Source organism: Monodon monoceros, unplaced genomic scaffold (genome assembly GCF_005190385.1).
Source record: "Monodon monoceros isolate NGI ecotype Baffin Bay Population unplaced genomic scaffold, NGI_Narwhal_1 Super_Scaffold_12, whole genome shotgun sequence".
Lineage (NCBI taxonomy): Eukaryota > Metazoa > Chordata > Mammalia > Artiodactyla > Monodontidae > Monodon > Monodon monoceros.
The window spans coordinates 63969346-64041434 of record NW_021703768.1 but is presented as its reverse complement, the minus strand read 5'-3'; the positions used below and the strand labels follow the sequence as shown (position 1 = coordinate 64041434).

Sequence of the window (72089 nt, the reverse complement as noted above, 5' to 3'; positions counted from 1 at the left end):
ATAATGGAAATAACTCAGGACAATGACTAAATAAACAGTGGCATTTTCATATGAGGAATACTCTAATCAGGAGTGGTGTCCAAAATTAAATTGAAAAATTAAAAACTGCTCTACAAAAGACAATGTCAAGAGAATAAGAAGACAAGCTACAGACTGGGAGAAAATATTTGCAAAAGACACATCTGATAAAAGACTGTTAGCCAAAATGTACAAAGAACTCTTAAAACTCAACAATAAAAAACCAAACAACCCAATTAAAAAATGGGCCAAAGACCTTAATAGACACCTTTCCAAGGAAGATATACAGATGGAAAATGCATATGAAAAGACTCTCCACATTATGTTATCAGAGAAATGCAAATTAAAATGACAATGAGTTATACACATATTAGAATGGCCAAAATCTGGAACACTGGCAACACCAAATGCTGACAAGCATGTGGAGTAACAGGAACTCACATTCATTGCTAGTGGGAATGCAAAATGGTACAGCCTCTTTGCAAGAAAGTTTGGTAGTTTCTTACAAAGCTAAATGTACTTTTACCATACGATCCAGCAATCTCACTTCTCAATATTTACCTAAAGCAGTTGAAAACTTATGTCCATACAAAACCCACACACAGATGTCTATAGCAGCTTTATTCATTAATTGCCAAAACTTGGAAGCAACCAAGATGTTCTTCAGTAGGTGAATAGATAAATAAACTGTGATGCATCCGGAAGATGGAGTACTATTTAGCATCCAAAAGATATTAGCAGAGCCAAGATGGCATACTAGGAGGACGCAAAATTCACGTCTCCTCACAACTGGGGCACCTACCAGGCACTGGTGGGGGACCATGGACACCTAAGGGGACGGGAGGAACCCCCAGAGCCCGGATAGGACGTGGGGCATAGGGGGAGTGAATAGTGAGGAAAAGTGGAGGTGGGAGGGGACTGGCACCCCTAAGGGACAGCTGGGGGAGGGGAAGGGATCCCATGCCCGAAGGGGGAAATTGGGGAACCATTGGGAGGGCAGAGGATCAAAAGGGAGTGTGGTCAGGATTCCCCTGCCCACTTGGACCCCTGGGAACCTGCTGAGATCCCGGGCCTGATCCTCTGCCCACCTAGGCCCCCTCCAGCCGCGCGGGTCCTGAAGGAGTGGGAGGGAAGGAAGGGGGAGCCAGAACTCTGGGATGGGCGCCCCTGAGGGGTGGCTGGGGGAGGGGAGGAGTTCCTATACCCAGTGGGACCCACCCATGGTTAGGAGTCCAGTGGCGACGGGGGAGACCCTGGGGGAGACAGTGAGGGAGGGGCGCAAAGGAACAGAAGGGAACGGGAAACTTTTTTTTTTTTCTTTTCCTTTTTCCTCTTTTAGATTGGAGTTCTGTTTTACCTTGTTGATTCTTTTATATTTTTATTTTCCTAATAAATCTTTTATTTTTGTAGTTTTATTTTATTCTTTATGCTTTGTTAGTGATCTCTCCTTTTGGCTTGTTGCCCCACCCCCTTTTAAAAAATTTTTTTCTGCTGTGGTTTTATTTTACCTTAATGCAGTTGTTTCAATTATACTTTTATTTTTGCTAATATATTTTTTATCTTACTAATTTTATGTTGTTTTTATTTTTTGATATTGTATTGTTCTTCTCTTTCTTTTTTTTTTTTTTTTTTTACTGTGCCACAAAGCTTGTGGAATCTTGGTTCCCAGACTGGAGGTTGGGCCCAAGCTCCTGTGGTGGGAGCTCCAAGTCCAAATCGCTGAACTAACAGAGAACCTCAGACCCCAGGGAATATCAATCAGTCTGAGGCCTCCTGAAGGTCCTCATCTCAGCACCAAGACCCAGCTCTATCCAACTGCCTGCAAACTCCAGTGCTGGACATCTCAGGCCAAACAACTAGTAAGACAGTAATACAGCACCACCCATCAAAAAGAAAAAACAATGAAACAACCAAAGAATATGTTACAGATGAAGGAGCAAGGTAAAAACCTACAAGACCAAATAAATGAAGAAGAAGTAGTAAACCTACCTGAAAAAGAGTTCAGAGTAATGATAATAAAGATGATCCAGAATCTCGGAAACAGAACAGAGAATACAAGAAACATTTAACAAGGATCTAGAAGAACTAAAGAGCAAACAAACGGTGATGAACAACACAATAACTGAAATTAAAAATACTCTAGAAGGAATCAATAACAGGATAACTGAGGCAGAAGAATGGATAGGTGAGCTGGAAGATAAAATGGTGGAAATAACTGCCAGGGAGCAGAATAAAGAAAAAAGAATGAAAAGAATTGAGGAAAGTCTCAGAGACCCCTGGGACAACATTAAACTCAACAACATTAGCATTATAGGGGTCCCAGAAGGAGAAGAGAAAATGAAAGGGTCTGAGAAAATATTTGAGGAGATTATAGTCGAAAACTTCCCTAACATGGGAAAGGAAATAGTCAATCAAGTCCAGGAAGCACAGAGAGTACCATACAGCATAAACCAAAAGAGAAACATGATGAGACACATATTAAACTATCAAAAATTAAATACAAAGAAAAATATTAAAAGCAACAAATAACATACAAGGGAATCCCCACAAGGTTAACAGCTGATCTTTCAGCAGAAACTCTGCAAGCCAATAGGGAGTGGCAGAAATATTTAAAGTGATGAAAGGGAAAAATCTACAATCAAGATTACTCTACCCAGCAAGGATCTCATTCAGATTCGACAGAGAAATTAAAATTTTACAGATAAAGCAAAAGTTCAGAAAATTCAGCACCACCAAACCAGCTTTACAACAAATGCTAAAGGAACTTCTCTAAGTGGGAAACACAAGAGAAGGAAAAGACCTACAAAAAGAAACTCAAAGCAATTAGAAAATGGTAATAGGAACATACATATCAATAATTACCTTAAATGTAAATGCTCCAACCAAAAGACATAGACTGGCTGAATGGATACAAAAACAAGACCCATATATATGCTGTCTACAAGAGATCCACTTCAGATCTAGGGACACATACAGACTGAAAGTGAGGGGATGGAAAAAGATATTCCATGCAAATGGAAATCAAAAGAAAGCTGGAGTAGCAATTCTCATATCAGACAAAATAGACTTTTAAATAAAGGCTATTACGAGAGACAAAGAAGGACACTACATAATGAGCAAGGGATCAATCCAAGAAGAAGATATAACAACTGGAAATATTTATGCACCCAACACAGGAGCACCTCAATACATAAGGCAAATGCTAACAGCCATAAAAGGAGAAATCAACAGTAACACAATCATAGTAGGGGACTTTAACACCCCACTTTCACCAATGGACAGATCATACAAAATGAAAATAAATAAGGAAACACAAGCTTTAAATGACACATTAAACAAGATGGACGTAATTGATATTTATATGACATTCCATCCAAAAACAACAGAATACACATTCTTCTCAAGTGCTCATGGAATATTCTCCAGGATAGATCATACCTTGGGTCAATTTAAGAAAATTGAAATTGTATCAAGTATCTTTTCCGACCACAATGCTATGAGACTAGATATCAAATACAGGAAAAAATCTGTAAAAAATACAAGCACATGGATGCTAAACAATACACTACTTAATAACGAAGTGATCACTGAAGAAATCAAAGAGGAAATCAAAAAATACCTAGAAACAAATGACAATGAAAACACAATGACCCAAAACCTATGGGATGCAGCAAAAGCAGTTCTAAGAGGGAAGTTTACAGCAATACAATACTACCTCAAGAAAAAAGAAGCATCTCAAATAAGCAACCTAACCTTACACCCAAAGCAATTGGAGAAAGAACAAAAAAACCCCGAAGTTAGCAGTAGGAGAGAAATCATAAAGATCATATCAGAAATAAATGAAAAAGAAATGAAGGAAACAATAGCAAAGATCAATAAAACTAAAAGCTAGTTCTTTGAGAAGATAAACAAAATTGATAAACCATTAGCCAGACTCACCAAGAAGAAAAGGAAGACTCAAATCAACAGAATTGGAAATGAAAAAGAAGTAACAGCTGACACTGCAGAAATACAAAGGATCATGAGAGATTACTACAAGCAACTATATGCCAATGAAATGGACAACCTGGAAGAAATGGACAAATTCTTAGAAAAGCACAACCTTCTGAGACTGAACCAGGAAGAAATAGAAAATATAAACAGACCAATCACAAGCACTGAAATTGAAACTGATTAAAAATCTTCCAACAAACAAAAGCCCAGCACCAGATGGCTTCACAGACGAATTCTATCAAACAACATTTAGAGAAGAGCTAACACCTATCCTTATCAAACTCTTCCAAAATATAGCAGAAGGAGGAACACTCCCAAACTCATTCTACAAGGGCACCATCACCCTGATACCAAAACCAGACAAAGATGTCACAAAAAAAGAAAACTACAGGCCAATATCTCTGATGAACATAGATGCAAAAATCCTCAACAAAATACTAGCAAACAGAATCCAACAGCACATTAAAAGGATCATACACCCAGAACAAGTGAGGTTTATCCCAGAAATGCAAGGATCCTTCAATATACGCAAATCAATCAATGTGATACACCATATTAACAAATTGAAGGATAAAAAACATATTATAATCTCAATAGATGCAGAAAAAGCTTTTGACAAAATTCAACACCCACTGATGATCAAAACTCTCCAGAAAGTAGGCATAGAGGGAACTTACCTCAACATAATAAAGGCCATATATGACAGACCCACAGCCAACGTCATTCTCAATGGTGAAAAACTGAAACCATTTCCTCTAAGCTCAGGAACAAGACAAGGTTGCCCACTCTCACCACTATTTTTTAACATAGTTTTGGAAGGTATAGCCACAGCAATCAGGGACAAAAAAGAAATAAAAGGAATCCAAATCAGAAAAGAAGAAGTAAAACAGTCATTGTTTGTAGATGACATGATACTATACATAGAGAATCCTAAAGATGCTACCAGGAAACTACTAGAGCTAATCAATGAATTTGGTAAAGTTGCAGGATACAAAATTAATGCACAGAAATCTCTTGCACTCCTATACACTAATGATGAAAAATCTGAAAGAGAAATTAAGGAAACACTCGCATTTACCATTGCAACAAAAAGAATAAAATACTAGGAATAAACCCACCTAAGGAGATAAAAGACCTGTATTCAGAAAACTATAAGACACTGATGAAAGAAATTTAAAACTATACAAACAGATGGAGAGATATACCATGTTCTTGGATTGGAAGAATCAACATTGTGAAAATGACTATACTACCCCAAACAATCTACAGATTCAGTGCAATCCCTATCAAACTACCAAGGGCATTTTTCACAGAAGTAGAACAAAAAATTTCACAATGTGTATGGTAACACAGAAGACCCCAAATAGCCAAAGCAATCTTGAGAATGAAAAACAGAGCTTGAGGAATCAGGCCCTGGACTTCAGACTATGCTACAAAGCTACAGTAATCAATACAGTATGGTACCGGCACAAAAACAGAAATATAGATCAATGGAACAGGATAGAAAGCCCAGAGATAAGCCCACAGACATGTGGTCACCTTATTTTTGATAAAGGAGGCAAGAAAATACAATGGAGAAAAGACAGCCTTTTCAATAAGTGGTGCTGGGAAAACTGGACAGCGACATGTAAAAGAATGAAATTAGAACACTCCCTAACACCATACACAAAAATAAACTCAAAATGGATTAAAGACCTAAATGTAAGACCAGACACTATAAAACTCTTAGAGGAAAACATAGGCAGAACACTCTATGACATAAATCACAGCAAGATCCTTTTTTACCCACCTCCTAGAAAAAGGGAAATAAAAACAAAAATAAACAAATGGGACCTGATGAAACTTAAAAGATTTGCACAGCAAAGGAAAACATAAACAAGATGGAAAGACAACCCTCAGAATGGGAGAAAATATTTGCAAATGAAGCAACTGACAGAGGATTAATCTCCAAAATATACAAGCAGCTCAGGTAGCTCAGTATCAAAATACAAACAACCCAATCCAAAAATGGGCAGAAGACCTAAATAGACATTTCTCCAAAGAAGATATACAGATTGCCAACAAACACATGAAATGATGCTCAACATCACTAATCATTAGAGAAATGCAAATCAAGACTACAATGAGGTATTACCTCACACTTGTCAGAATGGTCATCATCAAAAAATCTACAAACAATAAATGCTGAAGAGGGTGTGGAGAAAAGGGAACCCTCTTGCACTGTTGGTGGGAATGTAAATTGATACAGCCACTGTGGAGAACAGTACAGAGGTTTCTTAAAAATCTAAAAATAGAACTACCATATCACCCAGCAATCTCACTGCTGGGCGTACACCCTGAGAAAACCATAATTCAAATGGAATATTACTCAGCCATAAAAAGAAATGAAATTGAGTTATTTGTAGTGAGGTGGATGGACCTAGAGTCTGTCATACAGAGTGAAGTAAGTCAGGAAGTGAAAAACAAATACGGTATGCTAACACATATATGTGGAATCTAAAAATAAAATAAAAATAAAAACGGTTCTGATTAACCTAGGACAGGAATAAAAAAACAGATGTAGAGAATGGACTTGAGGACACGGGGTGGGGGAAGGAAAATTTGGGACGAAGTGAGAGAGTAGCATCAACATATATACGCTACCAAACATAAAATAGATAGCTAGTGGGAAGCAGCTTCATGGCACAGGGAGATCAGCTGTGTGCTTTTTGACCACCTAGAGGGGTGGTGTAGGGAGGGTGGGAGGGAAATGCAAGAGGGAGGGCATATAGGTATATACATGTGCATATAGATGATTCACTTTGTTATACAGCAGAAACTAACACACCATTATAAAGCAATTATACTCCCATAAAGATGTTAAAAATAAATACCAAAAAATATATACATATATATGAGCTATCAAGCCATAAAAGGACATGGAGGAATCTTAAATTCATATTACTAAGTGAAAGAAGCCAATCTGAAAAGACTGTTTGATTCAAACTATATGACATTCTGGAAAAGACAAAACAGTGGAGACAATAAAAAGATCAGTGGTTGTCAGGAGTTGAGGGGAGAGGAGAGGGAGGGGAGAAGGATGACTAGACAGTGCACAGAGAATTTTTAGGGCGTAAAAGTGTTCTGTATGATGCTATAATGGTGGATACAAGCCATTACACATTTATCCAAACCAGTAGTATGTACAACACCAAGAGTGAACCCTAATATAAACTACAGACTTTGGGTTACTTATGATGTGTCAATATAATTTCAGCAATTATTACAAATATACCACTCTGGTGGGAGATACTATTAACAGGGAAGCTCTGCATGTGTTGGGGCAGGGTATATATGGGAAATCTCTGTACCTTCCTTTCAATTTTGCCATGAACCTAAAACTGCTGTAAGAAAAAATCTTTAAAAAATTAAATTGATACATATCCTTACAACTAAATATTTTAATATGTGAAAAAGGAGATATTTTATTCATGTGTTACATGCATATTTAAATCTTTTGTTTACATTTTTAAAGATGGAAAAGCTTGTAATGTGATGTTGTGTGGGGAAAAAAAGTAGAGAACTCAATTTTAGGTACATTACAATGCCAATTGTGTAGAAAAACATGTAGAAGGACTCAACACAAAATGTTAGTAACTGTTTGCCTCTAAGTGGGAGAATTAGGGCTTATTTTCCTTCTTTATTTTTTGTACCTTGCTTACTTTGTACTTTTCAATTTTTTTTAAACCATAAGCATATATTGTAACAATAACAATTAAAAAGCATCTTCTTTCACCCCCCCAAAAACCCCAGGCTACATATATATGAATATCTTGATCAACTCCTTAAACCTGATTTTGATGCATTAGAGATCCATGACTGAGCAAAAGGATAAAACACATTAAGGTGATAAATGTTATTTTTTCATAAAAGGAGATTATCATAGGATTATCTCATTTGTGAGTCTAGTTTCAAGTCAAAATTGCATAGAACACCAACACATTTAATTTCTAATCTGTCATAACCAAAGAATTTGTAGTGATAGAAATAAAAATAAGTAAATACTATAAAATTCTGGTCATCTTTCAGATTTTTTTTTCAAAGAAAAAGAGGTGGGAAAGGACCCCTCAGTTTTTAACACACTACATCATTTTGCTCTAAATGATAGAATACACCAGTGGGAAATGGGTATAGCATCAGCATGGAAGATAATAGTAGCACAGATCCAACAACTCTTGGAAATGAGAGTTGGGGGGGTGGAGAGAGAGAGAGAGAAGTTAGGAAATTAGGAGGCTCCTGGAGGAAGAGGAGGGGCATGCAGTTTGTCTCATCTAGTGTTTTCCAAATGACCAGTGACTACCGCATAAGGTTGTTGTGAAAGCTTCACGAATTAATTCATATCACATGCTTAGTAGTAGGCACTCAATAAGAATTAGCTATTATTACTATTGATGGTTATATCTCCCACTGTGAACTAATGCATTAGCATTCTTGTAGATATGTTAGTCCTTCGTGATTTTGGTTAGTGTGCATATGTGCCCTAGAGCCCAATCTAACTTGGATATTCTAATACACTGAATTTCCGAGTCTATAAAACTAGAGACAACTACAACAAATAAACTAAAGACAAGACACTGGACACATTGATTTTCCACTGGATTGCCACCTTATGCAGATAAAAATCTTTTAAAATGAGAAATAAAAAATTAGCAAATACAGAATTTATACTCCTTGACTCTCAAATTTAATGCCAAAGAACTTAATGATAAGAATTTAATTCTGGGGCTTCCCTGGTGACGCAGTGGTTGGGAGTCCGCCTGCCAATGCAGGGAACACGGGTTTGAGCCCTGGTCCAGGAAGATCCCACATGCCATGGAACAACAAAGCCCGTGAGCCACAACTACTGAGCCCACATGCCACAACTACTGAAGCCCACATGCATAGAGCCCATGCTCTGCAGCAAGCCACCGCAATAAGAAGCCCGTGCACTGCGACAAAGAGTAGCTCCCACTCCCCACAACTAGATAAAGTCTGCATGCAACAACAAAGACCCAACACAGCCATAAATAAATAAATAAATAAATTTATTATTTTTAAAAAAGAAAGAATTTAATTCTGAAGTTGACCAAATACATTGCAACAGTTTAGTAAATCTTTAGAAGTATAGTGATGTCTGTTTCATATTTTGAGTAGATATTGAATTTCATTCACATGTATAATATTGAAAAAAGTCTTTGAAATCAGTGATTATTACTTTAGTCATTTAATGACCTAACAGTTAAGAGAATCATCTCCCCACATCTGGGAGATGGCCTGGCACTCACAATTAGGCCATGGTGTTCTCCTCTTGAACATAAAAAATTTCACAGAATAGTAATATCATATAAAGCCATGATGGATCAAGACAAAAATAAGACCTCCCCATAATCACATCTGAACATAGAGAAAACATGAAATTGTCCAAGCCTCAAAAATACCAAACACCTCCCTGCCTGGCTGACACGAGTGTTGCCTCTATTAATTAAAGCTTTAGTGTGGGTCTGGTCTTCTCTCCTCCTACATAAGTTTGTTAAGATACCTAATCATAGGATTACTCCCCCTTCCCAACAGTCTCCAATCCAGAGCAAATCCCTGCTTCCTCAAGCACCCCCCAACATCACCTAACACAAGCCCAAATCCTCTAAGTTTTTTCTAACATCCCTTTCCTGTGACCTGCTATAGCTCCCTGTGGTGTTGCCTCTCCCTTACTTACAATGAGTAATCAACACAACTCTAAGTGTGTTCCTGGTGGATTTTGGCCGAAGGACATTGACATAATTATATTTGAAATATATTTACCAATTTCTAAAAAGTGGTTCACTCTGGCCTTGTTAAAACAGGCAAAAAAGTTACATTCAGGAACTCAGATTTCAACTTTTAGTCCCTGCATGGGAATAAAACAGTAATCCAATGACAACTCAAATAGGCCTTTCTTCCAAGTTATTTCATGTAAACTTTAACAGCAAACTGTTAATCTCTGATGGCAAGTTCGTGAAGAAGCAATATTCCAAAAGAGAGCTAAAGCAGTTATTATCCATTGTTTACAGTCATTAGCTTTATATGCAAAAATACTCATAACAAGAGCTAACTCATTGTGCCTTTTTACAAAGTCCTGATTGTGAACAATTTTGGTCTTCAGCTGTGAGCCAAATTTATGTATCAGTAATTCTTCTTGGTGTTAAAATAGTTGTTGATTAAATAAGATAATTCAACCAAACACTATTATTTAGTATTGGTTCTTACAAGAGCTTTTTTTGATGCTCTAAGGGTAGTCACATTTGTAATGTCCACAATGCAATCACTGAAGATCCTTGGAAAGAGTAACAGAGTGTGTCCTTATACATTCAACACTCCAAATATCAAAAAGTGCAAATAACCAGGTTTTGGGGAGTCGGAGGGGTTGGGATCAGTAAACAAGATAAGATATGCCAATTATTTTATTGACTTCCTGGTAGTCATATCTAGAACAAATTTATTTAAATTATTTTATTTTATTTTATTGACGTATAGTTGATTTATAATGTCGTGTTAATTTCTACTGTACAGCAAAGTGATTCAGTTATACATATATATGCATTCTTCTTCATATTCTTTTCCATTATGGTTTATCATAGGATATTGAATATAGTTCCCTGTGTTATACAGTAGGACCTTGTTGTTTATGCATTCTATATATAATAGTTTGCATTTGCTAATCCCACACTCCCAATCCATCCCTCCTCCACCTCCTCTTCCCCTTGGCAACCACATGTCTGTACGAGTCTGTTTCTGTTTTATAGATAAGTTCATTTGTGTCATATTTTAGATTCCACATATAAGTGATATTATATAGTATTTGTCTTTCTCTTTCTGACTTACTTCACTTAGTGTGATAATCTCTAGGTCCATCCATGTTGCTTATGCAAAACTTTTCTACTGCCTACATCTTCAGTGAAATGTGGGAATATCTGTTATTCAAATCAACTAATATCTGTTGTTTTTTAAATTGTTGTTCTTTTCAAAAAAACTTTTTTTTAAATTTTTTTTTGGCTGTGTTGGGTCTTCATTGCTGCACATGGGCTTTCTCTAGTTGCGGCGAGCAGGGGCTACTCTTCGTTGCGGTGCGTGGGCTTCTCATTGCAGTGGCTTCTCCTGTTGCGGAGCACGGGCTCTAGGCACGCAGGCTTCAGTAGTTGCAGCATGCAGGCTCAGTAGTTGTGGCTCGTGGGCTCAAGAGTGCAGGCTTCAGTAGTTGTGGTGCTGCACAGGCTTAGTTGCTCTGTGGCATGTGGGATTTTCCCTGACGAGGGATTGAGCCCTTGTCCCCTGCATTGGCAGGTCGATTCTTAACTACTGTGCTACCAGGGAAGTCCCTAAATTGTTGTTCTTGTTGATGATCCTGGTGCATGCACTGCAAGGTCCTGAAGTACCTTGTAAATCATAACAACTAAGAGATACATAAAGGTGTGTGTAATTTTAAGGGTAACGGTATTTTATTATTACACTTTTGGAAATTAATAATCCTTACAAATTACATATTGTGACTGACTCCTCAGCTGTTGCAAATAAATGGAAACTTTCTTCAGACCCATTCTAGTATTCAGTTATAATGTTCTACCCAAACTCTGAGTTTTCCTTAATTTATTGGAACTGAAACAGAAGTCTGTTACTAATCTATAACCAGAAAGGCATGCACGTTAAATTGTTTTCCAAAAGAAAATGGTGAAAGTGTGAGCTGTGCGTGGTGACTTCCTTCCAAAGAGTACAGAGTAGAAAGGGGGCTAGAGGAGAGTCACTTTCCAGTGGAGAAACCTGAGAAATGCTACTTCAGTCAGGTGATCAAGGCCAATATCAACAGCTACAAATTATGCTGATAATATGTACCTTTGATATGATGTGATGAAAATGGCACTTTACCTCATCTTCCTTTCATAAACCCATAACCCAGTCCAATCATGAGCAAAATAGCAAATGAAGTTCAATAGTGGAGCATCCTGTCGTATAGCTGATCAGAACACCTCAAAACAGCCAAGGTCATCAAAAACATGGAAAGATGAGAAAATGTCACAGCAAGAGGAGCCTAAGGAGACATGGCGGCTAAATGTAATGTGGGATCCTGCAACAGAAAAAGGATATTAGGTTAAAAACTAAGAAAATCTGAATAAAGTATGGACTTTAGTTAATAATAGATAGATAGATATAGACAGTGGTTTTTTCACTCATTTTGCATTACTTTGTAACATGCTTGTTTCCGAAAATGTAGTTACAGTTAACAGTCTGTGGCTTTGGCACTGAGTAAAGGTAATTTAAAAGTTCTTGTGGTCATGAAAACCATGGCTATTTTTCTTAAATATCACTGCTTTAACCAACAGAACTAGCCCAGGACCAGAAGATTATTTGTAACAAGGGTGCTTTCTTCTGAGAAAATGATTTTAGCTGTTCGTATTGAAATGCAGTTGTTTTCAAAGAAACACATGGTGCTTAAAAAAAAGTACTATCAAATCCAATGGCCAAGTACAAATCCAAAAATAAAATTACAGATCACATTCTATTTTTTCACGGCATTGATTCCTTGCTTTAAAATGTTTAGTATAGTAAGACCATTTAAGAAACAATAAACATTGAGGGGAAAACTACAAATAGTTCAGTGTTATATGCTCCTGGTATGTTCTACATCCAGGCTACACACAAATGGAAAATAGCTTGTTTACAAATAATATGGTTTTCAGGGTAAAACACTTGGAAAGTTGGAAGAACATTCTACTATGTAATTTAAGCTTCCTAAAACCACCAACAAGATTTGACTACCATTCAAAATAGTGAAGCTGTTGACGATTAAAGTTATGACTAGTTTTGAGAGGGAATAAATTGGTCAAATACTTTAAAATTGGCATGAATTCCTCAAGTGCTCCAAATGCTCACTTAGAAATAAGGAGATCTTCCCTGGAAGGATTCTTAGCAGTTATTTCTCAAATTACACTAAGGAATTCTTTTTCATTAATTTTTGATTTAGTACTACATCTGATGTACAGATTTCTTCATTTCAATCATCATGTGAAATAACAGAACATTTAATTGGCCAAATCTGAAAAGAATCTGAACTCATGTCCCAATATATTCATGTTGGTGAGACAAATAATCATTAACTCCAAGCAATTGTCACAATGTTATAATATACTGAATCCTTCACTCCTCCAGGACAAAAACATGTTATCTTTCTGATTCTCACTGACTCTAGCACAGTGCCTTTCATACAGTAAGTACTCACGAAGTAGTGATACAGTAAATGAATCATTTAATGAACTATTTGACTTGTTTGCAAAAGACATTTGAATTTTTGTCAGTCCAGTTACTTTCTTCATATTAAACTTATTTCTATTTTTTGACAAATAACAATTAAGAGCTTAGCTTGTTATGAAAGAAAAGCTAAACTGTGATAAAAATTTTCCTGTATATAATCCATAAAATATATAAATCATATACAGGTAACCAAAAGTTGAATATATAGTGTGATTATGCTATGTAAAATGAAATCAACAGACAAAAAGGAGGGGAGGAAATACATTACATCATTAACTACGGCTGTCTTTGAATGATGGATATATTGTTGGGCTTACGTTCATAGAATCTAGAATGAGGGATAGCTATATTTTCAGCAGGTTTTTAGTACATACTACTTCAACATCATTACACAAGATCTCTGAATCACCCAAAATATATTTTGAGAGACATGATGCAATAGCATTTCCCTCTCATTTTTTTTCTCTAAACCTCTTTTTTTTTCCTTCATAAGCAAATTACCCTATACTTATTCCTGTTATAGTTTTCCAGGTAAGTATATTTTACATAAATTTCCCCTCACTAGGGCTTCCCTGGTGGCGCAGTGGTTGAGAGTCCACCTGCAGATGCAGCGGACACGGGTTCGTGCCCCGGTCCGGGAAGATCGCACGTGCCGCGGAGCGGCTGGGCCCGTGAGCCATGGCCGATGAGCCTGCGCGTCCGGAGCCTGTGCTCCGCAACGGGAGAGGCCCGCAACTTTTTTCAAAAATATAAGCTTGTTTTCACATCTAAGGTTAGGTGTAAAACATATATATATATCTTCGAAGCTATATACATATACACTTTCACATACAAATACATATATTTAATACATATACAAGTGTATATGTATTTCTTTTACCTTAATATGTCTTATGTATATGTGTTATGTATTATACTTAATATGTCATATGTATTAAAAATAATACACAAACATATATACTATCAAGCAAATATGTACTATTTTTTTTTAACTCATAGATGATTTATTGCTTTAAGTAACTAAACAAGAAAGAGAAGAGACAGGCTGTTGGTCAAGATGGTAGGCACTCTCTCTCCAGGGTTTGCCAGTTGCATCTGCTTAAAGCCTCAACAATACTTTCTGGACGATATAAACACGTCGTAGCATACATGGGAAGCAACTTGGCCAATGACACACTGCTTAAAATAGCACATAACAAGGGCTCCCCACCAGTCGGTTTGCCCTGAAATGACCAAAAGAACGTGTGTTCATATGATGCGCTGAATACAAAACATTAAAAAAATTTTTGGCATTAATACTAACACAGAACGGTTTCTTGGACATTCTGCAGGAGTGGGTACACACAAAGAATTACCTCTTCATTTACAGATTACCAGTATCTATGAGAACACTTGGAGAAAAGCCAAGAGGTGAGGCACCTCCCCTCCCAATGTCATTTTCTTTGCCAAAGCAGCAGGGTCGGGGGAAAGGGGGGTTAAATGGAGAAAGGCAGCTGACCGAGCACCAGAGGTTGTTACAATCACCAAGTAGCTGCAGCGAACAGCAGGGGCTGGACACTGCCATCGTTTGGGGATGAACGACTCAGCCTTGACTTGTAGCCAAGGAGGCCCAGGGATTTGGCCCAAAGGCCCGCTGGAGGCCCTGGGTGGACGGACACAGGCAATGGACGGTCCAGTCCCTTCTGGGAGGAGTGGTGGAGCCAGGGCTGGGTCTCCAGCCCCGAGGTCTAGAAGTAACATATCCTCTTAAATATGTACTATTTTATGTATATCCCTTAACTACTTATTGTGAATATAGATGTTTTTACTACTTTTGTATTTTAACCTCTCTACCAGCTTTGTGTGTGGTTGGTTTCCTACCTTTATTGTATGTTTGGCTTTACCAGTGAGCTTTTCCATTTTGTAATTTTCTTGTTTCTAGCTGTGGGCTTTTCCACCTAGAGAAGTTCCTTTTGCATTTGTTGTAAAGACGGTTTGGTGGTGCTGAATTCTTTCAGCTTCTGCTTATCTGCAAAGCTTTTGATTTCTCCATGAAATCTGACTGAGAGCTTTGCTGGGTAGAGTATTCTTGATTGTAGTTTTTTCTCTTTCATCACTTCAAGTATTGTGTGCCACTCCCTTCTGGCCTGCAGAGTTTATGCTGAAAACTCAGCTGATAGCCTTATGGGAGTTCCCTTGTATGTTACTTGTTGCTTTTCCCTTGTTGTTTATAATATTCTCTCTTTATCTTTAATTTTGTTTATTTATTTATTTATGGCTGTGTTGGGTCTTCATTGCTGTGTGTGGGCTTTCTCTAGTTGTGGTGAGCAGGGGCTACTCTTTGTTGTGGTGCGGAGGCTTCTCGTTGAGGTGGCTTCTCTTGTTGCAGAGCACGGGCTCTAGGCGTGTGAGCTTCAGTAGTTGTGGCACGCAGGCTCAGCAGCTGTGGCTTACAGGCTCCAGAGCACAAGCTCAGTAGTTGTGACATATGGGCTTAGTTGCTCCACGGCATGTGGGGTCTTCCCTGACGAGGGCTTGAACCCATGTCCCCTGCACTGGCAGGCGGATTCTTAACCACTGCGCCACCAGGGAAGCCCTTTATCTTTAATTTTTATAATTTTGATTACAGTGTGTCTTGGTGTGTTCCTCTGTGGGTTAATCCTGTATGGGACTCTCTGCCCTTCCTGGACTTGGGTGACTCTTTCTCCTTCTAGGTTAGGGAGGTTTTTAGCTATTACCTCTTCAAATATTTTCTCAAGCCCTCTCTCTCTCTCTTTCCTCCTTCTGGGACCCCTATAATGCAAATGTTAGTACACTTGATGTTGTCCCAGAGGTCTGTTAAATGGTCCTCATTTCTTTTCATTCCTTTTTCTTTTTTCTGTGTAGTGGCAGCGATTTCCACTACTCTGTCTTCCAGCTCACTGATTTATTCTTCTGAATCATTTAGTCTACTATTGATTTCTTCTAGTGTATTTTTCATTTCAGGTATTATATTCTTCATGTCTATTTGTTTGTTCTTTATATTTTCTAACTCTTTGTTTAAACTTCTAACTTCTCTCTCTGTGCATCCATTTTCCTTCCAAATTCTTTGATCATCTTTATGATCTTTACTCTGACTTCTTTCTCAGGTAGATTTCCTATCTCCACTTCACTTAGTTCTCCTTCTGGGGTTTTATCTGGTTTCTTTGTATGGAACATATTCCTCTGTTGCCTCATTTTGTCTAAGTTGCTATTTGTATTGGGTTGGCCACAAAGTTTGGTTTTTCTCGTAAGATGGATCTAGTAGTGCTTAGTTGTCTTTAACTTCATTTGAAACAATTTTGTTAAATTGTATTGTGACAGCTGCCATATTAGCGTTTATTTTAAAAAACTTATCAAAGTAGGTGAATATTTGTGTAGCCATTTTAATATTGAAGATGGAAGAAAAAAGCAACATTTTTGGCATATTATACTTTATTATTTCAAGAAAGGTAAAAATGCAACTGAAACACAAAATAAGATTTGTGCAGTGTATGGAGAAGGTGCTGTGGCTGATCAAATGTGTCAAAAGTGGCTCAAAGTTTCATGCTGGAGATTTCTCACTGGATGATGCTCCACAGTTGGGTAGACCAGTTGAAGTTGATAGTGATCAAATTGAGACATTAATTGAGAACAATCAATGTTATACCACGTGGGAGATAGCTGACATACTCAAAATATCCAAATCAAGCATTGAAAATCATTTGCACCAGCTTGGTTATGTTAATTGCTTTGATGTTTGGGTTCCACATAAGCAAAAAAAACCTTCTTGACTGTGTTTCCACATGCGATTCTCTACTTAAACGTAATGAAAACGTTCTGTTTTTAAAACAAATTGTGACAGGCGATGAAAAGTGTATACTGTACAATAATGTGGAATGGAAGGGATCATGGGGCAAGTGAAATGAATCACCACCAACCACACCAAAGGCTGGTCTTCATCCAAAGAGGTGATGTTGTATATATGGTGGGATTGGAAGGGAGTCCTCTATTATGAGCTCCTTCTGGAAAACCAAACCAGACCACCTGCATAGTGGGTGGACTTCTAGACTGGTTGGTTGCCAGGCCCTGCTTTGTGCACATGCTGCTGGCTACTGTTTAGTGGGGCTTGGTCATGAGGTGGCTGGTTGTGGAATCCTGGGGGGCCCTTGGGGCTAGTGCTGGCTCACTGGTGGGCAGAGTCAGGGTCCCAAAGACTCTGGGGCTGTTGCCCACCCACTGGCAGGTGAAGCCAGATCCTGGGGTTAGTGCCAGTCTAGTGACAGGCAGAGCTGGTTCCTGGAGTCTGGCTTCAGGACCCCAGGATCACAGAGCTTGTTTCAGATCATTAGCGGGGAGGGGCAGTTCCTGGCACAGTTGGGTATGGGGCCCAGGGTGTCTGAAATGTTGCTTTGGCCTGTGAGTGGGCAGGGCCAGGGCCCAGCTGGTCCCAGGGTAGGGTCTGGCCTGCTTTGTGCAGATCGTAGTTTTCTTGCTTCTGGTGTCTGCCCACTGGTGGGCGAGACTGGCCTAGAGGTTTGTGCAGGCTTCCTGGTGGGAGGGGCTGGTGCCTGTCCACTGGTGGGTGGAGCTGGGTCTTGACCCTCTGGTGGGCTGGGCCGTGTCTAGGGCGAATTCAGAGGCCACTGTGGGCTCTTTAGTCTTTTTTTTTTTTTTTAAAGTTTTTTTTTTTAATGTATATTTATCTTTGGCTGTGTTGGGTCTTCGTTTCCGTGCGAGGGCTTTCTCTAGTTGCGGCAACCGCGGGCCGCTTTTTATCGCGGTGCGCGGGCCTCTCACTATCGCGGCCTCTCGTTGCGGAGCATAGGCTCCAGACGTGCAGGCTCAGTAGTTGTGGCTCACGGGCCCAGTTGCTCTGCGACATGTGGGATCTTCGCGGACCAGGGCTCGAACCCGTGTTCCGTGCATCGGCAGGCAGATTGTCAACAACTGCGCCACCAGGGAAGCCCTTTAGTCTTTAAGCAGCCTGTCTGCTGATGGGTGGGGCTGTGTTCCCACACAATTAGTTGTTTTGCCTGAGGCATCCCAGCACTGGTGCCTGCAGGCTCTTAGGTGGAGCCAGGTTTTGGTGATAATGAGGTAAGATGTTAGCAGCCAGCAGCAGCAGTGTTCATGCAGCTGAATGTTCCCCAATATGAGTGTCTGTGTCCCCAGGGTGAGCCACAGCCACCCCCCACCTCTCCAGGAGATTCTCCAAGACCAGCAGGTATGTCTGGCCCTAGCTCCTATCAAATTACTGCTTTTGCCCTGGGTCGCAGTGCATGTCAGGTTTTGAAACACCCTTGAAGATTGGAGCCTCTATCTCTCCAGTATGGGGCTTCTACAATTAAGCCAAATGCTCTGGGGGCTCGTCTTCCTGGTGCTGGACACCCCCACGCTGGGGAACCTGACATGGGGCTCAGAACCCTCAATCCTGTGAGAGAATCTCTGCAATATGTGTTTGTGGGTCGCCAACCCAGGGGGTGTAGGATTTGATTATATCAAGAGAATGATCCTTCATGGGCTTCCCTGGTGGCGCAGTGGTTGAGAGTCCGTCTGCCGATGCAGCGGACACGGGCCCGTGCCCCGGTCCGGGAAGATCCCACGTGCCGCGCAGCGGCTGGGCCCGTGAGCCATGGCCGCTGAGCCTGCGCGTCTGGAGCCTGTGCTCCGCAACAGGAGAGGCCACAACTGTGAGAGGCCCGGGTACCAAAAAAAAAAAAAAAAAAGAGTATGACCCTTCCACCCGTCTTGTTGTTGTTCCTTCTTTATGTCTTTTGATGTAGAGGATCTTTTCTGGTAGGTTTCACACCTTTTCAACGGTGGTTGTTCTCTGCAAATGGTTGTGATTTTGGTGTGCTCTTGAGAGGAGGTGAGCTCAGGGTCTTTCTGTTCCTCCATCTTGGCTGCTCTCCCTGTACTATTTTATGGAGCATCTGAACTGAATGCTTGAAAGCTGAGTACCAAGACACTCACCCTTGGACCCAAAATGGCACAGTTACTACCAGGCTTATAACAAATCTATAGAGAACAGCCAACTGCTGGTGAGCTAATTCTCCTGACAGTCACCTCTTAACACTGAAGCCGGGAAAAGTAGTGAAATTCAAATCAGTTATCTTTTCTTCAATAAATATATTTTGTGAGAGAGAAGGATGAAAAAAGTGACTAAAATAGTGCTTCCTTGGTAGCGCAGTGGTTGAGAGTCCGCCTGCCGATGCAGGGGACACGGGTTCGTGCCCCGGTCCGGGAAGATCCCACATGCCACGGAGCGGCTGGACCCGTGAGCCATGGCCACTGAGCCTGCGCGTCCGAAGTCTGTGCTCCACAATGGGAGAGGCCGCAGCAGTGAGAGGCCCCCGTACCGCAAAAAAAAAAAAAGTGACTAAAATAAACTTTGAGTTATACGAATTAAACTAGACATGTTATTTTTAAAAATCAACTGGAGTTAGCCTATTGTTTGCTCATCCCCACCACTACAAAGATAGATCATATTTCTCAGGACAGAGAAAGAGAGTTTTAAGCTTCTTTCAGGCCTTGGAAGGCAATAGGAAACTACAGGGACCACCCAGTGGTAGGGAACCAGAGAACAGGGGCCTGTCCTGAAGTCAGTAGGAAGAATAAGGTGAGACTCATGCCCGAAGCTGCCTGGAGCCTCAGGGCCCAAAAAGCAGTAGCTGGGACCAGGCTTTATAGCAGCACTGCAGAGTCTTCAACGCAATGACAATGATGTAACCACTGAGGACAAAGAGCCAGTCCTAACCCATTTTCTGAGAGGCAGGAGCCCAGAATTCTTGTGTAATCCTGGGGAGCGAAAGGAGTCCTCAGATAACTGAGGTTGACTTTCCCCCTCCTCAAAGTAGATACATTTGATTTAGGGAAGTAAGTGTTTGTGACTTTTTGTACCCTACCATTTAGTGCCCATTAAGTATGGAATTTAATCTCTCAATAAAGAAGACTGAAAAAGAGCAGGAATACTTCCCTTTATAAGAACATCCCCAATGACCTTTATTAGTACTTTCTGCTCCTTGGGTGTTGTAGCCAGTAATCTTTAATTTATTCCTTCAGATCAAGAATAGACTCTAAGAGGCACTAGCTGTATTTTTTCTCCATATTGTATAATTTGTCTTAATATTGATTTCATCCCATCTTCATTGGATAAATAAATCTCAATAGAGACGCATGGCTTTCCAGGTGCTTACAATATAAATTAAACAAAAAAAAATCTGACAAACAGGTTAAAGAAAAGTATGCACTAAATGGAAAAATGGAACCTTTCTGTCTATGCCTCTCCTCTTACAGGGTGACTGCAACAGGTGCTCAGTTTACAGAGGGACTTAGCTTATTTTGGACCTCATTCCCTCCTTGGCATTTTCTCCTTATTTATGATTCTCTCTCTCTCTCTCTCTTTTTTCTTTTGGTGGGGGGGGCATGCTGCGTGGATTTTGGGATCCTAGTTCCCTGACCAGGGATCAAACCCGGGCCCTCCGGCAGTGAGAGCATGGAGTCCTAACCATTGGACTGCCAGGGAATTCCCTATATGATCATCTCTTTATCAGTGTCCTTTTAATGCCAAGAGCTCCTAAGCAGGCCATCTGGGCTTTAGTTATCTTGATGACACTAAATTTCCTCATACACTTTTTTCCCAAAATGGGGCTTTCATTCTTAGCTTTTTATCTGTTTTTGCAGTTTTGATGATGGCCTATATCCCCATTAAGTCCATTTATGAATTTTTCCTATTGTCTCTTATTTCAAGAGGTCTTCCAATGGAGGCATTGGAAGATCTCTTGGAATAAGTATAACTTTTCTAATTTAGTACACACTGGCTCAACAGACTCTATTCAGCCTCAAACCGAAGGACTGTCTTTAGACCAGCAAGGTTTTTTTTTTTTAACATCTTTATTGGAGTATAATTGCTTTACAATGGTGCATTAGTTTCTGCTCTATAACAAAGTGAAACAGCTATATGTATACATATATCCCCATACCTCCGTCCTCTTGCGTCTCCCTCCCACCCTCCCTATCCCGCCCCTCTAGGTGGTCACAAAGCACTGAGCTGATCTCCCTGTGCTATGTGGCTGCTCCCCATTAGCTATCTATTTTACATTTTGTAGTGTATGTATGTCCATGCCACTCTCTCACTTCGTTCCAGCTTACCCTTCCCCCTCCCTGTGTCCTCAAGTCCATTCTCTATGTCTGTGTCTTTATTCCTGTCCTACCAGCAAGTCCTTGAAAGCAGAGAAAGTATTTTCACCTGAAAAGCACTGGTGGTGATCACATTGCTATTTGCATAATCTTTGCCCATAAAGCTGAAAGCAAAGGCTCTTCCGTGAACCCTCTTCCTCCCCTTCCTCTTCTGTAGGAAAGAGCTGTTGGCCCTTACTGTCTGCCTCCATTTCCTCCAGTTAGGATTCCACCCAATTACTCCACTGAACTGCTCTTACGGCTGTTGTTAAGTCACAGTGACCAAATTGCTAAATTCAATGGACGTTTACAGTTCTCATTTTATGTGGTCTCTCAGCATTTGATACAATTGACCATTCTCTCCTTTAAGCACTCTCTTCCTTTGGTTCTGTGGCATCACACTGACCTGAAGTCTTCTTCAAGACTCCCTTGAACCCCCTTCTTCAATCAGATTATTAGATGCTGGAGTTCCTCAAAGCTCTGTACTAAGTCCTCCTTTCCAGATAACACTAACCTAGATGATCACATCCACTACCATGGTTTAATGACCGCTTATATACTGATGACACCCAAAGCCATATCTTGGGCAATGTCCAGCAGACAGTTGGATTCAGGATCTCGAGTTCAGAAGAAACTCAAGATCTCTTATCCAACTGTCGGCTGGACATTGTCAAGAACTATGAATGGTCTGAGATTTTACCCTACTTTCAAGCGAACTAGTTAACCTGTCACAGTTTCACAGGTGCTGGCTGAAGACATGAGACTCCTGGGTCAGAAACAAAGGGCTTTATTACTCATAGCAGAGGCAGCATGAACCTCATATTTCCATCTGTTCCTTTGTTCCCCAAGATCCCATGGGGGTGGTAGAGAGAAAGACTCAGATAGATTCTGCACATGTAATCGATTTATGTCCCAGTTGAGGAAATTTGAATTTAGGAAATCCCAATCTTTAAAAGTTGCTAATAGCTAACCTACCCAACCTTTGCCCTGGAGGGAAACACTATCTTCATTATCCTAGACAGCAAACATACCTGCTGTTTGTCCTGGAGGGAAATGCTATTTGAATCTTGCAAGGCTGTTTGCTATACAAACATCCTTGAACAGGTGATTCAGTAAAAAGCTGCCACAAGACCACAAGAATCCAAGATGAATTGCTCTCAAAACATCTTTCTGTCTCTCTGTTTCTTTAACATATACCTTACCTAAGGCCTGGTGCAAAATAGGTGCTTAATAAAAATTTGTTGACTAATATGCCTACATATTTCCATTTTAAATGTAGACATATAGAACTTTCACTTATGGAATTATTTTCTTTTCAAATATATGCCCTCAGTTGTTTGTGCATTGTGGGAAACAGCAAAGAAACAGAAATTTCACATCCAAAGGCTGACTCATTATATTTCTTTCCAAACCTGTTTCTCCTCCTAGCTTAGTGAATGGAACCCAGGGCTGAAGTTGGAAACTTAGGTCTTATCTTTAGCTCCTTCCTTTTCCTTACCCTCACTCTTCCAACTGCACATATCCTCACCAAGTCATACTGAATATATAGCCCATGAGATATGGAATCTCATATTCATCCCTACTTTTTGGCCCTGCTATATCTATTCTTTAGTTTAAGCAGTCTTTTTAAGGGTTTGAGGTGGGGTGTCTGGGTTAATGCAGGCTTGGGTACTAATGAGATCACATAAGAAGAGATTAGAGCTAAGAACAGAACCCTAAGGAAAGTCAGTGCATAAGGAGCAGGATCAAAGGTGTCAAGGGCCACATAGACCACAAATAAAAAAATGATTGCAAAATGCCAATGGATTCAACAATAAGAAAAAAAATCAGCAAGAATTCCAGTGTAAGGAAGGGAGATGACACCAGAAAATAGTTGATAAGAAGTCTGTGTAAGGGGGGTCTACTTGGAGGAAAGAGTGTGAGAGCTGATGTTCTTTAAAAATTTTTCCCAGAATTCTATCTTCAGTACGCTACAAGAAGACTTAGTAGCTTTCGTGTAAGGCTTATTCTTGTTATATTCTTGTACTCACAAGATCCTGCCATACAGATAGTTTTATTGATAAAATTAAATAATAGGGCAATAATCTCAACTGAAATATTGAATATAATAAAATTATAATTTAATAATATTTCCTAACATTCTTTAAATATTAGGAAAACATTATGAAAAATAATGTCCTTCAATACTTAATAAAAAGAAAAGTTTACCAGTTGCTGTACAGCAATCATATATTCAGGTTATGATTTTGGTATTATAGGAAATTTTCAAAAGTCTCAAATCAATAATCTAAGCTCCCACCTCAAAAAGCTAGAAAAATAAGAGCAAGAATAAACCCAAAGCAAGCAGAAGATAGGAAATAATGAAGAGCAGAAATCAAAGAAATTGAAAAGAGAAAAATTCAATGAAACAAAAAACTGGTTCTTTGAAAGTATCAATAAAATTGACAAACCTCTAGTAAGACCAACAGGGAAAAAAACAGAGAAGACACAGATTTTCAATATCAGGAATGGGACAAGGGATATCACTGCAAACCTTAGAGATGTCAAAAGAATAATTAAGAGGATAATACAAACAACTCTACACATGTAAGTTTGACAACTTAGATGAAATGGATTAATTCCTCAAAAAACACGAACTACCACAACTCACTCAATATGAAATAGAGCATATGAATAGCATTATAACTATTAAAGAAATTGAATTCATAATTTAAAATCTTCCCCATAAGACTCTAGGCCCAAATAATTTCACTGGAGAATTCTACCAAATGTTTAAAGCAGAATTAACATCAATTGTACACAATCTCTTCCAGAAATTAGAAGAGAAAGGAACACTTCCCAATTCATTTTATAAAGCCAGTATTACCTTAATACTGAAACCAGACAAAGACAGTACAAAAAAAAAAACAAAATACCAATATCCCTTATGAATATAAACAAAAATTCTTATCAAAATATTATCAAATATAATTCAGTAATATTAAAAAAAATCCCATGACCAACTGAGTTTATTTCAGGGATGCAAGGCAAGTTCAATATTCAAAAATCAATCTATGTAATCCACCATATTAACAGGCGAATTTTTTTTTTTTTTTTTTTTTTTTTTTGCGGTACGCGGGACTCTCAGTGTTGCGGCCTCTCCCGTTGCGGAGCACAGGCTCCAGACGCACAGGCTCAGTGGCCATGGCTCACGGGCCCAGCCATTCCGCGGCATGTGGGATCTTCCCAGACCAGGGCACGAACGTGTGTCCCCTAGCATCGGCAGGCGGACTCTCAACCACTGCGCCACCAGGGAAGTCCTAACAGGCGAATTTTAAAAAATCACATAGTCATTTCAACTGATGCAGAAAAAGCATTTGACAATATTCAATATTTATTCCTGATAAGGACCCTCAGGACCCTGGGAATAGAGGGGGACTTCCCTACTTGATAAAGAATATCTACAAAACTCTACAACTAACCTCATATTCGGTGGCAAAAGGCTGAATGCTTTCCCACAAGTTTGTGTCTTCCAAGACACAGCTGCCTATGAGGAGGAGCCAAGCCCAGCCTGGCAACAAAATAAAGGTATTTTTAAAAGCTCATAACAAGGCAAAACTCCTATGTTAATAATAAATGCATGAACTCAGAAGATTTCAAGGCTGAAACAGAACTAATGACTGGACGTTAGCTAAGAACATTATATTGTCTACTAGTTGCTTTTCATAATTAAGAATTATAGGGGACTTCCCTGGCAGTCAAGTGGTTAAGACTTTGCTTTCCACTGCTGGGGTGCAAGTTTGATCCCTGGTTGGGGAGCTAGGATCCCACATGCCTCGCAGCCAAAACACCAGAACATAAAACAGAAGCAATATTGTAACAAATTCAATAAAGACTTAAAAAAAGTTATAGGCATATTTGGGTGTATGCATGTTAGAGGTGCCAATGTCCTCTTTTTAAAAATAATTTTCACCAATGAACTTGGTGTTCAGAAGACACTATCAGAACATCTAATTATGGTCATAACTGACAGCAATACATTTGGAATACGATGACTGGTTAAAGTTGCCATTCTCTTTTCTTCCTCAGAGGATTGTCCCTTTTAAAAAAGTGAGTTAAAAATATGTTAGAATATTAGATAATGGGACTTCCCTGGTGGTCCCGTGGTAAAGAATCCACCTTCCAATACAGAGGATGAGGGTTCGATTCCTGGTCAGGGAACTAAAAGCCACATGCCATGGGGCAACTAAGCCCCCGTGCCACAACTACTGAGTTCTCATGCATCAATGAAAGAACCCGCGTGCCCCAACTACAGAGCCCAGGCGCTCTGGAGCCCGCATGCCACAACTAGAGAGAGAAAATCCACACACCACAGCTAGAGAGAAGCCCGCACGCCATAATGAAGAGCCTGCACCGCAATGAAAGATCCTGCATGCCTCAATGAAGATCCTGCATGCTGCAACTAAGACCCAATGCAGCCAAAAAAAAAAATAATAAAGAAAATAAAAGAATAGTAGATAGTATTTTACTGTTGACAGAAATATATAAGAAAAACAATGAAAAATGATAACATTATAAAAATACTTGTGTAAACACTATGTTTATTTAAGATATGTAAAACTTTAGGTGGTTAGTTTTATTAAAATTCTTAGATTAATAAGAAAATATGCTTCTTTTGATTAGATATTGTAATTGGTATCAGCCCAGAGTTCTGACCAAAGATGTCAAAAACCATCTCTGCATGCTGATACATGTAAATTTAGTTCATTTTAATTTCTATACTATTACTTTTCAAAATATAGCCCAATTTAATTATTCTTTACTGATAGATTAAGGTTTATTTCCCACAATACTGCAATGTTGCAAAGAATATTACTGTACAGTCTACTTTTGCTCATGTGCAAGAGTTTCTACAGAGTTTCTAAGTAAAATTGCTGGGCTATAAGTATATTTTCATTATAAGTTTTTTCCTATGAAATATATCAAACACACAAAGGACAGCATATGATGTCTATGTATAACTTAAAAAATAAGACTTAAAGTCATAGCAGTGTATCTACTGACCTGCTTAATAATGTTTTGGTTATAAAGGAAATAATATAAAAATATTTTTTAAAACTAAAATTAATAATAATGAAAGCGTTTCCTATGAACATTTATGATCTACATCCACAGTATGTACAGGGAAATTTATAGCTTTTAATATTTTTTTTGAGGAAACAATAAGGGTTGAAAATAAACACAGCAAGGGTTCAACTCAAGAAATTGAAAAAGCACAACAAAACACTAAAAAAAGGGGGGGCATCAAAATAAGGACAGAAATTATTGAAATGGAATAAAAAAATAATGAAGAAGATTAACAAACCCAAATCCAGTTTTTGGAAAAGACTAATGTGGTAGATCAAGAAAAAGGGTAAAGATACAAATAAACAAAATAGGATATTTCCCCAGAAAAGTCTGAGAATTACTAAATGGTACGTTTCTCTTAAATTAAAAAAAAAAATTCTTAAAATAAAAATAGAATGCAAATATCAGTACCTACTTCCTCATAAGATGAAGCTTCATAACAGACCAGTGCCAACCAAAATGCTGTACAGTATGCTTCCCTGTGAGAGAAGACTTAATTAAATATGGATTAGTGGTTAGTGGTTTCTTCGAGAAAACTGTAATTGTTAGAAAAGAACACTCAACTGACTGTGACACTCCTATGATGAATCTTTGTCTGAGGCCTTATTTGTGTTAAGAAACATTTTAAACATTACTTTCTACATTGATCAGGTTTGTGGGAGAACATTTTAAAAATAATAATGATGATTGCATGATGATGATAAATCCACTCCTCTACTTCACTTTGATCTGGTGTACCTTTCTCCTTTATGTAAAATTACCTTTCTTTTTTACTTTCAAAATATCAATGACCCCAACTCCTGGATATCTTGTATACCTGGATTATTTGCTATTGTTCCCTTCCTTTTGGGACATGCTTGCTTCTGGTTAGTTTCTAATTCTCTCATCTAATCTGTTCCTACTCCTCAGAGAGCAATAAGACATTAGCTGAGAGAGCCAGAGAATCTTTGACCATTGGTTCCTGGTCCAAAAGAAAGTTACTATCTCCACCTTGTATCTCCACTCCTCCATCTCTGTACCTTGTAAAAGGAACAGATGAGTTAGGACCCAGACGAGTTAGGATCCAGAATCACCTCCGTCTTTGTGCAATGCTTCTTTCATTATACTATCCTTACTTTTTTTTAATATAAAGCTTCTCATAGTTTTCTTATTGGAAAGATTAAAAAGTGCCCCCAAAGCATAGACATGGAAAAAGGAATGAAAATATCCATAATTGCAGAATCCTTGGACAACCAACCTAAATACATTGATGAATCTCTCTGTCTAGATCCAATTCAGAGATTAAAGAAAGAAATATGAAAGATAAGAAATTAAAGAAATTTAGAAGACTTTTATCCATGATATAGGTAAGGATTTCTTAAATAAAACATAGCCACAATTAAAAGGGAAAAGTTTAATTAACTGGGCTACATTGAAATTAATAACTTCAGTTCAACTACCAAATGTAAAATAGATAGCTAGTGGGAAACAGCCGCATAACACAGGGAGATCAGCTTGGTGCTTTGTGACCATCTAGAGGGGTGGGATAGGGAGGGTGGGACGGAGATGCAAGAGGGAGGAGATATGGGGATATAAGTATATGTATAGCTGATTCACTTTGTTGTACAGCAGAAACTAACACAACAGTGTAAAGCAATTATACTCCAATAAAGATGTTAAAAAAAAAAAAAAGAACTTCAGTTCACCAAAAGAAACCACAAAAAAGTAAAAAAGCCAAGCCGCAGAGTGGGAGAGAATGTTTGCAACTCATAATTGTCACAGGACTAGTGTTCAGAATAGATAAAAAACTCCTATAAATCAATAATTTGAAGCAAAAGATAGGCATTTCATGAAAAGTGAAACACAAATGATTAACAAACATAAAAAGTTGACTAAACTCAGTAATCAAGGAAATGCAAATTAAAGCCACCAAGAGGTACTATTACATAACCATCGAATTAAAAAGTCTGACAATACTAAATTTAAGTGCGACTATAGGGCAATAGAAACACTCTTACAGTAATGAATGGCACGTAAATTGGTACAACCACTTTAGAAAACAGTATGATGTGACCCAAGGGGTGGTTACATAGATTTTTAATTTTTAATCATTTGTTAAGTTGTACATATAAGTTTTATGTGTTTTTCTGTATATTTGTCATATTTCATAATTTTTTAAACAGTTAAAAGGTAGTAAATAAACTCATATTTTGATCTGAATGGAAACCAAATTTTAAACAATAATATTTGGCTCATGGAATATATTTTAAAGGGGAAACAAGGTACTTATTTTTACTAAAATATCACTATTATAAAGAACTTTAAAAAAAAAATCTGTGGAACTGCTATGGCTTGATGGGGAAAACTTTTAGGGATCCAAGTACTTTGAAATCAAGAATCTAGTTCATTACTGTGAAGAATTTATTGGGGAAAATTTATTTGACAAAGAAGTTTGTATGGGTTTTCCCTTCTTCCTAAGAGGATTATCCAAAAATATATATCTTGAAAGTTACTATTGCTGTTGGACAGAAGTATACTGACGATAGGGTTGGACATCTACAAGTTTCAAAAACAGTTTGATTTTTATTGGAATTTGACCCTCAGGTATGAGAAAATGTAGGGTTAAAGAACTCTGGACTAGGTCAATACTAATTATTGTTCCAGATTTTCACTAATTTCACACCTTGGCTTTTCACTGCCAACAAGTGATGGCCTAAAGATCCTTCCATGTATAAAATGCCATGATACTTCTCCAAATAAATTTACATTAACTAAAAGTATATAATAGATTGTTATCCACTGGAACCCACATGAAACACCTTTAAAAATGCCTTTTCAGAAATTTTCATTTACATGTTTAGGAATTGGATAAAAAATATATATATGACCTTGTGGTAGAAGAACAATGTTACCACACATATAAAATCTTAAAGTCAATACCAAATCTAGAGGGTCTGATATAGCAGAGATCACTTGCTGTATCTGACAATTAAAAAGCTGTAATTTATTTTAGCAAAAATTTTTTTCTTGGTAACATGTAGCACATATTTGGTAAAGTATAGAATGAACTGCACAATGTTTTGTTAACCAAGATGGCTGGAAAATAGAATAGAGTAGATGGTAGTTTCCATTAGAGGGAAAGGCAAATGGAAAAAATATGTGATTCTTTTAGTAGCCCCAATACTGTTTAACTGGGAATCTTTTTCTTTTACTAAGGGCTATAACAGGAAAATTTTGTCTCTTAGATAATTTATAAAGTGATACATATTCCAGACATGAGAAAGAAATGTTTATGGAGTAGGGAGCAATATTTCAAATTGCATATTTCGTACTTCCAACATATGAAAATTTCTCATGCCCTATGCTTCATTCATAATAGAACCTGTGGTGGAGATTGTGATTGTCTTTGTTGGGTTTTTAATATTCATCTCTCTTTTATCCTGAATGCACACGTGAGGTTTTTTAATCAGAGACAGATTATTATTACTTACATAATAATGATTGTGCTAGTTCCCCTTGCTCCAATTCTTACCCCTGGAGAGAGATGAGAACCAGATGTCACCCTACATGCAACAGGGCCTGTAATATAAGGGAGGAATGATGAGAAAAGGAATCCAGGCTTTTATGTAGAAAAGAAAGGCAGCTGTCCTTCTCCCCCTCTAAAAGGAGGGAGGAAAAAAACCCTCTGGATCCTGGGTTCTCACTATAACCCTTTTATAATGTATTGGGTTGGCCCAAAAGTTCCTTTGGGTTTTTCTGTAACATTTTATGGAGAAACACAAATGAACTTTTTGGCCAATCCAGTAAATCTCTCCAGGGGTTATATAAGTCCAGTGTCTCCAGCTTTATAACCCAGAGGAGTCTCCCAATCCCAGGCCTCACCCCCAATTTAAAATGTTAACACACATCTCTAAAGTTAGGTAAGTCTTTTGAACACTCATTATCTATACGGTTGGAAAATATCTTCTAGAGCTTGCTTGTAGTCCAGGATCTCAAGTTTCCATAAAATTTGCTTAGAATGCCCTAACTGTGCAGAAACAAAAATATTTTCTCTCCACCTCACAGGGTTCCAAAAGTAATTCTTCTTCTGCCTGGTCAACATGGTTATCCAGCTAAAAACCTCAGTTCCCAGTTGCTTTCAGGTAGGTGTGGCCTTGTGACTGAGTTCTCACCAATGGAAATTTTACTTCTGGGTATGGTGCAACATCAATCTAAAGTTGAAACTATGACTACCTTGAGTTTGTATTGTGTGCAACAGATGTTGCATATTGCAGTGTTTCTCTCAAAAACTTGAAAATCCTGCAGTTCTCTTGTTTGTTGTGGTACCAGGGGAACATTAGTGCACAGACGAGGAACTAGAAAGTTAGCCCCTTAACATTTGACAGATAAATGACACTGACAGAATTTGTTAGGTAATGCATATGAACAAGCTGAAATACAAGAAGTGATTGTTTCGTTCAACTATGCTGTAGTTTCTCATTTCATTCATTTAGCATCTCCTATGTGAAATTCCTGTTTGGAAATGGAAAAAGACAAAGTCTGAGGCTAGAGGGAACACTCATTTTCTTGAATATAAAAAAGTGACGGTTAGTTGTATAACCAAATGGGCTTTTTCAACAAATGAGAAATGAGTTACTAATTCTCTCAGTTTTCCTCTACGTGAGAATTTATTGATTTCACCTTCATTCCTAAAGGATATTTTCACTGGGTAAATAATTCTGGGTTGACATTTCTTTCAGTTCTTGAAAAATTTTCATTTCCTTCTAGCCCCTGAGGTTTCTGATGGGAAAGTCACTGTCATTTGGATCATTGTTCCCCTACATTGAATGAGTCTTTTCTCTGTAACTGCTTTCAAGATTTTCACTTTGTCTTTAGGTTTCAGAAATTTGATTATGAATGCCTTGAACTTCTTTGAATTTATACTATTTGAAGTTCACTCAGTTTCTTGAATCTGTAGGTTTATGCCTTTCACTAAATTTAGAGAATTTTCAGCCATTTTTTTCGATGAATACTTTTTCAGCCCACATTCTACCTTTTTTGGGGGGACTCTGATGACACCAGTGTTAGATCTGTTTTTATTCCAAGTGTCTTGAGACTGTGGGTTTTTTTCAGCCTATTTTTTCTGTTGGTCAGAATGGGTAATTTCTATTTCTCTATCTTCATGTTGATGGAATCTTTCCTCTGACATCAACATTCTACTACTGAGCACATTCATTGAGTTTATTTTACAAATTATATTTTCCATTTCTACAATTTCCATTTGTTTCTTCTTTATATTTTCTGTTTCTTTGCTGAGAATTTCTACTATTCTTGTTTTTTCAAGTGTGCTTGTATTTGTTCAGTGAAGCATTTTTATAATGACTGCTTTAAATTTCTTGTCAGATAATTCCAACATCTGTGCCATCCCATTGTTGGCACTTGTTGATTGTCTTTTCTCATTCAAGTTGAGATTTTCCTGATTCTTGATATGATGAGTGAGTTTTCTATGTTTTCTGGACATTTGGGGCATTGTGCTTTGAGACCCTGGATCCTAGCTAAATCTTCTCTTTTAGCAGGCTTTGGCTATGCTGTGCCAGCAGGGGGAGGGTATAGAAATCTAGGCTACTTATGTGGCCTTCACTGACATTTTACTCTGCTGGGAGAAGGGGCTCAGGGAGGAGCACCTTGTTACCATCAGGTGGGAGTGGAACTCCAAGGTCCCTTCTCTGACACCTCTGTATGTACCACCCTAGAAGAAAGAAGGAGGAGTGCTTCATTACTCCCAGGCAAGTGTGAAAGTCTAGTGTCTCTGCTCAGTATTTGCTGATGGGGCTGAGAGTGGAGGCATGGCATTTTTTATGCAGTTTGGCCAGAGTAGGGCAGTTTTTTAAAAAGGTTTCTGTCTTGCCAGACTGTTTCCTCATCGCTTAGCAAGAGAACGCAGGCTTGTGGGGGTGGGTGCACGTGCATTTTTTGTCTAAATGCATTGGCATTTCTGGGTTATCGGCTCCCAGCATATATAAGAGACAAAAAGGAAACTCAGGGAACTTAACACTATGCTGTTCTTTAAGTCTCAAGGTCCCTGGCCAGTACATCTCCTTATCTCCATCTTTCAGGGTCTTCTTACATTCATTTTATACATAATGTCCAGGGTTTTTAGCTTATCTAATGGAGGAATAGGGAGAAACAATTCTGCTCCATCTTTTCTGGAACCAAAAAGTTCAGCTCACTTAACAGAAGATACTGTTTTTTCCCTGAATAACTCTACTGCCCCCACCTGGAGTAATGAGAGGAATTTTTCCAGCACAGAACAAAATCTAGACACACATCTATTCTTCTAAAGAAGTCAAGGTGTCCTTCCCCAAGGGCCTCTGCTGCCTGGTATGCCCACCATTTACTAGTTGAGGAGCAAGAGAGGAATATTAGTAACAGTAGATCCAGGGAATAGGGAGATTTATGAGAAGAGAAAAACTGTTTAGGGGTGGCTCATCAGCTTTTTATTTTTTTTAACTCAACTACTGCCCACACTTCAGTGGATAATATCAATAAATAGGAAAAGGAATATGCGTTTGAAAAGGGAGCTTTAAAGGTTCACAGTTAAAGTGTTATACACTTTTTTCCCCAGAACTTCCTCCCCAAGGTAATGATTAAATAAAGAAAGAAAAAAAACCCTTTCCTTTGTTTGTTGTGGTTTTTATTTAGATCTTTACTTATTTGGACCTGTAAATTCTCACTTTTGGTTTAAGTGTCATAGGATCTCTATCTAATAACTACAAAAACAGATTGTAAAGATGACAAATGTGACCAAAAGTTGACACTGATAGTCATTAAAGACCAAACTTACCTGACCACTGAGGTAATGAATAATGTTAAATGTTAATCTTCTTGTTCTATAGCTATTTCTTGGTTGAACCGAAAGGTCTATCCTAGGTTTGATGATTGACATGCCTGGAGCTGGATATACTGTAGTTTTTTAAAGAACTGCCTTTTCTTCTACTTTTGGTATTTTCTAACTTAGGCTGCTGGCTGGCCTCTTTTTTCCTACAGGAGCTCTTCTTGCAATATGAGTATTGAACAAATTATTACGAGCTTTCCTTTTATGACAAACATCCAGGCTTCTATAGAATTGGTCTCCTTTTTGAAACATTTCTTGCATGTTTTGCTTATGTATTTTGACCTTCTCTGCCTCTGATAGCTTCTGTTCTTTCTTGTTCTGCTCATAGTTTATCTGAATTGGCTCCCCTTGTAGTGGTCCCTCTTTCTGATGATGGAATTCCTTGAGAAGCTCTACCCTCTGCTCTAAGATTTGGCATTCATTCTCCAGCAAAGCTGCAATCAAATGCAGTGAGTATGTGTCTTGTTTCAGTTTCCTCGCTTGTTCTTCCAGCTCATGCTTAGCTGACACCCCATTATTCGTTTGAGTTGGGGAATGGGTGCCATTATTTTCAAGAGTTTTGATGTCTGTCTGAGATTTCTGATAGGATTTTATTAGTTCACTGAGCTCAGTATGTTGCACACTCCAGTGTATTGCTTCCTGTAGTAACTGCTCCATGTTGTACCTCAGTTTGATATTTTCTTCTTGGACAAGAGGGAATCTGTACTTTGCTTTTTCCTTACTTAGTTGAGTTTCATGAAGGGCTCTTTTTTCTTCTGAACAGTTTACCAAATCCGTTGCACAACCTTGCATGGTGTCCTTGGAGTTTTGGTTTTCCAACATCATCTCCTGTTTCTTTGAATTCTGTTCTTTCCCTAAGTCCCAACTAGCAAGCAGCTTTTCCAATAGTACTTTATTTATTTTATCAAGTTCTCTGATTTTTTCTTTAAGTTCTGTCACATTCTCAGAGATATTGGTTTCCTCAAAAGATTCTTTTGTTTCTATGACCTTCTCTTCATAACTTGTCATATGTTTAACAATATCTTTAATTTCTTTTAAGATGTTTTCAAACTTCTTTGCAATTCGCTGTTCAGTTGCTTCATGGTCACTGTTTTTTAGGGAAGGGAGAGAACTGCAAGAAACAGGGGGAAGTGATCCAATTTCAAATAAGGCAGTGATAATCCTAGGATCCAAAGACTCTTCATTGAGATCAGGAGACTTAAGCGTTTTGGAGAGGGTGGGCACTTGCATCTCAGACTGAATTAGTAGGGCTGATGACCAGGGCATGAGCAAAGCAGAAAACCTTAGAGATTCCAGGAAGGGAAGGTGGTGGTCCTCTGTGCAAATGGGTAGAGAATGTGGAACTAAGCAGAACTCAGAGACCAGAGTTAAGGTCTGAAACCAGGAAGATGATGTTTAGGTGGAAGGTAACATCTTACACAACTTAGGGGGAAGGAGGGTGGGAAAGGGGACCAGGAGCTAGGGCTCCATCTCTCCTCCTCCAGGCTTCTGGTGTTTATTCCTTGATCCTGGAAACCAGGTCTTTATTCTGTCACTGAACCATTGTGGCCTGTCCCCAGATTCTGTTTCCTTTGAGTCACAATAGAAACCTCTTAAATTCCCACCCGGTGACTCAAAACCTAAAGCTACTCCCCACTCCAGAAAGATCTCTACACCAGTCCTTCCCTTCCTTACTTTTCTAGGTTTTTATTCATCTCATTCAGTGACTTTCATATTTATCATATTCATTGACTTTCCCCTCATCCCCACCATACACAACATGTTGTCAACTGTGGGATGTTTTTCTAACACTTAAGTGCATGGCTGAGAGAAGTCATCCCTGGTGAGGGTCCCCATTCTTTCATAGCACCTGGAGCCCTTATTGGCCCCATTCTAGGAGAGATGCTACTGCAAAAGAAAGTCATCCTTACAAAATAGAACCCAAAAAATGCTGCTGGATAATGAGTTTTCCCTTTCTGTGATTTTAGGGAAATAACATCAGGAATTGCTCCATTAAAAAATATGCTAATGCAGTAAGAGAATGTCTGAATGGTTTCTTAACAACACAATTACAAATTGAGACTTTTCTTGGCTTGGAATGCAGGCATCCTTTTTTTTTTTTTTTTTTTCAATAAATGTTTACTTACTTATTTGGCTGAGCCAGGTCTTAGTTGCAGCACGTGGGATCTTCATTGCCGCATGCAGGATCTTTAGTTGCGATATGTGGGCTCTTAGTTCCCCGACCAGGAATCAAACCCAGGCCCCCTGGATTGGGAGCATGGAGTCTTAGCCACTGGACCACCAGGATGCCCTGAATTCAGGCATCCTTTAGGACAAGCTTGGTAAGCTTGCTCCTGAATCATTTACATCAGGGGATATAAAAGTTTAATTACTCTTTACAAGAACTTGTTTAAAATGGCATAATTTACCTAAAGTATTTGAAACAATTAAATCCTATAGTGGCTTATAGAAAAGTAATTGAAGAGTATTAAACCAAGTGTACTCTTGTCTCTTTGTCCTTAGGAGTCAGGGCCTTAAGAATATTAATTTCAACCAAAGAAAACATTCCTTAGGTGAGACTTTTTCTTGGCCTTCAAAATCTTGCTAGCAGGCACTTTACTAACTAGAAGTTTGCTTCTAATCTTAAGGGAAAACTCATTATCCAGCAGTTTTTTGTTTTTTTTTTTCCTTAGAGAAGAGAAATTTACATTTTTTTTCTTTCACAGCTCCCAACTCACTTTGACTTCAGTTTCCCTGAGTGTCATGCTCATCTTCCAGCCAGCTGGGCTCAGAGCCATCACCTCATGACCATCCACAGATGCAGTTGTGCTGGTCTTGCTTTTTACTTGAAGAAGGAGCACTTTTCTGACCCACACACAATGATACCACAGAGGCTAGAGATTGCCCTTATGCTTTAAATCCATCTCATAAGGTCCAACTTTGATTGATATTTTGGTTTTTCCCTTTGACTCAAGCCATCATTTAAGATACTTTTTAAATCTCCAGGACAAGGAAACTTTTTTTTTCCTGATTTGGTAATTAATTTCTAGCTTTATTGTGTTGTAATCAGAAAATATAATATTTCTACTTTTGAAATTGATATTTTCTCTTTGGCCTAATAGATTAACAATGTTCATGGATGTTTTATGGATACTTGAAAGAAACTGAATTCTCTATTTTCTTCTTGTGCTTGCAGTTTTTTTAATGCTTTTGGACATAAATCTGATATTACCCTGTCTTTGATTTTTCTGGAAACTGGTTTGAAGGTAGCTTGGTCAAGATACCATGAGAATTCTCTTTTTATCAAAAGGGGATTTAAATATTTCCTTCCTCCTTACAAATACAATGAATTTCAAATAAAATTTCTGTTAATTTTACTGAAATTTGAGTTTACTGTAGATACTGAAAAGCCACCAGAGTAGTCTTCTTTTCTTTATTGACCCGTAAGCCCAGTGGGTAATTATGAATGTTAAACACATTTGGATTGTCTTACAATTGCTATGTACTAAGTGTCCTTAGCTTAATGACTTAAAAAAAAAAAAAGAAATGTGAAAAAGAAGAGCAAAAACCTCTTAGAGAGAAAACATGCATAGACTTTTCTCTCTTTTTAAAACCAGTTTGTCTTAACAAGAATAGAAATCATATCAAAGGGTACATGATATCAACATGTCTTACTTCTGGTGATGTTAACCTTGGTCACTTCATTAAGTGATATCTGCTGAATTAAACTATTATAAAGTTACTATCTTTCCCTTTATAATTAATAAACGTCCTGGGGAGGATGTTTTGAGACTAGGAAATTATCCTGTTTCTCCTCAAACGTTTGCTTATACAGTATAATTTTAGTGTACAGAAGTGAATATTGCCTGCAGCAATTATTACAGTGGTAATCTAATGGTGATTTTCTATTTCTCTCATTCCTTTTATATTTATTGATTAGAGTTATTTTGTAAAGAAGAGCTGTCTCTTTTCCTGTATTTACAGCTCTATTTTATTCATTCACCTATGTATTTATATACGTATGGACTCACAGATATTTTATTTGGGGGAGGTTATAAATGAATACTATCATTTTCTTACTCAACTATGTGTGAATAATTTTAACATGATGGATTTTTTGGTACAATGAAGTATATTTTCATTTCATGTAATTCTTCTACTTGCTCAGTAGTTTTTTGTTTTGTTCTGTTTTTGTTTTTGTTTTAACCAAAGCATAATAATAGCTCAGTAATGATGGCTATTCAAGGGTTAGAGTCTTTATATTTACAAGGCACTCTATGCAGGGTGTGATGTTAAACATAATGCCGTATGACTGCTTTTATAGGTATTATTGTACGTGTGTAGCCATTTTAGAGGAGAAATTGTCTGAAAATGTGAAGTTTTCAAACAAGCAAAATGTAGATGTAGCTGGATATGTCTATTAACACTCTTCCTCAGTCTGTCTTCTCTTTGACCACCAGGTGGTGCTGTGGGCTTTAAAAATTACCATATAACCTCCCCCCCTCCCCCCACCAGTTCCCCCCGCCCCCTTTTTTTAAGTATAGGACTCTAGAGTGAGTGGAACGATGGAGATATTCCCATCCACAGTCTTATTTTATCAGAGTTTTAGAGTGGAGATTCTAAGTGACTTGCCCAAAGTTACAGCTAGTTATGATGAGAGCTGGAATTAGAGGCCACCCTCCTGCCTTAACTCGTTAAACTTGCCCAGGAAGCCAGGTAGACTGTGGAAGAATTTTTCAATTTCTGCTAAGGGTTTAGTAGAAAAAGAATTACGTGGAAGAACAGGTTTTCACAGCTGCTGAGACTGGCTTGTTTTGCAAGAATGTTGGCAAACAAACCTACATAATGCAAATGGTATTTTGACTGACGAAAATGGAAAATGTGATCAGAGACTCGCAAGAATCTAACCTTGTCCACATTTCCCTTAGAAGCAGTATTCAAGTATTGGCTAATTCAATGTTGGCAGCGACCTTATAGAACAAAACTGCTGCAAATAATGACAGTGGCTGTATGCAGGGGAAAATTTAACAAAAAAAGTGCAAAACTTACTCTCTGCAAACTACAACATATTGTTGAAAGAAATTAAAGATCTAAAGTGGAAAACCTCTCATGTTCATGGATTTGAAGACTTGATTTGTTAAGATAGCAATACTCCCCAAATTGATCCACAGACTCAACACAATCTCTATCAAAATCCCGGCTGCCTCTTTTGCAGAAATCGACAAGTTGATCTTAAAATTCATGTAAAAATTCAAGGGATCCAGAATTGCCAAAACAATCTTGAAAAAGAAAAACAAAGTAGGAGGACTCACATGACCTGATATCAAGATTTATTCTAAAGATATAGGAATCAAGACAGTGTGGTATTGGTGAAAAGATAGACACATAGATAGATGGAACAAAATAGAAAGCTCAGAAATAGATCCATACAATTATAGTCAACTGATTTTTATCAAAGACAGAAAGGCGCTTCAACAAATGGTGCTGGACAAATTGGACATCCATATGAAAAAAAAGCAATAAATTTTGACACTCACACCTTACAAAAAAATTAACTCTAAATGGATTTTATACTTAAATGTAAAATGCAAAACTAAAATTTATAGAAGAAAACATAGGAGAAAATCTGTATGACCCTGTATTTGGTGATTAGCTTTTGGATATGACGCCAAAAGCATAATCCACAAAAGAAAAGTTTGATAAATTGGAATTTCTCAAAATTAAAATATTTCATTCAGTGAAAGATACTGCTGAAGTAAGTGAAATGACAAGCCACAGACTGGGGGAAAATATTTGTAAATCACATATGAAATGAAAGATTTGTATCCAGAATACATAAAAAACACTTAAAACTCAACAATAAGAAAGCAAAAAACTCAATTTTAAAACTGGACAGGAACCTCCCTGGTGGCACAGTGGTTAAGATGAGAACACAGGTTCGAGCCCTGGTCCGGGAAGATACCATGCCGTGGAGCAACTAAGCCCGTGTGCCACAACTACTGAGCCTGTGCTCTAGAGCCCACGAGCCACAACTACTGAAGCCAGCATGCCTAGAGCCCATGCTCCGCAACAAGAGAAGCCACCACAATGAGAAACCTACGCACTGCAACTAAGAATAGCCACCATTCGCCGCACCTAGAGAAAGCCTGCGCGCAGCAACGAAGACCCAACACAGCCAAAAATACATAAATGAAAATAAATAAATTTATTTAAAAAAAATAAAAATAAATAAAACTGGACAAAATATCTAACCAGAACACTTCACCAAAGAAGATATATGGATGGCAAATAAACCATTGAGCATAAAAAGATGCTCAATATAATTTGTCATTAGGGAAGCCAAATTGCAAAACAATGAGATGCTGTGACATACCATTTGAATATTAAAAAAAAAAACTCTGACAATAGCAAATGCTGTCAAAGATTTGGAACAAGAGCTGTGGGAAAGCGAAAATGATACAGGCACTTTGGAAGACAGTTTCTTATAATGTTAAACATGGACTTACCATATGACTTATCATGTCCCTAGGTATTTACCCAACTGAATTGAAAACTTATGCCTATACAAAAAGCTGCATGTGAATGTTTTTAGCAGCTTTATTCATAATCACCAAAAATTGGAAGCAACGAAGATGTCCCTCAATAGGTGAATAGATGAACAAACTGTGGTATACATGATGGAAAACTATTCAGCAAGAAAAAAGGAACATGCTATTCATCCACAAATTTACATAGATGGATCCTAAATGCATTTTGCTAAGTTGAAAGAACCAGAATGGAAAGGCTACATATTGAATGATTCCATTCATGAGACATTCTAGGAAAAGCAAAACTGTAAGGATGGAAAACAGATCAATAGTTTCCAGGAGAAGAAGGGGTTAACTAGGGAAAGCACAGAGTATCTCTAGAGTGATAGAATTAACCTGTATGGTACTGGAGTGATAGATATATGACTGCATTTCTCAAAACTTACCAGCACAGAGTAAACTGTAATGTATAAATTCTTTTTCTAAATCAACCAAGACGTCAGAAGACACAAGGGGTGAAACGCAGATTGTGACAATGCTTAATGACTTGCCTCCAGAGAGTAGAGTATGGAAAGAGAGAGCAAAAGTAACTTTACAGTGAAAAAAGCTGGCAAACTCTATCTGGGCCTATTAACGTCATCAGTGTTGAGTCATGTCAATAGCATGTACCCCTTCAGTGACTGCAGTTAACATCACTGGTAATGGGACAAATAAAATTTTCTGTGCCTCCAGAATGCAATGAGAAAGACTTCTGTGGTATTCATGGCCAGAAATGCATAATCTCAATCTGAACATGAGAAAATATCAGAAGAACAAAAATTGAAGGACTGTTCTGTGAAATAGACTATACTCTTCAAAAAGCTCAGAGTCATGAAAGCAAAGAAAGACTGGATTTGTTTGAAGGGGATTGAAGAGGCATGACAATTAAATGCAACATGTGATCCTGGACTGGATCCTGAACTGAAAAAAAACTGACCTTTAGAAGACATGAAACTAAATTTGAATGCAGTTTCTAGGTTGGAACCCAGGCATCAGTACTTTTTAAAGCTCCCAGTAGATTTCCACGTGCAGCCAAGTTTGAGAACAAGTAGAGTCCTTCCTCTGTTTTATTTTTTAATGAATAGATTTATTTTTTATTTATATATTTTAAAATAAAAATTGTGTATATATTTAAGGTGTACATCATGATGATTTGATATACATATACATGGTGAAATAAGTAGTAGAGTCAAGCAAATTAACATATCATCTCCTCACATAGTTAGCATTTTGTCCAGTGAGTGCACCTGATATCTATTCTCTTAGCATATTTTCTGGTTGACACAGTATTATTAAGTATAGTCATCATGCCTGTACATTAGATCTCTAGACTTATTTGCCCTGGTTTTCAGTTAGAACTCAATGCTTGCCCAATTAGACCAAGCAGTTTTCCAACTCCAGCATATGGTGTTTGAGAATCCCTAGGATGTTCTGAAGACAGATTGTCAAGATGACATGCTATAAACCTAACATTGGCATACCTTTATGGAAATTGATAAGACTAATGATTATAAAACTACATTAAAAGAATTGCACAGAACTTGAATTATGTAAATAACCAATCTTCCCTCACAATGATGTTTCTTGGTCATCAATTCTGCCTTTTTTCTTAATTTTTAAAGACAAGCTTCTATCTCTAGAGCAAAAAGGGCCAACAGTGAAATCAATCCAAGAATAAAGTTAAGAACCTGAGTAGCTTGTCTCTAGGTGTCAGATTTCAGCTGTTTTGCCTATCAGGATGCCAGGCCTTTTCACCTCCTGAAAGACCAGGCTTTTTACCAGCTATATTGCACTATTTACATCTCTACAGAATAAAAAAGAGCACTGCATCCTCACCCATCCTCCAGCTAAAGCCCCATCTCTCTTGTCTTTCCAAGCAAAGGGCTGAACACTATCTTGGTTTCCTCACTCCTGCTCACGCTTCAGACCGCTAGAATCTGCCTTCTTGCCCCAGTACAAAGCCCACTGTTTCTACTGAGATTCCGTCGATTTTCTTGAATAAATGCTTTTTGGATTCTTGCAAGCCTTTGGTTAATTTCCGAGTTCTAAAAAGTTGATTTTGACTTTTTTTTTTTTTTTTTTTGTGGTCAGTGATCTTGTTGCTTACATGGAGGAGTGGATTTTCAGAGGTCCTTATTCCACCATCCTTAATCTGAAACCACTCATCATCTTCGCCCTAAGCCCCAAACCGCCCTTCCTGCTTGGTTTCTTGTCTCCTTAAATGGTAACCCCAGAGTTTCATAAACCGGAAATCTGGAAATCATCTTTGACTCCCCCCACCCCCTCCTTTCCTCCCTCCCTCCTCGGATCCAATCAAACACCAAATCCCAATCATTCCGCTTTCTAAACCTCTCTCAAGCCCATCTCTTTCTTCTCAACCCCACTCTTATTACCAAGATCCCATTACCATCCCCTCTCCCTTTAACCCCCACTTCTAATGGGTTTCCTTCCCACTCTATAGCCTCCATTATACTACATGCATATGGATCATTTAAAAGTGCAGAATAGGGACATTCCCTGGGGGTCCAGTGGTTAAGACTCTGTGCTCCCAATGCAGGGGACCAGGGTTCGATCCCTGCTTGGGGAACTGAGAGTTCGCATGCTGCTCGGCCAAATAAAATAAAATTAAAATAACAGCTTTACAGGGACTTCCCTGGTGGTGCAGTGGTTAAGAATCTGCCTGCCAATGCAGGGGACACCGGTTTGAGCCCTGAGTCGGGAAGATCCCACATGCCACAGAGCAACTAAGCCTGTGCGCCACAACTACTGAGCCTGCGCTCTAGAGCCCACGAGCCACAACTACTGAAGCCCACGTGCCCTAGAGCCCATGTTCTGCAACAAGAGAAGCCACCGCAATGAGAAGCCCGTGCACCGCAATGAAGAGTAGCCCCCGCTCGCCGCAACTAGAGAAAGCCCGTGCCCAGCAACCAAGACCCAACACAGCCAAAAATAAATAAATAGAAATGTGGAATAGTGGAGGATAAGCGTTCAGGCTTGGGACTCAAGATGATATGGGTTCCTATGCCAGTTTTGCCATTTAGTAGCTCTGGGTGTTTGGGCAAATGATTTATCCACTTTGTGACTCAGTTTCCTCACCTCTAACATTGAAATAACATTGATTCTTAACTCATAGAATATTTATGAGGATCTAGTGAGAAAAATCCTAGTATTTATTACATTGACAGACATGTGGTAAGGACTCAACATATGATAGTAATATGTTATTAAGACTAAAGTTTCAACTTTTTTTTTTGCGGGCCTCTCACTGTTGCGGCCCCTCCCGTTGCAGAGCACAGGCTCCGGACGCGCGGGCTCAGCGGCCATGGCTCACGGGCCCAGCCGCTCCGCGGCATGTGGGATCTTCCCGGACTGGGGCACAAACCCGTGTCCCCTGCATCGGCAGGCGGACTCTCAACCACTGCGCCACTAGGGGAGCCCTCAACTTTTTAACATGACTCATAATGTACGATAGCATCTGGTAGGGGTTTACCCTTCTACCGTCTTCACTTATAACTCCCTGCTTACCTTATTGGAGCCATTAGAAGTTTTATTTTCTCATATATATGAGAACATAGAATGTTCTCTCTCAGTTCTCACCTCTCAGCTCTCAGCCTTCAGACACGTAGTACTCTCCTTCGGAAACTCCTGCTGTTTCTCTAACAGCTCGCTCCTTTTTTCCATTCATGTCTCTACCCAAATGTCATCTCCTTATGCAGCCTTCCATGATCACCACATGTAAAGTGGTGCTCCCGTGACTACCCCTTCAATCTGCTTAGTTGTCCTTTGTAGCCCTATCCCTACCTGGCATTATATGATTACTTTCTAATTTCTTTTTTACCTACGTGTTTTCTCTGTTAAAATGTAAGCTCTACAAAGGCAAGATTTTTGTTTTGTTCTTTGTTGTATTTCTGACATTTGTAAAATCCCTGACTCATGAAAGATTCTTAAATATTTGTGGAATGAATGAATACATGTGAGATCATGGTGAGTTTCCCTGGTAAGATTTACTGATGAAGCTATACCAAGATGCAGATAAGAAATAGATACTAGTTCAGATACCTGAAATGGCCTCCTAGGATCAGCTATAGGACCAATGACAGACACAGGTTCACTTTTACAGATCTATGCCATTATGACAAGAGTAAGAGATTCCAGGTAGAAACAATACCAATAAAATAGAGGCTTTCACTAGTTTCAACGGGTGGGCCAAAAGACTGATCTTGGATTAGTAACTCTCTCTTTGAAAGTTTCTATCATTATGGTATTCCTGGGGTTGGTTGGACATTCACTGACTTTTGAAAAATTATTGTCCTTTGACGCACACATATTAATATCTGCCTTGGGCTAGCAGCTTGCCTCTTCTCGCTAGAGCTCATTCTGCAGTATGTGCAATCAGCCAGCTGTCATGACGTTTCTTATCATGAAGGGAAATCTGGGTTTCGTAAGATCTTTGTTTTCTGTACTTCATCCTCCGCTTCTTGAATTTTCTCCTTATGGAATCTTACTTACTCTCTAGCTGGTATTTCTGCTCTCTCTCTTCCTTCTCTTATTCTTCCTGAAACAGCTTCTTTGGAAGAATGCTACCTTTCTGCCCAAGACTTTATTAAGAATATCAGCTTTCTGATGCAAAGTTTTGTAGTCATTTTCCAGTAGAACTTTGGCTTAAATAAGTCAGCAAGATTCGTGTTCCAACATCTCTGTTTTCCAGCCCTTGCCGAGTTAGCATCTCAGCATTTAGTTTAGATTGGAAATGGCCTTTATCTTTTTCAACTATTGTTTACAAAGGCTCCTTTCGTGAGCCATCTATCATCTGTTTTTAACTTCTCAGTCTGGTCACCTGCCAGCTACTCCCGCTGCACAATATCATTACTCAAAACCTGCGTTTCATTTTCTTTGTGAGCCAGACCACTTGCTTTGTCTTTTTGGAAATTTCTGACGATGTTTGATTATATCACTCAGCTCCTTTCAGTTTTCTGCTCCCAGTTGTAAGTGTCCAAGTCTCTGAAGTCCAGTATATTCTTTTTTAACCCTTGGGAATCCAGGTTTTGTCCCTTTACTAAAATTAACTTCATTAAAGGCTCTTTTCAACTCTGAAAGTTTGCAAAAGTCCTTGTAAAAATGAGTAATATTTCCACTGAGTTCTTGCATTCTAATATTTTATCCCGGTTTTTATATTCCTGTTCTTGGGGCCTAAAATAACAAGTGGATTTACCACTGGCATTTGATTTGTTCCTCCAAGCCCTTTGATTCCATTTTAAGGCCATTTCCTCAAAGAGATTCTTATTTGTCTCTTGGGTTCCCCCCAAAACATCTTTGTAGCTTTGATCAGTTGATAATCTGACAACTCTAAGAATTTCTTTTTTCCCCCAAGAGGCTTTTAAATTTCTGCACAGTGCCAGTCATTTCATATCGTTTTCTCTTTATAGACAGACGCATTCCCCCTGGAAAATGCCAAAGTAATTACTTCTTAGTAAGACAGTTATGCTTATAGATTCCGAAGGCACTTATTGAAAATCAGGCTATGGAGGCTGCAGTGGGGGACCGTGATGAGGCAGAGAAGAAAGAATGCTGAGGCCAGCAGGCGCCAAAGATAGGAGCCTCGGCCCAGAACGGGCAGTGGGTATACCAGATGAAGCAGATTCCTGGCAGAGCCAGTTGAGAAGAAAAGTCCAGGAAGAGGTGGAGCTCAGGATTCATTGGTCCCCCAGGACCTCCTGCTGTACAGAGTCTGGGCCTGACACCCAGATCTTAATTCCAGAATCAGGCAGGGCTGGTCCATCTCCAGATCTTATTCCAGCCCTGCCATAGTCAGACTCTCTCCTCAGCAGTACAGGTAGCCCAGTGGCACCCGTGTAGGAATTAGAAACAGACATTCCTTCCAGGATACTGTCCAGCTATCTGCCTCAAGATGGTTGTAATAAATGCACAAATCCACAACGAGTAAGATGTGACTGGTACCCACTGAGTCATGCCATCGCCAACCCGCACAATCAGACAGAGTGGTCTGCCCCTCCTGCACCCTGCGGTGGGACCTCCTTCTCCAGCGGCCCCTCGGGCTTCTCTAGCTCCCTACGCTAGAATGATCCTAAAAACAGGTATCGCTTTCCTTCTGGGAAGGTCTCCAGTTCATTCAGCCCCTCTGCTGACCTCCTTTCCTCCAGCCTCTGCCGCTATTGCTACTTGAGATAAAAGGTAAATCCCCGAGGTTATGAGTGTCCATAGAAGCCCAAAATATTTAAAGGAGATAGTTAAGCTGCCATAAGAAATTGATGGTTTAGTACTAGAAAATCTATCAGTGTAATTCAACCATCCTTGAATTATTTTGGAATCATGTCCTTTTTAAATACACTATTGGACTGGATTTGCATATGGTTGGTTTTTGGTTTTTGTTTTGGCTGTGTTGGGTCTTTGATGCTGCACTCCAGCTTCCTCTAGTTGCAGGCAAGCGGGGGCTACTCTTCGTTGCGGTGCATGGGCTTCTCATTGCGGTGGCTTCTCTTGTTGTGGAGCACGGGCTCTAGGCATGCAGGCTTCAGTAGTTGAGGTACACAGGCTTAGTTGCTCTGCTCAAGTGGGATTTTCCCGGACCAGGGATCAAACCCATGTCCCCTGCATTGGCAGGCGGATTCTTAACCACTGTGCCACCAGGGAAGTCCCTTGCTTATGTTTTATTTGGGACATTTCCATCTATGTTTGTAAACTATGTTCTAAGCACAAAAGAGAACATATTAGCCCATTTAACTGAAAATTCCAGTGTTTATAAGTGAGAATGATTTTTAAATTTCTCTTTTTGTGCTGACCTTGTCAGCACCTGGTTTTGGTGTCACAATTAAACAACTCTTTTAAAATGAGTTGTGTAACTTTCCTTCTTTTCTGTTCTCTGAAATAATTTGTATAAGATGAAGATTAGCTGTCCTTTGAAGTTTTATTAAACAAACCTCTAAAAATACCAGAGTGAACTTCCACTTGGGCAGGAGTAAATGTTTTTAAAATTATATAACTGTCTTGCTGAGGTGGCAAAAAAAAAAAAAATCAAAAGAGAAAGGAAAGTAGGAATTTAGAAAAAACAAGAAACCATATTCTTCCTTCAGGGCATATTCAAATCCTCATAAACTTAAATTTCAGTTTTGACAGTTGAGTCTAATGCAGGAGGATAGGTGACAAAACCCATCTCAGAGTCTAATAGAAGCCTTCTCTATAAATCTGGGTCTGCAAAGTGCTAGGCTCTTTGTGTAAGGGTAAAGTAGAAATAAATGCACATCACGCAGGGGGCCAGTAAGGAAGCTTGCTTATCTTGATCTTGTTGCTGAGTGGAGAGAGACAGAAATGACTTCTTCAAGAATTTAAAACCAATTTTTGGGGGGCACAAGGCTGGCTGGCGTAGAGTATATTTTCCAGTCTTCTTAGCAACATGATATGGTCGTGTGACTGTATGTTCTGGCCAATGGAATGTAAGTGAAAGTGATGCTTGTGTTTCATTCAGGACTTTTCCAGCTATGTTCATAAATGAGATTGATTTTTAATGTTCTTAACTTGGGCTGACATTGTCTGGTTTGAGAGTTCTCAGAAAGGGAGAAAGGTATTGAGGTAGCCAACTAGCAGTCTCTGCTGTCCTGGTACAAGAGGTGAAGGAGACATGGAGCGGGGTGTTAACAGAAACAGAATTTTCACCTGAGCAGGAAGGATGCTTCTTCTTTAAGGATGATCCCAGCCCTGGGATTGTCTAAGTTTCAGCTACGATAGCTGCCTTGAAAAAGAATAACTGCTGAATTAGTGATGGAATGTGAAGGGAGATGAAGTGAATTATTTTTGTCTTCATTGGAAAGTCATCTGGAGCATTTTGTGGGCTAGAAGTGGGGGGAGTTTGGGGTTGAGTTACTCAGAAAGGAGAAAAAAAATGTGAGTGTGTTTGTCTGCGTAAGACAGAGATCCAATACAATTTAAATATTTCTTGAATGATCTCTTTTCCTGGATGTGCTTGTCACAGCTCTTATTTCAAATAGGCCTGAATTCAACCTAAATCCAGTCTTCTGCCTTCCTCAGTTCCTCCTCTCATTTATCTTAACCTGCCTCTGTGCCCCTCAAAGGCATTTCATATTAACTGCTAATCAGTGCCTCACTCTTGAGCAAACCAGGCCTCCCCCGTTCACACTGGCAGAGCTCTGGGCTCAAGACCACGGTGCTCGTCTGAGCTGCAGTGGAGCAGTTTAATGAGTTCCTTTCTCTGGGAGGAACTGCTGACATAAGGACTCCATTCAAATACCAGCAAAAAGTAGAAGATAAAATATGCATAACCCCACTGAATTCCACTGGTCCAGATACATGCCTTATTTTCCTATCACTAGGTTGGATCCTGTGAACACCTACATGTTTGTCAATGTTCTACGTTATTAGTCCTCAAATCTCTTTGCTAGTATTGATCTCAGAGAGGCAGCAGCAGTGAGGAGTGGCTTGAAGCGGGATCTTAGTTCCCTGCCCAGGAATTGGACCTGGGTAGCCTGGATGAAACCCAGGAACCCTAGCCACTAGGCCAGCAAGGGCTAGAGGCTAGAAGCAAATTTTTCCTGGCTCTTACCCCATTGAAAAATGCATTTCTCAAGAAGGCAAAAACGGTAAAAACAGGTACAAAGTTTATGATTAGAGACACAGCACAACAAGTGGGAGAGCACACAGAGAAACAGTTTGTTTAGTTAAGACAGAAGCAAGGCAGAGATACACACCCAGAGAGAAAGGGTGTGGGCATCCTCCCTAATGAGGAGAAGCACAGTAAAGAGGTGGTTACATCATTTATATAGGGCAGTTCTTCCAGGTCTTTGTTTACCTTTGGCCAATCATCTGGTTTCTTTTCCCACACCTGACCTGCCCTAGGGCCCTCCCCAACATGTGTGTGCAACTTTTTTCCAAGGTGGATTCCAGCCCAGAGGGCTTTGGGGGGACTTGGCATCATCTATTCTGGGGTGGTGCCTCCTCCTTTTTGACCCCCAAGGAGCCTTTCTGTGCAGTGTCTCCCTTGCTCCAAGGATGGGAAATATGTGACCTCTTGATGCTTTACTCAAACAAGGTTTAGCCCCTCTCTGTTCCTGCCACGACTGTTATCTTCAAGTGTCCTCAGGAGACAAAGCCTGGAGGCTGGTTGTAAATATCTAACCTGGAGCCTACTTATCTCCTGTCTCAGGAGATGCAAACAGGAGGCTAGTTGTAAGTGTCCAGACTAAAGCCCATCTTTTTCTCGCCAAGAAATGTAAACAGGAGGCCAGTTATAAATGCCTAGCCTGGAGCCCATCTATCTCCAGGCTCAGAACACTGCACATGAAAGTTTTTTGAAGTATGTATTCCCTCACACATTTCTAGTTTGACAGCTAAAATTTCTCATCAAATTTCATTTAAGTACATAGGATATTATTCCTGCATGTTAAAGTTTTGACATAGATTTAACTGTCACATCATTCTTTTAAATGTATCCAATAGGCTCTAAACACTATAGTGATTTTGATATGCACCACCATTCACTTAAAAAATATACAAACAAGCTTCTCTTTAACAATGGGAAATTTCTTATCCTTGTATTTGTATTTCCAATCCACCCGCTCCCCAGAATTTTATCCTAATGTAACATGTATTTATGCTTGAAAGTTTTTCTTACAATTCTCATAATTCTTTGCAACAAAAATGTGTGTATAAGTTGAAATATTCATTTTAATTTCCTGTGACCATAAAGATCTAAGTCTTATAAGTTACAATTATTAGTGATATAAAATTGAAATGTTATACATATTGAAAGAGCTTTAAAAAAATACTGATATCATTTTTTTAACCTTGTAAAATAAATAACTGTGTCAGCGTGGCTCATACAAATCATGACTTCCACTTGGAGTCAATGTCCTTTGTTGTATGTCCCATACAACAGGGGTCAGGGGCATCAAGAGCATTGGTGAAGCAGCATTTCCTAAAAAAAACTGCTCCTCTGTGGTCTCAGGGGTTTTCCTCTAAGTTATTTGTTCTTTAGAGTTTGAGGCTGGCACTTTTTGTTTTGACCAGAAGGTGTCAGGCAAAGACAACTCTGGCAAGACTGTCACTTGTGAAGGGGGAGGTAGGAAAGGAGAGCTATATGAAGCTAGGCACAGCACATTTGGACATTAAGGATCTGGAAACAGACTCTTTATAATTATCTGTACCTTGTATACACCTTGAATAGTGCAACCAGGTTGAAGACCATGCCCTAGAAGAACAGTTCTCAAACTCAGGACCCTTTTGCACTCTTAAAGATTGTGGAGAACAACAAATAGCATTTGTTTATTTGGGTTATAGCTATTTACTGTATCAGTAATTAATACAGATTTTAAATATTTATGTAATTCATTTTAAAAAATAATAAATCCATTGCATGTTAGCAAAAATAACAAAATTTTTGTAAAATAACTATCTTCTACAAAACAATTACTATTTTACATTTTTAAAGACCTTTTTAATGTTTGTTTAATAGAAGACAGTTAGATCCTCATATCCGCTTCTGCTTTCAATATGTTGTGGTATACTGTTTTGGCTGAAGGATATGAAGAATATTTGAACTCAGAAAGATATATATTTGGAAAAGGGAGGACCTCCTATTTGCCATGAAGGGGTCTCAGGGACTCCTAGGTGTACTCAGGCCACATTTTAACAACCACTGACCTAGAAAAATATATGTACTTCTGACCCAGAAGATACATACAAACCTTATGAGCATGAATTTTTATAACAGCATTGTTTTTAATAACCAAAAACTGGAAATAAGACATACCCAGTAAGAGTAGAATAGGTAAACAAATTTTAGTATATTCATACAATTAAATATATATTAGTGAAAATGAATGAAAACAGCTAGGTGTATTAAAATGGATCACAAAATCGCAATGACCAAGAGAAGTCTATAATAATACATACAGTATGATGCCATTTTTGCAAGGTTCAAAAACAGGCAAAACTAAACTAGTTGGAGATGCATACAATGGTAGTAAAACTATAAAGAGAGGCAAGGAATGTGAATATTTCCAGGGTGGAGAAAGGAAGATGTTACAGAAGACAGGCACAGGGAACTTTTATAGTACAAAGTTTCATTTCTTCATTACTCTTTAAACTGTACATATATGTTTATATACTCACTATAGTTATTTTATTTTATTTTTTTTTGCGGTACACGGGCCTCTCACTGTTGTGGCCTCTCCCGTGACTCAAGATTATGTTTAATAAAAAACTATGTGGAGAAAATGATATAATTTTAATGAAAGTTAGTAAAAAGACTCAAACAAATAGAGAAATATATACCTGTATCCTTGAATAGGAAGCCATTCTTGTAAAAATGTCAATTCTTTGCAATCTACAAAGTCAATGAAATTACAATAAAAATTCCAACAGGCTTTTCATGAAACTTTATAAGGTGATTCTCAAATTTACATGGAAGAGCAAAAGGCCAAGAACAGTTAAGACATTCCTGAAGAAGGGGTGGGACTTAATCTACCATACATCAATACTTATTTGGAGGGCAAAGAATTTTATAAAGCATATACAGTGCAAGGATAGACAATTACATGAATGGATTGTAGTGAAGAGCCCAGGAAACAGATCCATACATATATAAAAAACTTGATTTGTGACTTAGAGAGTATTGCAGATGAATGGGGAAAGAACAGACTATTCAATAACAACAAATATTTGAAAAAGAAATAAAGAAAACAATTCCATTTACAATAGCATCAAAAACAAACAAAAAACTTAGTAATAAACTTAACCAAGGAGGTGAAAGATCTATACACTGAGAACTATGAGTTTGAGGAACGAAAATGAAGAAGACATAAGTAAATGGAAAGATATCCCATGTTTATCAGAACAATTAATATTGTTAAAATGTCCATAATACCCCAAACTGTCTATAGATTCAATGCAGTCTCTTTCAAAATTCCAGTGACATTTTTACAGAAATAGAACAAACAATCTTAAACTTTGTATGGAACTATATAAGACCTTGAATAACCAAAGCAATTTTGAGAAAGAACAAAGCTGGAGGCATCACACTTCCTGGTTTCAAACTGTGTGGCAAAGCTTTAATATTCAAAACAGTATGATATTGGGACTTCCCTGGTTGTACAGAGGTTAAGAATCTGTCTGCCAGTGCAGGCGACACGGGTTTGGGCACCCGTGCACCACAACTACTGAGCCTGCACTCTAGAGCCCACAAGCCACAGCTACTGAGCCCACGTGTCACAACTACTGAAGCCCATGTGCCTAGAGCCCGTGCTCCACAACAAGAGAAGCCACCACAGTGAGAAGCCCACACGCTGCAAGGAAGAATAGCTCCTGCTCGCCGCAACTAGGGAAAGCCCACATGCAGCAACGAAGACCCAACGCAGCCAAAAATAAATAAATAAATTAATTAATTAATTTAAAAAAAAACAGTATGGTATTGGCATAAAATCATACACAGAGACCAATAGAACAGAGTAGAGAGTCCAGAAATAACCCCATGCATTTATGGTCAACTAATACTTGACAAGGAAGCCAAGAGTACTTAATAGGGAGAGAATTGTCTCTTCAATAAATGGTGCTCAGAAAACTGGATAATCACATGCAGAAGAATGAGACTGGGCCCCTATCTTACACTCAAAAATAACTTGAAATGGATTAAAGACTTAAACATCAGATGTAAAACCATAAAACTCCTAGAAGAAAAAGTAGGGGAAAATCTCCTTGACATTTGTCCTGGCAATGGTTTTTTAAAAATGACACAAAAAGCACAAGCAACAAAAGCAAAAATAAATAAGTGGGACTAAATAAAACTAAAAAGCTTCTGCACAGCAAAAGAAACAATTAACGAAATGAAAATGCAATCTGCACAATGGGAGAAAATATTTGCAAACCATCCATCTGATAAGAGGTTAATATCCAAAATTTATAAGGAACTTATAGCCAATAAACAAAATAGCCAATAAACAAAAGCAATAGCCAAAAAACGAAAACAAAAAGTCAAAGGTCTGATTTAATAATGTGCAGAGGACTTGAAATGACATTTTTCCAAAGAAGAGATACAAATGGCCAGCAGGCACATAAAAATTGTTCAGCATCACTAATTGTCAGAGAAATGCAAATCAAAACCACAATGAGTTATCACCTCAATCACTTCACACCTGTTAGAATGACTGTTATCAAAAAGAGAGAGACAGCAAGCATCAGTGAGAATGTAGAGAAAAGGGAACCCTGGTACATTCTTGGTGGGAATGTAGATTGGTGCAGCCACTATGGAAAACAGTATGGAGGTTCCTCAAAAAAATTAAAAATAGAACTATCATATGATTCAACAATCCCACTTCTGAGTGTATGCCCAAAGGAAATGAAATCAGGATGTGGAAGAGATATCTGCACTCCCACATTCATTGCATTCATCACAATAGCCAAGATATGGGAACAATCTAAAATTGTCTATCTACAGATAGATAAAGATGATACAGAATATATATACAATGGAATATTATTCAGCCATGAAGAAGAAGGAAGTTCTGCCATTTGCAACAACATGGATAGACCTTGGGGGCATTATGGTAAGTGAAATGTCAGAGAAAGACAGACACCGTATGATCTCGATTATATGTGGAATCTAAAAAAGCTGAATTCATAGAAACAGAGAGTAGAATGGTGGTTGCCAGGGGCTGGAGGGGTGGGAGAAATGAGGAGATATTGGTCAAAGGGTACCAACTTCCAGTTATAAAATGAATAAGTTCTGGGAACCTAATGTACAGCATGGTGACTATAGTTAACAATACTGTATTACATACTTGAAAGTTGCTAAAGAGTATGTTCCCACCCCACATACTCAAAAGGTTGATTATGTGAGGTGATGGAGGTGTAAACCAACCCTATTATGGTAATCATTTCACAATATATACATGTATCAAATCATCACATTATATACCTTAAACTTACCCAATGTTATATGTCAATTATATCTCAATAAACCTGAAAAAAAAGAAAGCATAAAGTATTTAATAAAGAGCATACAGATAATTCATTGGCCATATTGGAAGAAAATTAGATCCCTACCTGGAACCGTATGAGAAAATAAGTTACAGAAGAGAGATTAAAGACTGAAAGCAATATTATAAAACTTTAAAAATATATACAAGGAGAAGATCTTTATTCTCATACAGGAGAATATCTATAACCTCGTGTAGGGAAGGATTTCTTAAAAGGACTGACAAATTCAACTATAGTAAAATAAATAATTTCTGTGAATCGAAAACATCAAAAAGACAGTAGCCATACACTAGGAGAAAACACATATAACTGACAAAAGGTTAGTAAAGGCAGTGGTAGTAGTATTAATATAATGATGATGACTACAATGATGATAACAATAATAGCAAATATTTATATAAAACATATGTCAGGCACTCTTTTAAGCACTTTCCAACGTTTTCAATACTTGTCATTGTATCTTTACAACGTGGTGGGTGTAAAATGGCATCTCATTGTGATTTCAATTTGCATCTTCTGATTATTAAATAATTTGAACATTTTATCTTGTGTTTATGACCATTCCTGTTTCCTCCTCAGTGAAATGCCTTTTGGGCCCAAGTTTTTGAAAACAATTTTTATTTAGTTTTGGCTGAGATGGGTCTTCTTTGCTGTGCACAGGCTTTCTCTAGTTGGAGCGAGCGGGAGCTACTCTTTGTTGTGGTGCGTGGGCTTCTCATTGCAGTGGCTTCTCTTGTTGCCGAGCACAGGCTCTAGGCGCGTGGACTTCAGTAGTTGTGGTGTGCAGGCTCAGTAGTTGTGGCTTGCAGGCTCTAGAGCGCAGGCTCAGTAGTTGTGGTGTACAGGCTTGGTTGCTCCAGAGCATGTGGGATCTTCCTGGACCAGGGTTCAAACCCGTGTCCCCTGCATTGGCAGGAGGATTCTTAACCACTGCGCCACCAGGGAAGTCCCTTGCCCCAATTTTTAAAACGTACATTTTCCTGTCTCATTAACTTCTTAAAAGTTCTTTAAACACTCTAAACTCTATATGTCTTTAATCACTCAGCATATTATTTAGGACAGTATAGTACAGTTGTTACACACACGCGCTCAAGCTAGACTGCCTGGGTTCAAATCCCAGTTTCTTCCACTTACTGCTTGCATGCCAAAGTTGGGCAAGTTGCTTAACTTCTCTCAGCTTCAATTTCTTCATCTACAAAAAAAAAAAAAAAAAAAGGATATAATAATAGCATCTAACCCTACTAATTCATAAATTCTAGAGAGACCAGACTCTTCATCTGCACTGGTGGGGATAAAAGTTGGTATCACCAGGGACTTCCCTGGCAGTCCAATGGTTAAGACTCCATGCTTCCACTGCAGGGGAGTCGCGGGTTCCATCCCTGGTCGGGGAACTAAGATCCTGTAGGCTGCATGGTGTGACCAAAAAAAAAGTTGGTACAGCCACTATGGGAAGAGTTTGCCATTAGCTAATAAAATGCGAACTCCACCACCCAGCAATTCTGCACTACCTTGGACATGTTCACTAAGAGAAAGGGCCAAGAATGTGCTGTCAGGGTCTGCAACTTTATCCTACAAGGATTTTGACATTCCCTGGGCTGGGTGATGTCCCCTCTCAAATCAGTGGTTGTGACTCCTCCACCCTTGTTTCTTTTTGTTTTTGTTTTTTTTTTAATAAAGTCACACCTGCATATGACTACCCCACTCCTCCTCATCACTGGTCTTGTTCCTTGGGGACAACTAATTGAATCTCAGTCTGTTTCTGTTTTCAGATCTTTGGGTGGTTAAGTTAACTTGTTTTATGGATACTGGCAGAAAATGAGATTCTTGGGTCAGAGACAAAGGACTTTATTATTCATAGCACAGCAAGCTGCCTGAGTATCATGTTCGTACAAGTTCTCCTTGTCCCCAAGTCCCAAGGGAGGGACACTGGAGGGGTTCAGATGGATGTGACACATAATGGGTTTACATCACAGCTGAGGAATGCTGAGCTAGAGGAATCAACCTCTTTTACAGTGGGCCTGTTCTTTGTCCTGGAAGGAAACAGTATTTTACACGTTTAAGGTTTCTGGCTGTAAGCACAACCCTGAGAAATGGCCTAAGCAAAAAGCAATCAGGACCTTGTATTCCTGCTTGCGTGGAAAGTACAGGGATGCTCTGGGCTTAAGGTTGATTACCTGTCCCATCATGTGCACAGCAGCATTCTTCAGAATGGCAGAAACTTGGAAATGACCTAAGTGTCCCTCAACAGTAGAATGGATAAATCAATTGCAATTTATTTTTTCAAGGGAATATTATACAGCAGTAAAAATTAATGAACTATAACTACATACATAATACAATTTAATTTCAAAAACATAATTTTCAGCCAAAGAAACTATTCATAGAATATATACAACGAGATTTCATTTATAGAACATTCAAAACTGCATACATAGTTGGTAAAACAATACAGAAAAGGAAGTGAATAATTAAGATAAAACTGAGGATACACATTAACTTTGGAGGGGAAAGGAAGGGCATACACAGGTGTTCCCTTTATTCTTTAAACTGCTACTGATTTACTTTAAGTAAATGACTGTTATATTTCACAGTTAAACACATGTAGACAGGTGTTCCCAGAGCATAAGCTCCTGAGGACTGTTTTAGGGTGGGTGGGTTTTTAACCCCAGCTCATTATTTAGGGTAAGTCTTCTGGCACAGTAGCTCCCTGGCTTTGATCCTTGAGACCCATGAGGAATGGCATTGACTCTTGGGACACCTCACATGGCATACCAGGGCATTTGTTTTGTGTCCTAGTATGTGGTCAGTCCTAGAGAATGTTCCATGTGGGCAGTAGAAAATTCAGGCTCCATCCCTTTCTTGTCCACCCAACAAAACACTTGGGAATGCAACTGAGGGACAGATAATCTAGAATGACTCTAATTAATTGTTTAAAGTAAAACATTATCAAGTACTGGTTTGTTAACTCTTAAATGATGAAACATTTGCCATAGACATCAGAACTGATTGTTTCTGTGGTCCCCAGGTGTAAGATCAACCTCCTCTTAAAGAAGTGCCCATTCAACCTTGGGATTTGGAAAATCTGACATTCCTTGGGCCTTTGTGATGTCCCTTCTGAAACCAGTATTTGTCCCTCCTGCCTTTGTTTTATAAAGTCACATCTGCATATGTCTAAAAATTCAACCTTAAAAGAAGAGTTTGATACTAAAAAGCATCTTCCTCTACCCCACTCCTTCTCACTACTGGTCTTGCTCCTCAGGGACAGCTTCTTTCAAGCTATTTTTAAAATTGACAAATAGAAACTATACATATTTAAGGTGTACAATTTGCTATTTTGATACATGTATACATTGTGAAATGATCACTACAATCCAACTCATTAACATATCCATCATCTCACATAGTTACCATTTTCTTTCTTTTTTTGTGATGAGAACACTTAAGATCTACCCTCTTAGTAAATTTCATGGATACAATACAGTGTTGCAGAACTTATTCTTCTTGCATAACTGAAACTTGTACCCTTTGACTAACATCTCCCCAAATTCCTCTATCCCCACCCCCACCCTCCAGCCCCTAGCAATCCCCATCTACTCTCTACTTCTGTAAGTTTAACTGTTTAAATTCCATATTTAAGTGCGATCATGCAGTATTTGTCTTTCTGTGCCTGGCCTATTTCACTTAGCATAATGTCCTACAGGTCCATCCATGTTGTCTCAGATGGCAGAATTTCCTTCATTTTAAGGCTGAATACCATTCTGTTGTGCATATATACACATTTTGTTTATCAATTCGTTCATCAATGGACATTTAGGTTGTTTCCATATCTTAGCTATTGTAAATAATGCTGCAATAAACATGAGAGTGCAGATCTCTCTTCCATATCTAGATTTCATTTCCTTTGGATATATACCCAAAAGCAAGATTGCCAGATCATAAGGTAGTTCTATTTTTAATTTTTTGAAGAAATTCCACACTGTTTCCCATAATGGCTATACCAGTTTACATTCCCACCACCAGTGCACAAAGTTTCCTCAGGGACAACTTCCTGAATCTCAGTGTTTCTGTTTTAGCTCTTTGGACTAACACCCCCGTATCGGTATTTTCATGCGGCCGTCTCTCTGGCTCTCTCTCTTGTGCATTCCTCTTCCATTTATAAGGAGCCTTATGACTACATTGGGCCTGCCCAAATAATCCAGGATAATCTCCTCATCCCTGGGGCAGCTGATCAGCAACTTTAACTCCATCTGCAAACTTAATTCCCCTTTGCCATGTAACCTCACGTATTCACAGGATCCTGGGATTGGGATGTGGACATCTTTGAGGAGCCATTAGTCTGCCTACCACAACTCCTGTCTCAGTAAGACAAGGATATTAATGGCTCCACTCTCCCTTTAACCCCCTCACCTCAAACCTCCCATCCTCTGACTTCTCTCATCTACACTTAGACATCACCGAACTTTCTGTCATTTACATACTGTTCTGTACCCATAATTAAACCAGTTGTAGTACATTCATGGATTCATTCTAAAATCTGAAATATCAGTACCTTACTTTATTGTACTGTATAATTCTAGGCTCAAAGTAATTTCCCCTCAGAATTTTGAAGGTGTTGCTCCACTGTGTTACTAACATCCAGTGTTGCAAATGAGATGTCTGGTGCTAACCTGATTTTATCTGGGGGAGTAGGGGTAGGGAGAATGCTGTTCCAAAGTATTCTATCCACAGGAGGTTGGGTGGGGGTGATGATGGGAGTAATTTACTGCTATTTAGGAATTTCTATTAATTTTCTTGCTTTTTCCTGGAGTTTCACCCTGGCCCTCACTTGTCTCTAAAGGGCCCCTCCAGGGTTCTTTTTGTCAAACTAGTGCCCTCCCTGGGAGCATCTCCCTGGCTTGTGGCTTGTACTGTAGGTAGCAGCCTCCCCGCCCAGCCTCATGCACCACCATTTTCCTCTTCCAGCTTTCTATCTTTCAGAAACTGTCCATATCTCTCATCCACTCTCATTTGCTTTAATGTGGGGAACTCATTCCTTTTATTCCTTTACTATCATTTTAAAGGAATAAATGTAAGATACCTATCTTACACCACTAAGATAACTCAAGATTGATTAAAGACATAAATATAAGACTTGGGACTTCCCTGGTGGTCCGGTGGGTAAGACTCTGTGCTCCCAATGCAGGGGGCCTGGGTTTGATCCCTGTTCGGGGAACTAGATCCCGCATACATGCCGTAAATAAGAGTCCACACACCACAACTAAGAAGCCCACGTGCCACAACTAAGAAGTCCGCATGCCGCAACTAAAGATCCTGCGTACTTCAACGAAGATACCACATGCCGCAACTAAGACCCAGTGCAGCCAAAATAAATAAATAAATATATTTTAAAAAAATAGTTGAATTCTTAATTATAAATAAATAAATTAATTAATTAATTAAAGAAAGACCTGAAATCATAAAACTCCTAGAAGAAAACATAGGGAAAAAGCTCTTTGACTTTGGTCTTGGCAATGATTTCTTGGATATGACACTTAAAGCACAAACAACAAAGGCAAACAGACAAATGAACAGACAAAAAACAAATGGGCCTATATTAAACTAAAAAGCTCTGCACAGCAAAATAAACTACCAACAAAATCAAAAGGCAACCTATGGACTGGAAGAAAATATTTGCAAAACATACATCTGATAAGAGATTAGTATCCGAAATATACAAGGAATTCAAACTCAATAGTAAAAAATTAAATAATTTGATTAAAAAATGGGCAATGGACCAGAATACATATGTTTCCAAAGAAGATATTTGAACGGCTAACAGGTGCATGAAAAGCTCAACATCACTAATTATCAGGGAAATGCAAATCAAAACCACAGTGAGATATCTTGTCACACTTGTTAGAATGGCTGTTATGAAAAGGACAAGAGAACAAGTGCTGGCAAGGACGTGGAGAAAAGGGAACCCTCCTACACTGTTAGTGAGAATGTAAATTGGTACAGTCACTGTGGAAAACGTTATGGAGGTTCCTAAAAAAAATTAAAAACAGATCTACCATATGATTCAGCAATTCTACTTCTGAGTATATATCTGAAGGAAGTGAAATCACTATCTGGAAGAGATACCAGCACCCTCATATTCATCACAGCATTATTTAAAATAGTCAAGACATGGAAAAAACCTGAGTGTCTATCAGTGGATGGATGGATAAAGAAGCTGTGAGATATATAATATAATATTATTCAGCCATAAAAAGGGAAATCCTGCCATTTGTGACAACATGGATGGAACTTGACGGTGTTATGCTATGTGAAATAAATCTGACAGAAGAAAAATCCTGTATGCTCTCACTTATATATGGAATCTAATAAAACTGAATTTACAGAAAAAACAAATGTAGATATTGTGAAAGAGGGGAGATAAATTCTATCACTAAATCTGCCCCTTTGAACCCCAAACCTCTTCCCTTTTGTTTTAAAATTATTTCACCAGAACAAAAATATAAGACAAGCCTCACTGTATGAGCTGTCCTCATCCTGAGGTGCCCTGTGACCCCTTGTCCTGATTTGGACATAAGAGCGGAAATAAGGCACTATGTTTAAGCTTGGAAATCAATGGGACATGATGGGTTTCCCTTGCCCCTGCCTCCCATCACCTAAGAGCTGGTAGTTCTTGGCTCAGGCACTTCCCTGAAACCCAGAGGCCCCAGTATCAACTATGGTAAGAGAGAAGCCCAGGAGTTTATACCTTAACATTTTGCTTCCATCTAAACTAACAGCTGTTCAAAGGCCTGTTTGCCCCCAAGCACTCCCTGTGTAACTGACCCCCGAAGTTAGAGAACTCTGATTAGGTTATCAGTGAAAAAATGTTGCCTGCCATATCAGTAAACAAAGGATGTTGCAGCCATCAAAGCCATCACATTACAGCCATCAAGCCATGACATTACAGGGCCCCAAGAGTGAGCCCTGAGGGAACTCAGGATAGAAACAGGATGCCTGCCATCTAGCAGTCAGCTGCTGCAGTCACTCCAGACGGTGCACCCTGAGGAGACTCAGGATGAGAAAGCACAGGATACTGGCCCCAGATAGCTGAGGTGCATATCAAAGGAATGATTCCAGGGACCCCAGACTCTTGCATCTTCCCATACATAGAAAAGCGCTAAATGCCTTAACTTGAGATGGCTGGTTTTCTTTAACTAACAGTAATCTTCTGATGTTGTGACTACCTGGTCTTTCTTGCAAAAACGCCTATATATCCTGGCTCCTCCCTTACCTCTTCTGAGTAGTCCCTTAAAGCTATCTGAGAGGCTGTGTCCCGGGCTTAAGTCCTCAGTTTGGTCTGCCAAATAAGACATAATTTTCAACTTTTAGGTTGTGCATTTTTTTCAGGTGACAGGGTTAAGGTATTGTCACCTCTTGGAGATTCCCATGGAGCAGGGCTTGAGGAAAGATGGTAACAACATCACCTATGGACCAGGGTCCGGGCTGATCGCCACCGTGCATATGGTTGCAGTGGACATATAGGTAGGGTCAGCATCTGGCATTCTTAAAGACATAAAAGCCAAAAGGCTTTACATCTGCTGGTATTTTTTTCTCCCAATCACTGAACCTCACACCTATTCTTAGGGTAGAAGCTAAAACATTCTACTCTGTCTCCTACTTTTCCAAAAGTCTCTGTGTTCCAGAGGAATTTAAAAATAACAGCAGCAGGAAACCTAGTACTTCTAAAAGGGAAAATCTCCCCAAGTTATCTCATGATAAAGGTATGAAGTCATCGCTATTAACCTTTCCCGGGCTAGAAGGTAAATCTGGAGACTGACTACGTACAGCACAGGCCTTTCACACATTGATATCTAAGGTTTTCCTTGGGGGAGACTTTAGTCGAGACTTTTCTCTGCTAAATGGACAGTCTTCTGCTTTCCTCCTTCCCTTGTCTCTACCTCTCCAGCTTCAAGTCTACAATGTGGCCTTAACTCTGCATTTCTACTAATTGCCCCTATGTCCCAGCAAAATAAATAAATAAATAAAAATTGGTGCTTGTTCCCTGCCTCAGTTTACTGAGCCACACACTCCCATTTGGATTTCATACTTTGAGGGGTGGGTCAGAAATGAATGTGCCTAAGGCTCCATTTGCTTCTTCAAAAAATGTAGTCCAATTATGGAATAGAAGCCCACTGCTTTTATATAAAGCAAAGGAATAGGAGTGTTTAAACTTGCTTTCAACCTGTTAGAATCAGCATGGGAGAAAACACAGAAAAATACTGAAAATTGTTGATTGATGATGTCAGTTCAATAAATGCATTCATTTTTTCCCCCTTAAAGCAGCTGTTTTTTTAAAACTTTTCATTTCGGCTTCAGAGCTATTAACTTTCTTCACTGGGTGTATTTCCCTTCCTTTCGCATTAAAGAGGGAAACAAAAATGAAATGTTCTTTGAAGTTTTTCTTACAATTTTTCTCAGCCATTTAAAATTCCCCTACTGTTGAATCTAAAATGTTCTTCTGTAACTGAAATCCTATTATGAATAAAGAAGCTGGATTGTCTTTCTGTGGAACCTCAGGAAGCTTCTTTTGCTTTTCCAGTCTTCACAGAACAATGTAAACACCTTTCAAGTGAAACCCTCAATGAAAGCCTTTTATTGATTTTCATGAAACTATATGGCTTCACAGGCATTTAACTGGCCATGATTCTTTTGAAACCAATCACCTCCAAGGATCTCTTACTTCAAAGGATGCATCTTATGAAGCAAATTTAAAACAAACCAGCAGGAGTAGTTCGTTTAAATACACATTAAAAAGATAAGACAACACAAAGTGCTCTTATATGAAGAAATGGGCTCACCTCTTGTCCTTCTGCTCAGGAAATTAATTAGAATGGATTAACCAGGAAAACTGAAAAGGATGCCTGCTCTCTTTTTTGTCCCCCTCCCAGCCCCCCAAACCCCAACCTCTAACCTCAAGCTTTTCTGAATGTGTTTACTTGAAATCAGCAAATGGAAAGTTTTCTGGATTGAGTTTTAAAACCAAAGAAGTCAGAATAATTTTCCTTGGTATGCAGAAGAACAGAAATGAGTTGTTTTCAGAAATGTTCATTAAAGTTCATAATACGATTGAATAGTGATTGTAATAATTATTTGCCTGATCTACCCAAATATTTATCTCTAAGAGAAGAAATTGGAACCTTTCAAAAATCTACTCAAAGACAACTATATAGTTTAATTAAGTTAGAGACACAAAGCCTCTCTAAACATTCCTACTGAGTTTTCTTAGAAAGAGGTAACTTAAAATCTGAGTGTAAATGATACATCTCAGAGATGGGGTGTGTGTGGGAAATATATACATATTATATATGAAGAATATACATATATATTCTTTCCACTGATATGAAGACTAGGCCCTTAGTCCAAGAGGACTTTAAAAATATTAATTTGTTCCCAGAAGGGTTGAGTTATGCTGAAAAACCTGTTGAACAACGCTCTACCCTCTTCATTAACTTGGAATTTGGGTTCCCTGGGGTGTTATAGAGGAGTATATTCCTTTGTATTATTTACACTTCAAGGACTTTCCAAGCAAATTAATAATGTGAAATGGATTAAAGGAAGAATCTTTAAAATACTGAGACAAAACTTTTAAAGCACCCGTTTGAGTGCTGAAGAATCATTAGTTTTCTCTAAGTACAAAATAACTGAGGATGATTACAAAAGATTTCTCTGGTTTTCCAAAGCATTTGCCCTAAAAATCTTGACCAGGTAACACATTGTTAGCTTATTTGTTGTCATTAGTTGAATTTGGAAAAATAAAAGCACATTTCTTTAAAAATTCCTCTAAATGGGAATTAGTGGAGTAATATTCAATTTTCTTTCTGTGTTTGGATAAAGAGATAGAAAGAAAATGATTTTAAGCAGGAGTTAAAGCAAATAGGAGGCTTAGGAACAGGAGCTGGGGGCCCCAGTGACCTCAGAAGCTGCAGCTTCGGTGGCCTAGAGGGACAGAAGCCAGGCCAGAGAGAGTTCAGGAGAGTGGAGCACCAAATTTTGTTTTCTAGAAGTTTTAAGATGAAGAAAAGGGGAAAGGGTGGTCGCTGAGTTGAAATGAGGTTTTCGTTTGTTGTTTAATTTAGGAGAAATCTGACCATGTTTGGAGCTTGAGAATGATTCAATAGAAAGCAAAGGCTTAAAATGCTTGGAAGAGAGAAAGTCGAGGAGACAGGAGTCAAAGGTAGGATGAGGGTACAACAGAATGATTAGAGTTAAAAATAAAGATGAATAACTTTTATTTTAAGTCAAGCAGGTCAAGGAAGGTCAATATAGGGTTAAAAGAAGGGGTTTGGAGTCCCAAAGTGCTGATGTATTCACCAAAGCAAGGGAGAAAATCAAGAAAGAGGACTCCAGGAAGCCAGATCTCCAGGAAGAGAGTAGCAAGGGGAATGCCAGGATGGCAGCCATCAGTAGCAGCCTGGAGGGATCCAGATTGCAGTAGCTTGGAGATGTCTGTGAGAAAGAAAGGACTCTTGGGGAAAATGGAATTGATAGATTATCTGACATGGTTGCTTATCTGGGAGAAAAGAATTATGACAGATCAGATGGACAAATGGAGAAAAATCAAGGTCAGGTAGAAAGAAAACCATGCGAGTCAAACACAACTCCAGACACTTAATACATGCTAGGTGCTATTTAAGTGCTTTAATCTGTATACTTTTATTAATCCTCCGCATTTAAAGAGGAAGAAACTGAAGTACAGAGAGAAGTCACTTGCTTAAAATCACAGACCTAATAAGCAACAAAAGCAAAGGTCTGATCGCAGGGTCTGGCTCCAGAGTCTCTAACCCTAACCACTAAATATACTGCCTCTCCAGGAAAGGGAGATGGGAATGAAAAATAAAAAGAGACAAGAAAGAAATGCTATTATTATACACTATGTGGCTATGCAATGAAAATTTTTACTAGCCAGAGTTACATATTAATTTATGAAATTAATTACACATTATTTTATGAAAAGTGATAGAATTAGATTGGCAAGATAGCAGATAGAAGTGCTCAGTGGGTTAAGCTTTCAGCCCACATGGAACATAAAAGATAATACACAATAAATATAGTCAACAGATCAGGAAATAACAGCATAAAAATATTATTTAAAAATATGGAGTTGGGACTTCCCTGGCAGTCCAGTGGTTAAGACTCCGTGCTTCCACTGCAGGGGACATGGGTTTGACCCCTGGTTGGGGAACTAAGATCCCTCATGCCGTGTGGCATGAAAAATAATAATAATAAAAAAATAAATGTTAAAAAAATATGGAGGTAATAAGGAAAAACTGCTAAAGTAATTGAAAGTGGTTGCCTCTGGGGAAGGGACTGAAAGAAAGGATGTGGAGAAGGGAGATGCTACTTCTTATTTTATGTTTTGTAATATTTGTGACATTTAAAATACATTGTACATATATTAATTTAATGGAAATAAAGGAGAATGCAATTACCATAAGGAGTGGGGTGGGGGCACTATAGCACGCCGATTGTTTTTTGCCTGGGTCCCAAATTTATAGCTATTTGTTTCTAAATGAATACTTTGTTGTTTACTTGTAACTGAAATTAATTAAACTTTCAATACTAGATTGAGATCCCTAGAGCTTTATGAGTGAAGATTGGAGAAATTTCTTCTTTTATATTTAAATACCGATAACACATCACTAGGTTTTTTTTCAAAGTTTAGAAAATTTTAGGGAATTAGAATAATTAATTTTATTGGCTTTTAAGCCATTTCTTGAACTGGAAATTAAATTTGTAATGAAGTTTCCTAAATTCAAAGTTAGAAAAAAGCAAATGTATGACTTTTTTTCTTTAATAACATATGTATATAACTATTGTTTTCAGTTCAGTGAGTGGTGTCTTTAAGCTCAACAGTGGCTTCTCCTTCCTAAAAAGGAAAAACCAAAAAAAATCTTTAAATTCAGGAGGGGAAAAAAGCAAATTATAAGCTGGTTATTTATAATATGTCATAAATATACGTGTATAATTAAATCATATAAAAGGAGCTAATTTAGTTAATTTAAGAACATTTTTGTGGGGGGAATATTTCACATGGTCTGCCAAGAGCTACAGTCTATTGAAACAGGTCTATTACTGCTTGTTCCTGAAAAATCCACATCGAAAGGGATGGACTGTAAAATTACCTTCCTGTTAGGAACAGCATACAACTGTCTTTCTTGAAAAGGCCTGCAGAGTACTTAAAATAAAATTAAGGTGCCACTGTTTTATGTTATGTCTACTGACATTACCTCTATTCTTTTTAACTGACCACAGATGCAAAGGATGCTATGGACCAGACCTTAAATAGTAAATGCGAAGCCCTCAGAGCCAGGAAAGGAATAAACCTTTAGACCTAGCTGAAGAAAAAAATGTTGCCAGCCATTCCATTTCTACAGGGATCAAGCCATTAGCCACTGTCACCCACCAACAACGCGCCCTGAGGGGGCTTCAGGATGGAGAAAAACAGGAAGCATTCTGCATTTTGCCCCTAGATAGTTAAGATGCGTATCTAAGGAAAAACATCCTGGCCTCAATATAGTTAAGAAGCACATCTACGGAAAAATTTCAAGAACCCCAGATTCTTGTATCTTCCCATTCACAGAAAAGTATTAAAATAATTAACTTGAGATGTCTGTTCTTTGTGATTAGCAGTAATATTTTTATGTTTGACTACATGTTTGTTTTTTTTTCCAGCAAAAAATTCACACATATCCTGGCTCTTCCTTTTATCTCTTTGGAGCAATTCCCCAATTTGGAGTTATCTGAGAGGCTGTCTCCTGGGCTATGGTCCACAGTAAGTTCTCTGAATACAACTCAACTCACTTTACATTGTACGTTTTTCTTTTGGTCAACGATAGTCATATTCCTTTGAGATTTTCCAGCAGGAAGGAGGAATCAGCCTGCATAGATTACTTGTTATTGTCTTTTTAACTCGTTTGTTAATACCAGTCAGGGCTACTATTGAGTCAGTGCTTATGGAGGCCAGGCCCTGTACCGCAGGGTCTGTAGGGGTGAGTTTAATGCACTACTAGTCCCCATTTTACAGATGATGAAACTGAGGCTCAGAGGTCACCCAGCGAGTTCTTGGTGGAGTTAAAATTTACAACTTTATGGCTCCAGAGGCTCAGGCTTCTACTATGCTTTTTGGGTACCTTGGGCACAGTCTACAAATCCTCCAGTTATTAAGTCATATTCTCTCTTTGCCAGGCTGATGTTAATATTGTCACAGAATCCTCCCACGTTGGCATCCATTTGGAAAAAATGAGTTTAGGATTCAGGAGGCCTGGATCCTACTACCAGCTCTGCCTGTAACCCAGTGGTGCCTGATGAGGGATCTCATCTTCCTGAGCTCCTCCTAAAAGGTGAGGAGACCTTGCAGTCCCAGCAGGCTCAAACGTAGGTAGATTTCACATCTTCCCCCTCCCCAGAAGTTGCCTGGCTCTTCCCAGGGGATAGGAATCTCCCAGCACGCAAGTAATCTCCCAGGGCAAGAAATGGGGTCAGAGTGACCACGCCAGCCGACAGTGAACCTAACTAGATAGTCTTGGTGAGATCCTTGGCTTCTGATGAATCATAGGCTGCCACCAAGCAGGTGGCTGCACTGGTCTGATACTTCTTATGCTTTTTTTTTTTTTTTTTTTTTTTTTTGCGGTACGCGGGCCTCTCACTGTTGCGGCCCCTCCCGTTGCGGAGCACAGGCTCCGGACGCGCAGGCTCAGCGGCCACGGCTCACGGGCCCAGCTGCTCCGCGGCATGTGGGATCTTCCCAACCGGGGCACGAACCTGTGTCCCCTGCATCGGCAGGCGGACTCTCAACCACTGCGCCACCAGGGAAGCCCTTTTGTTTTTCTTTTTAATACTGTTATTTAAAAAATTTTAGTTAGAGCCAACTCTCATTACTTTCCATGGTTCTGAATAGGGCCTGGTCCATTATTTCTCTTCCTCTAAATGCTGGCAGCTGAGATTCTAGGAGCTTCTGTTACTCACCCGGGCCCTTGGACTCTTTAATCAATAGAAGTTGGTTAAGAGGTCAGAGGAGAATTTCAGGCAAGGCTTTATTGGGGCTGGAGCTGCAGCATCAGGGAGCAAAAGCAAGAAACAGGTACCCCTGGGCTTCCCTGGTGGCGCAGTGGTTGAGAGTCCGCCTGCTGATGCAGGGGACACGGATTTGTGCCCCAGTCCGGGAAGATCCCACATGCCGCGGAGCAGCTGGGCCCGTGAGCCATGGCCGCTGAGCCTGCACGTCCGGAGCCTGTGCTCCACAACGGGAGAGGCCACAGCAGTAAGAGGCCCGCGTACCACAAAAAAAAAAAAAAAGAAAGAAAAGAAACAGGTAACCTTGCCAGCTCTCGGAGTGAAGCTGCTTGGGTCCTTAAATGGGGTAACAACAGGGATGGATGGGTGGGTTTGGCAGGAGACATACATTACGTGGTCTGTCCACCTCTTTGGTGGTGCAGTGGACAGGATCATGCACAGTACCATGCTTTAGCTCCTGGCACCTCAACAACTTGTAGTTTGTCCCTGGTCTTTTTGTATCCTATTGCTCAGCTTTGCCTCAACTGTGCATGTGTGCAGTTATTTTTAGTCACTTATAATTTTTTGTATCCTATTGCTCAAGGAGACGTTTGTCCAGGTGCAAGCACTCTTGTAGAGGATCCCAGTTCCCAGCCTGCCTCAATTCTAGGAGATCTTGTGCTGCTCCTAATCCAAGGATTGGTTTCCATGCGACTTTCCTCTTAGTCTCCACCTCCTAAACTGCCCTCAAAGACACCACTTTGCCAAAGGCTTAAGGTCAAGCTTTGTATCATGCCCGAGGGGATCAGACACGTGGATTCCAGTCCCAGTATTGCTTCTTCAGCTTTGCTGTTAAGCTTAGGGCAAGTTATTTAACCTATGTGGGCTTCAGTTGCCTCATTTCTAAAATATACACAGTAATGCTTATTTTAAGGAGTAAAAAGGCCTTGGCACAAAGTTTGGAGTAACAGAAATTCCTCTTCTTGGGGAAGTGGCCGCGAGGAGAGAAGATTTGGGTAGGGAGATAAACTAGGGGCACCCTCTCTGCCTTCTGCATGTAACAAACAAATATAGGGAACCCTTTTTTAGTGGAGTTGGGCGAGAGGAAGCAGGGATGCAAACCAAGTCCCTGGGCCAGGATGCGCTCTTACGCGGGTGGTGGAGGAGAGATTAGAAAATAGATCAATATCCAGGGAAGCACAGAAAGGGTTTTCCCAGGATCCCCCAAGTGCCATGGTAACGTCAGGGCAGAACAGCCAAGCCCAGGGATTCGAAGCTTCGGCCGAGGGAACTTTCCCAAAAGTTGAGAAATTTTCTTGGCAGATGAGGGAGATAAAGGGATTTCTGGAACAGGGATCCCGTGGATAACCCAGTTTGGCGCGAGGCGCAGCACAGACCAGCACCCGGCCACCCCTATTGCGCCTGTGCAGTGCAGGACACTCAGAATCGCTCACTGAAGGCTCCAAGGTTTATTGGAGTAAGCAATCAGCTCTTCCACCACAGCCGGGGACTAGGGGCGCCGCGCTCTCCTGGGTCGGGGACCGAGCGCCGCCAGGCCGTCGTAGGAGCCCGGTAATACCTGGCCGGCGCGTTGGAGCACAGCCTTCGCAGTCCAGCACTGCACCGGGAAGTGATGACCACCGCCCACCGCCTGACGCCAGCGGAAGCGAGAGCCGGGAGCTGGCGGGCTCGGAGGCGGTGCGCCCGGGAAGGGGCGGGCACGGGGCGGGGCTGCGGGCGGCCGCCGCGGCTGGAGCGAGCGAGTGGGGCGGGGCCTGGGGTGGCGGGGCGGGGCCTGGGGTGGCGGGGCGGGGCCTGGGGTGGCGGGGCGGGGCCTGGGGTGGCGGGGCGGGGTTTGGCGGCAGTTGTTTTTACCAAGGCCTCAGTGCATCGCATTCAGCTGGGGCTACGCCGCGTGGAGGCGTGAGCGGGTTCGCAGAGGGACGCTCGAGGCCGGAGGGAGCCAGGAGGGCCAGAGGGAAGCTGGGAGCCGGCAAGCGCGCTGGTGGTGGTCGGCCGCCACGATGTCAGCGCAGTGCTGTGCGGGCCAGGTGAGTGGAGAGAGACAGGTCGGGAGACCGGGCCAGGAGCCGAGGCAACGGGGGCTTCTCTGGGTTCAGGTCCCAGCTCCGCCAACGAAAGTGGGGTGGGTGACCCTGCGCCGCCTGGGTGAGTGCTCCGGGCCTGAGCGCGGCGCTCGGCCTTCGGGGAAAACCGTGTGCCGCGGCGGGCGGGCCAGAGGGACACGGGGAAGCCCTAGAGGCTACCCCGAGGTCTTCCCGTTCGGCCTTAGGAACTTCGCTTAGGGCGGGGCGGGCAGGGTTCGGGCGGAGGATCCCGACTGTTTCAGGAGCGTGTCGCCTCCTCGCCAGGACAAAAGTGTGTGGTGCTCAGCTCCGTAGGCCACCTGGCTCTGCCAACCCGATGAACCCAGGAGAAGACGTAGGTTTGGGCAGCCACTCCTTTTCCATGCCCTGAACGGGTCGTACGTGGCCCAGACGAGTTGCGCTTGACATCTCGCCAGGCTCTGGAGCATTGGCTCTTTTTCTTCGAGAAAGTCTGGAAGACTGCTTTCCAAACCGCGGTGCTCAGGTCTGGGCGCTGGGAAGACTCAGCCCTGCTTCCTGAGTCTCCCGACCCAACCCTGGCTGGACCCAAACGCGGCTGACTGGGTAGAGCGCGAGCCTGAAGCCATCCCTCCTTTCAGCTGAACTTGCCCGAGCCTGTTTTGTAACTCTCGGCTGTTTAACTCATGAGATCTTAAAACACCTGTGTCCGCTTGGGATGGGCGTCTTCTACCGGTTAGTAGTGCAGCAGGGCAGAATTAGTAGTAGTTTTTAACCTTTAATGTTGATTTCACTCCTTCCTGCAGAGTTAGAAAAAAAAAGAAGTAGGTAAAGCCTTCCGCACGTCGCGCTCCCTCCTTCCTAGGCATGTTGATTATCGGCATTTCTGTACAGGTTTTAATGGTGCGTTTTCTCAAATGAGTCTAACTCCGGAGGGCATACCGGGCTGTTTTTGCTCCTTAATACATTCAGCCTTGCGACAATCAGAGGCCAGCCCGTAACTGATGCAGGGGTTAAGCTGTGGGTTTCTCTAACCCGCCGATTACACTGATAGATAATCCGTCCTCTTTCCAGTGGCCGTGTGAAGTTATCACTTGGTTTTTGAGGTCTAATACTGTACTTGGCATGCATTCAAGCTGGCCTTTGCAGAGATGAGGAAATTGAGGTTTTTAACTTGAGGTGAAATGCCTTGCCCTGAGTCAGGCAAGGCGACAGGAGGACATTTAATACCTTCTCAGGGCTTTGGAGACCAAAGTGGACAGGAAAAGGCTGTTTTCAGAATATTCCAAATCTCAACAAAGCTTTGCAAATCGTTCATTGTTGTTATTTTGAGATAGTTCTAATTTGATGTGACACTTCATTATATAGTGATTACGTTACAGATATTTCGGGGCACCTGTTCTCCAGTCCCTTGAAAGCCCCTTGAGGTTTTCTGTGGCTCCCAGCAGGTGATTTAGGGTTCTGAAAATTATTGCCAGTACTCAAGTGGGTCTTATAAAAGAATTATTGGTATGGTTGATATTTTGGCAGGGTTTCATGACTTGTTTCTTTTAAAGTGAGAACTTTTAAAAATTATTTATTTTTTGGCTGCGTTGGGTCTTCGTTGCTGCACACGGGCTTTCTCTAGTTGTGCGAGCGAGGCCTACTCTTCACTGAGGTGCGCGGGCTTCTCATTGCGGTGGCTTCTCTTGTTGTGAAGCGCAGGCTTCAGTAGTTGCAGCACGCGGGCTCAGTAGTTGTGGCGCACGGACTTAGTTGCTCTGCGGCATGTGGGATCTTCTCGGACCAGGGCTCGAACCCATGTCCCCTGCATTGGCAGGTGGATTCTTAACCACTGTGCCATCAGGGAAGTCCTTGTGACTTGTTTCTGAAATCCCCCTCTCAGGACTTTGGAAAGAACCAAATCCTGGCCGTTCATCACAGGAAAATTAACTTCTGCTTTCTAGGGACTGCTTGAGGCTTCACTGTGGTGGCTCTCAACACAGGGAGGGGGTGATGACGCTATAATTTCGTATGAATGGG

At 39.7% G+C, this 72089-nt stretch overlaps 2 protein-coding genes across 2 annotated transcripts in view; one reads left to right on the top strand and one right to left on the bottom strand.

Moving 5' to 3' along the window:
- Positions 1-33201: 33201 nt before the first annotated feature.
- SPZ1 (spermatogenic leucine zipper 1) lies at positions 33202-34908 on the bottom strand. The gene has a single exon (XM_029219118.1). The coding sequence runs from the start codon at positions 34688-34690 to the stop codon at positions 33539-33541; it is 1152 nt and encodes a 383-aa protein (XP_029074951.1). The 5' UTR covers positions 34691-34908; the 3' UTR covers positions 33202-33538.
- A 35002-nt stretch (positions 34909-69910) lies between these two features.
- The window catches only part of SERINC5 (serine incorporator 5), an 84240-nt gene continuing 82061 nt past the window's right edge, over positions 69911-72089 (top strand). Inside the window, exon 1 of the mRNA XM_029215859.1 lies at positions 69911-70052. Within this exon, the coding sequence (XP_029071692.1) occupies positions 70026-70052 (27 nt within the window). The 5' untranslated portion in view covers positions 69911-70025. The remainder of the gene's footprint in view (positions 70053-72089) is intronic.

What these genes read in the sequence shown, in the direction of transcription:
- SPZ1 (XM_029219118.1), bottom strand. Translation starts at nt 34,690, where the DNA reads ATGCCCTGGTCATCAGCCCTACTAATTCAGTCTGAGATGCAAGTGCCC.